Source organism: Symphalangus syndactylus, chromosome 5, assembly GCF_028878055.3.
Source record: "Symphalangus syndactylus isolate Jambi chromosome 5, NHGRI_mSymSyn1-v2.1_pri, whole genome shotgun sequence".
NCBI classification, from domain to species: Eukaryota; Metazoa; Chordata; class Mammalia; order Primates; family Hylobatidae; genus Symphalangus; species Symphalangus syndactylus.
Window position 1 is genome coordinate 4,561,590 of NC_072427.2, and position 71,817 is coordinate 4,633,406.

The following is a 71,817-nucleotide window of genomic DNA, read 5'->3' on the forward strand; positions in this document are numbered from 1 at the left end:
GCAATGGGAACATGCCTGACAAAAGAAAATATGTAGATTCAAATGGTGAAGGAAGACAAGGTCTTTAACAGAAAAACGATCAACCTGGAAGCATGGGGGAGTAGAAACAAACAAAGGAAAAATGAAGAGGCTTATGTAATTGTTTCGATATAGTTATCTTCAACTATACAGATCAACAACAAGGTCGATGTCAGTTGAAGGTTGGGCAGGTGGTTGCTGGATAGATGTCCTCACAGAAGTGTATTTCGTGTAAGGTTGCTATGGCTTTTGTGCAAGGTTGTGGTTTTTGTGGTATTTTGTTATAGATTTGTTATCAGGCCTAGAAGCATGAGAACCCTCACTTCAAGGCCTTCTCTGAATCTATTTGTCCAGGTTTTTTCTTTTCCTTTTAAACATTAGTGACAGTTTTGATTCTGATAACTTTCATATCATGATCCCTAATTTCAAAAAAAAATTAAACATGTAATTTGTTAGTGATGTATTTTATAGGCTTGGATTTGTGAGTCACCTCTACTATCTATAGTGGTAGATATATCTGAGCCTGCCTACACCGGACTTCCATCAGATTTTCTCTTCAGTGGAATTGGAAGAGTGGGTTTTGGAGAAGGGGATGAAGGAATTGTGCTGCATCAGAGGTCCCCATCTAACACCACAGGGACTTTTCCTGTGCTCTTGCCAGGCCGTTGTATTAGGCTGATGCAAAAGCAATTTTGGTTTCGTCATCGAAAGTAATGAGACCATCTGACTTACAATGTCTGTGCCATGACCAGCTTCTAATAGCCTCCGAGGACCCCTCTGCCCTGACACATACTGTCCTGGAACCACGTCTGCCTTGTAACTCCTGAGGTAGCTGCCACCATGACCAATGCCTTCTCATCTTTACTCTACATGCAGGTAAAAGTTATAATTACATCTCTGGGTATTCACAGAACAATTAGTACATCTAGGACTTCTACAAAATTTCCCTAGCTGATTTTGGTGTTCTGGTGTCCTGGCAGCTCTAGCCATGAAGGGATGATGCTTTATGAGCATTTCTGTTGAGTTTTTTGCTTTTCCTCAGAAACTGATTCCAATTTTCCCACAGAAGTTTGACAATTTGTTTGAACTCATTCATTCTAAACCCATTTTTTTTGTCTATTATTTAATAGGGAGGGGGGCGAGAGATAAAAGTTTACAAATAGGGTGCATACAGCAGGAGGTGTACAGCCACCCTGGGATATGATTCCGAACATCCACGGAGAGGAGAGGCTGCTATTACACCCAATATCACAGAGGGTGTACATCCATTCTGTGACATTGTTCTTAATATTCCAAGGCAGAGAGGTTGATATTACTCCCAATATCACAGAAAGCGTACAAACCCGTGTGATATTGTTCCTATTATCCAAAAGAAGACAAGATGATATTACCCCCCATATCGCAGGAGGTGTACACCCACTTGGTGATATTTTTCGTAATATGCAGTGCGGGAGAGGCAGGGGGTCGAGGCGCCCCCCGCGAGGCGGGGACTGAGAGCCAGCCCCTCTGCCCCCGTGGCTCTTAGGACCCGCGGTGGACTCACAGCCTGTTTTCCATATTGTGAGTAATATCATCTGCCCCTCTGGAAATTGTCAACTATTGCACAGACGGGTGTACACCGGCTTTGTACAGAGGACGTACACCCTTCTGTATTCGAGTAATATCATCCTCTTCCTCCCTGAAGATTAACAACAGTATCACAAGTGTTTCTACTCCCTGCAATATTGGGTGTCACGTCCTTCTCTCCCACGTTGCAATTAGAAGCAATTTCAGTGGGGGCGTATCCACCTTCTGTGATATTTAAAGTAATATCAGCCCCTTCCGTCCAGGATCATGGGAACCATATCCCTGGGGGGTGTACACTTTCTGCGGTACATGTAGTCATATCACCTCCTCCGCTTTGGAATATCATTAAGGACCATCTCACACGGGCTTGTACACTTCCTGCGATATTGGGGGTAATATCAACCTCTCGGCATCTGAATATTAGGAGGAATATCACAGGGTGGATGTACATCTCCTGCCCTATTATGGGGAAGAATATCTATCTATTATGGGGAGTAACATCATCCTCTCCCTTTCAGGATATTAATAACAATATCACAGAGTGGGTGAACACAGCCTGCGATGCTGGAATTATTATCATCCTCTCCCCCTCGGGATACTAGGAACAATATCACAGAAGGGGTGGACACTCCCTGCGATATTGGGAGTAACGTCATACGCTTCTTCCGTGAATGTTAGGAGCAATATCACCGGGTGGCTGTACATTCATTGCTGTGTTGGAGTCATGTCACACTCTACCCGTTGGAAATTAGGATCAGTGTCACAGGGTGAGTGTACACCTACTGCGATATTAAAACTAATATCATGCTCTCCATCCTTGGATATTAGGAACAATATCACAGGCAGGTGTACACCTCCTGCGGTATTAGGAGTCATAATATTGTGAATTATTAAACATCAGTCTCATTAATAACTATCAATGCTAATATTAATTCATAGTATAACGTTATTAATCACTAATGATTAATTGATATTATTAATTGTCATAAGTAATATTGCGACCTTCCTCACAGTATTATTTGGAGTCATATCATCCTGTGGCCCTGAGGAGAGAAGGCATTTCTCTTTCTGTCTCCTGTCTCTGAAGAGGAGGAGGAAGTAAAAGTTGAAAACCAAGAGGATTGAAGTCAGTGGCAAGACCAGCCACTGCCATTGATGAGCCGGCCTGAGGTGAAAAGATGAACCCCCCCCTCCCCCACTCTAAGCACATGTGCTCTGAATCCATCAGGACCCTTTCACGTGGAACCTCTTAGAGCTGTAAACCCTGAGAAAAGGCCTAGGAAGTCTGTCTTCCTTCGGGGCGCTCGGCTCTTAATATGCGAGTTTGCCGACGCCCCCGGCCGATTAAAAGGAACTTCTTCCTTCTTGAATCCGGCGTCTGAGGGGTTTTGTCCGCGGCTCGTCCTGCTCCACTTTTTGGTTCACATGACCGGGAATGGAACCTGGGCCGCGGCGGTGAGAGCGCCGACTCCTAACCAGCAGATCACCAGGGAACTTCAAACTTTGTGGGAAATAGACTGCCCAACATTAGAAGTGGGTTGGCCGTCAGAAGGAAGCCTGGACAGGTCCCTTGTTTCTCAAGTGTGGCACAAGGTAACTGGGAAAGGATACCTAGACCGCTTCCCATACATAGACACTTGGTGACAGCTGGCGCTAGACCCCCCACAGTGGCTAAGAGGGCAGGCAGCAGCAATACTAGTAGCCAAGGGACAGACAGCTGAGGAAGGATCCCGCTCCACCCGCCCAGGGAAATCAACTCCTCAAGTTCTGTTCGACCCAACGTCAGAAGATCCATTGCAGGAGATGGCACCAGTGATCCCAGTGGTGCCCTCCCCTTACCAGGGAAAGAGGCTCCCCACTCTTGAGCCCACAGTGCTTGCGCCTCCGCAAGACAAGCGTATCCCTAGGCCACCCAGAGGAGACAAAAGAGGGGATGAGGCCTCGGGAGAAACCCCTCCCTTGGCAGCTCGTTGACAACCCAAAACGGGGATACAAATGCCCCTGACAGAGCAGCGGTATACTGGGATAGATGAGGATGGTCACGTGGTGGAGAGGCGTGTTTTTCTCTACCAGCCCTTCACCTGTGCCGACCTTCTCAACTGGAAAAACCATACCCCGTCCTATACCGAAAAGCCACAAGCTCGAATTGATTTCCTCCCAACTATTATCCAGACCCACAACCCCACCAGGGCTGATTGCCACCGGTTGCTCATGTTCCTCTTTCACAGAGATGAAAGGGGGAGAGCGCTCCTAGCAGCAACTAAGTGGCTAGAGGAACACGCACCAGCTGATTATCAAAACCCCCAAGAGTATGGAAGGACCCAGTTACCAGTAAACGGCACCCAGTGGGACCCAAATGAAAGAGAGGATACGCAAAGGCTAAACCAAGACAGGGAAGCTCTCTTGGAAGCATTCAAGAGGGGAGCTCAGAAGGCCACAAACGTTAACAAGGTCTCTGAGGTCATTCGGGGAAAAGAAGAAAGTCCAGCACAATTCTATGAGAGATTGTGTGAGGCCTATCGTATGTATACTCCCTTTGATCCCGATAGCCTTGAAAATCAGCACATGCTTCACATGGCTTGAGTCCGTCAAAGCGCAGAAGACATGAGAAGAAAACTGCAGAAACAGGCTGGGCTTTCAGGGACGAATACATCACAATTATTAGAAAGAGCTAAGCAGGTGTTTGTAAACAGGGATGCAGTAAGCGGTAAGGAACACCGCACAGAGAATGAACGTCAGGCCCGGCGAGACGCCGACCTGCCTGTTAGCTGCAGGAATCAGAGGGGTCCCCCCAAAGCGGCAAGGGAAGGGGGGCCCTGGGAAAGAAACTCAGCTTGGCTGTCAGAGTTGGCAGCGTAACCAGTGTGCTTATTGTAAAGAAATAGGACATTGGAAGAACAAATGCCCTCAGCTTAAAAGAAAACAAGGTGACTCAGAGCAGGAGGCCCCGGACAAGGAAGGTGCCCTGCTGAACCTGGCAGAAGGGTTCTTGGACCGAGGGAGAGCGGGCTCAAGTGTCCCCGAAGAGCCCATGGTCAGAATGACAGTCGGGGGTAGAGGCGTTGATTTTCTCGTAGATACCGGTGCTGGACATTCGCTAGTAACCGCCCCGGTCGCCCCCTTCTCCGGAAAGACTATTGACATCATCGGAGCCACGGGGGTTTCAGCAAAGCAAGCTTTCTGCTTGCCTGGGACTTGCACTGTAGGAGGACATACAGTGACTCATCAGTTTTTGTCCATGCCTGACTGTCCCTTGCCCTTGTTGGGAAGGGACTTGCTTAACAAGCTGAGAGGCACTGTTTCTTTGACAGAGCACGGCTCTTTGCTGCTAAAGCTACCCGGAACGGGAGTTACTATGACCCTTATGGTCCCCCGAGAGGAGGAATGGAGACTTTTCTTCACTGAGCCGGGCCAAGAGAGAAGACCAGCTCAGCCTAAGCGGTGGCCAAGAGTAGGGGCGGAAGATAACCCTCCAGGGTTGATATGGGGAGTAATATCATCCTCTCCCCGTTGGGATATTCGGAACCATATCCCAAGGGGGTGTCCACCCTCTGCGATATTGGGAGTAATGTCATCCTCTGTTTCCTTGGATATCAGACACAATATCACAAAAAGGTGTACACCCCCTGTGGTACTGGGAGTAATATCATACTCCCCTTCCCTGGGTATTAGAAAACAATATCATCAGGGCTGAACACCCCCTGCGATAATGGGAGTAATATTTTCTTTTTTTTCTTCTTTTCTTTTTCTTTTTCTTTCTTTGTTTTCTTTTTTTTGAGACAGAGTTTCACTCTTGTTGCCCAGGCTGGAGTGCGATGGCACGATCTCGGCTCACTGCAACCTCTGCCTCCCGTATTCAGGCGATACTCCTGTCTCAGCCTTCCGAGTAGCTGGGATTACAGGCATGTGCTACCACGCCCCGTTCAGTTTTCTTTCTTTTCTTTTTTTTGTATTTTTAGTAGAGACATTGTTTCTCCATACTGGTCAGGCTGGTCTTGAACTCCCGACCTGGGATATTTTCTCCTGCTGAGGCAGGAGAATGGCGTGAACCTGGGAGGCGGAGCTTGCAGTGAGCCAAGATCGTGCCAGTGCCCTCCAGCCTGGGCGACAGAGCAAGACTCCATCTCAAAAAAAAAAAAAAAAAAGACAATGCAAAAAATCAGCTCAGCGTGGTGGCGTGTGCCTATAGTCCCAGCTACTCGGGAGGCTGAGGCACAAGAATCGCTTGAACCCGGGAAGCGGAGGTTGCAGTGAGCTCAGATTGTGCCACTGCACTCCAGCCTGTGCGACAGTGAGACTCCATGTAAGCACAAAACAAAACAAAACAAAATGAAACAAAACCAAAAAACAAAACCAGACAGGCACTTCTGACACAGGCTGCAACATGGATGAACCTTGAAGACATTATCGTCAGTGAAATAAAGAAATCTCAAAAGGATAAACAAGACCAGGCTCAGTGGCTCACACCTGTAACCCCAGCGCATTGGGAGGCTGAGGCAGGCGGATCCCTTAAGGTCAGGAGTTCGAGAGCAGCCTGGCCAATATGCTGAAAGCTTGTCTCTGTTAAAAATACAAAAATTAGCTGGGCGTGGGTGCTCACGCTTGTAATCCCAGCTACTCGGGAGACTGGGGCACAAGAATCGCTCGAACCCACGATGTGGAGTTTACAGTAAGCCGAGATCACGCCACTGCACTCCAGCCTGGGAGACAGAGAAAGACTCTGTCTCAAAAAAAAAAAAAAAACAAACAAACAAACAAAAAAACAGAAAAACAAATTCAACACGGTATTATTCCACTTCTATCAAGTGCCTAGAGTAGTTAAACTCATAGAGTTGCAAATCAGAATGGTGGCCCCCGGGGTGGGCGAGAGAGAGGAATGGAGAGTTTGGTGAATGGGTGCCATTTCCATTTTCAAAGACAAAACTGTTCTGGAGATGACGGCGGTGATGGTTGCTAAACAATGTAAAGGTACTTAATGTCATTCAACTGTCAACTGAAAAATAGTGGAAATTGTCAATGTTTATAGAGGCCATTCTAGATGAAATCATATCTATTTACAACTTTTAGTATCGATAAGTGGTATATTTTCCCATAATAACAGATGAAAATGAAAGCAGTTGGATCTTTAGAAAGAAAAGAAAGAAGCGAAGAATACACGCAATCTTCCTCCTGATTACAGGAAGAGCCCCAAAGCTTCTATGGACACTCCCTTTTCTCTTCTTCTTCCTGCAGTCTTATGAGGAAATCTTGAGAGATTGGGGAGCTTGGGCGACTTTGGCTAATGAGGAGCTCTGTGCCTTGAGCCCCCCAGGCCATAGAATAGTCACTACTCAGTCTGTGCCTCCAGCCCTGAAGTCTGAGGTTCCAGTCCTGGGGGCTCCACACCCGTCACCTGTATCAGGAGGCTCATGTCTCACCCTGTCTTCTTGCCAGCCTTGAGGACGGAGTCTGAGCCTCCATCGTGCACCACGCAGGGAGGGCAGTGGACCTGTTCTTCGCGGTCATGGCCCGGCAGGGGGGAAGGGCAGTTCAGCTGAGGGACGTTCGGGAGCCACACTTTGTTTCCTCATCCTCAGGACAAACAGGACAGTGCGGTGGGCAGATGGGAGGAGACCAAGCTGCAACCTGTCAGCTCAGCAGACTGTGGAGTTTCTGTTCTTGCTTGTGGTGAGGGGGCCTCAGAAATCTTATTCAAACTTTTGCCTTCCTCCCCCACTGAGTTGTCCTTTTCATAGACACCTCACCCAAGATAGCAGGGAATGAGTCCCTCTAAACTATTCCCTAAGAACAACAAAGATGATGAAGGTGATGATAAGGATAAAGAGGATGAAGACAGACACCAGGGCATCATGAACCCTCACTGAGGGCTTCCTAAAGGCCAGGCTCTGAGCTCTGTGCTCTATGCAGCTTGTTTCATTTCATCTGCGTAGTTTCCCAGTTACGAGTGCACATTTCATGATGATTTTACGGACTAGAGAAGGAGCAACGCATTTTCATAGGACTTGTACCAGATCATGAAGTCAAAAAGGGTGAAGTCCAATTTGAACCAGGCACTCTAAGTCCGGACACATGGCATTTGGCCGATCCTCTGCCTGCATCCATCCTGCCCTCTCAAATCCTTGTCACTCAGGCTGATGCCCCTGCTCACTGTGCCCTTCCCTTTGGGGGTTCCTTGTAGACCACAGCTAGACCAGTGGGTGCCACAATCACTGTGTCAAGTAGAGAAAGGGCAGCTGAGATCACATCAAAGGTTCCAGAAAGAATGGGCACAGGATCATTCGGGACGCATCTCTCCCTTGCTCCTGTTCCTGGCTTTCCTTACAGCTCTCGGCTGCCTCAAAGGAGTCATCGATTCGGAGTTTGGCTTCCATTCCTACTGAGGAAGCTGGAAAGCATTTCAAAAAATGCTCCTCAGACTTGCCCGTGGTTAAGACCTCTGAGCTCTGCTTACAACTTTTGGAAGCTGGGCGCGGTGGCTCACCCCTCTAATCCCAGCACTTTGGGAGGCTGAGGCAGGCGAATCACAAGGTCAGGTGTTCGAGACCAGCCTGGACCACACGGGGAAACCCCGTCTCTACTAAAAATAGAAAAAAAGGAGCTGGGCGTAGTGGTGGGCGCCTGTCCTCTCAGCTTCTCGGCAGGCTGAGGCAGGAGAATAGGTTGAACCTGGGATGCGGAGGCTGCAGTGAGCTGAGATCACTCCACTGCACTCCAGCCTGGGCCACAGAACGAGACTCCGTCTCAAAAAAGCAAAAACAAAAACAAAACCCAAACCACAACTTTTTGAGAGTTGGAAGACCATGAAGTAGAGTACCCGGGACTTAGAGTCTGGCCATGAATTTGGAATACCACCCTTTCTACTTCTCTGTATGGCAGGCGGTGAGATGTCCATCCTCTGAGACTCAGCACTCTCATCTGAGCTGATTTCTAGCTGATCTAATGGAAGCGAGCGATGATGAAACCGATCGTGGGTGCCCGCTGCGTGATCTCTCTGTGATGGCTGCGGAAAGTCAAGGCAAAGTGAATCTCCCATACACTCGTTACTATTTTAAGCTTCAACTCCATACAGTTCAATGGAAATATCCCCTGACCTGAAGTTCCAGTTTCCCTGCATTCCAGACAGGACATTTTCTTCTGTCCTTATCTCAGTAAGTACTCAGTATTGTGAGAGGAACAAGTGACTCTCTTTTGTTTCTGATTCCCCAGAGCCTGTATCTTGCTTGGCACAGAAGAGGTAGCAAAAGTCAAAATCTATGTTAATTCTTGAATTGACACTTCCTTGGTTCACAACCATTGGCTGTCATCAGTGTGACTTCGACTTACTTGATTCTTTTTGTTTTTTGTGTTTTGAGACGGAGTTTTGCTCCCGTTGCCCAGGCTGGAGTGCAGTGGTGTGATATCGGCTCACCATAGCCTCTGCCTCCCAGGTTCAAGCCATTCTCTTGCCTCAGCCTCCCGAGTAGTTGGGGCTACAGGCGTCCGCAACCATACCGGGAGAAGTTTTTGTATTTTTAGTAGAGGCGGGGTTTCACCATGTTGGACAGGATGGTCTGGATCTCCTGACCCCGTGATCCGCCCTCCTCGGCCTTCCAAAGTGCTGGGATTACAGGCGTGAGCCACCACGTCCGGCCGAACTTTCTGATGAAAACTCTAAGTCCACCTAAGCTAAAGACAGGAGTTGTAGCTGACGTGAATTTTCAAAGAAGACCCACCGATTTGAGGAAGCAATTACTCTCCTGCTGAAGGTGAAAAGTCAGAAAACGGAACGATGAAATCACTAGGACCTAACCGGCATGTGGAACTATTTTCTTCAAGCAATTCTCCTGCCTCAGCCTCCCGAGTAGCTGAGATTACAGGCATGCACCACTACGCCCGGCTAATTTTGTATTTTTAGTAGAGACGGGGTTTCCCCACGTTGAGGCTGGTCTCGAACTCCTGACCTCAGGTGATCCGCCCGCCTCAGCCTCCCAAAGTGCTGGGATTACAGGCGTGAGCCACCGCGCCCCGCCTGGTCTCAGCTGCTATACAGTGTTTATAAATGTTCTTAATCAAGGGAATTTGTATCGATCTAGTAGAATAAAATAAAATATTTGAGTTCTTAATTTCCTTTAATTAGGATAACCTTTTTCTTCAAGTGAAGAGAATGGCTTTGTTACGTATTTTTCTTAGGACAAGATAGGCTGTATTTTCTAGCAGTTACGCATTTGTTATATATGATGATCTGGTTCTTGGAACATTCTTGAATCTAGTGTCTCTAAGGCAGGCGTGTAGAGCAAGAAGTGAAGAACACAGAAATCAATGATGAAAGCATTAGAAGACAAGTGAGTTTGTCAGAACTGCAAAATATTGCTGAGCGTGGATTGCTCTGAAATCTGAAAACATTACTTGTGAATTGCTTCTATCCAAAACGCAGACACAATGCCACGTGTTGGTTTACTTGTTTCCCATTTTTCAACCCCCTTTTCTAGGCAAAAGATGTCCAAACCATGCAGACCCACAGAATCGAACCGATGTCTCTAGATTCCTCCTAGAACTCTCAGGGGATCCAGAACTGCAGCCAACCCTCGCCGGGCTGTTCCTGTCCATGTGCCTGGTCACGGTCCTGGGGAACCTGCTCAGCATCCTGGCCATCAGCCCTGACTCCCACCTCCACACCCCCATGTACTTCTTCCTCTCCAACCTGTCCTCGCCTGACATGGGTTTCACCTCCACCACGGTCCCCGAGACGATTGTGGACATCCAATCTCACGGCAGCGTCGTCTCCTAGGCAGGCCGCCTGACTCAGATGTCTCTGTTTGCCATTTTTCGAAGCATGGAAGAGAGACACGCTCCTGAGTGTGATGGCCTATGACCGGTTTGTAGCCATCTGTCACCCTCTATATCATTCGGCCATCATGAACCCGTGTTTCTGTGGCTTCCTAGTTTGGTTGTCTTTTTTTTTTTTTTTTTCTTCTCAGTCTTCTAGACTCCCAGCTGCACAACTTGATTGCCTTGGTAACGACCTGCTTCAAGGGTGCGGAAAATCCTGATTTCTTCTGTGACCCTTCTCAACTCCCCCACCTTGCATGTTGTGACACCTTCACCAATAGCATAATCATGTATTTTCCTGCTGCCGTATTTGGGTTCCTTCCCATCTCGGGGACCCTTTCCTCTTACTATAAAATGGTTTCCTCCATTCTGAGGCTGTCATCGTCAGGTGGGAAGTATAAAGCCTTCTCCACCTGTGGGTCTCACCTGTCAGTTGTTTGCTGGGTTTATGGAAGGGGCGTTGGAGGGGACCTCAGTTCAGATGTGTCCTCTTCCCCCAGAAAGGTTGCAGTGGCCTCAGTGATGTACACGGTGGTCACCCCCATGCTGAACCCCTTCTTCGACAGCCTGAGAAACAGGGATATTAAAGGTGTCCTGCAGCGGCCACACGGCAGCACGGCCCAATCTCCATATCTTTTTATCTGTTCCATTCCTTCTGTAGTGTGGGTTAAAAAAGGCAGTCAGGTCAAATAAGAATGATAACACAGGGTGAACACCCACTGTGACATTAGGAGTAATACCTCCTTAGGATATAAAAAACACTGTCACAGAGTATACACACGAGGGGTCCACCCACGGTGATATTAGAAGCAATATCTCCCTATAATATGAAGAACAATATCACAGGGTGATTTCATTCCCGATGTTGGTAATAAAACAATGATAAACATTAAGATTAATAACTAATATTAAAAATGGCATTAATAGTAATAATTCTAATCATGCATAATCCTCTCTTTAAAATAATCATTAATGATTAATAACGTTATACTATGAATTAATATTAGCATTGATAGTTATTAATGAGACTGATGTTTAATAATTCACAATATTATGACTCCTAATACCGCAGGAGGTGTACACCTGCCTGTGATATTGTTCCTAATATCCAGGGATGGAGAGCATGATGTTAGTTTTAATATCGCAGTAGGTGTACACTCACCCTGTGACACTGATCCTAATATCCAGCGGGTAGAGTATGACATGACTGCAACATAGCAATGAATGTACAGCCACCCGGTGATATTGCTCCTAACATTCACGGAAGAAGCGTATGACGTTACTCCCAATATCGCAGGGAGTGTCCACCCCTTTTGTGATATTGTTCCTAGTATCCCGAGGGGGAGAGGATGATAATAATTCCAGCATCGCAGGCTGTGTTCACCCACTCTGTGATATTGTTATTAATATCGCAGGGAGTAGAAACACCCCTGTGATACTGTTGTTAATCTTCAGGGAGGAAGAGGATGATGTTACTCGAATACAGACGGGTGTACGTCCTCTGTAGAAAGCCGGTGTACACCCGTCTGTGAAATAGTTGATAATTTCCAGAGGGGAAGATATTAGTCACAATATGGTAAACAGGCTGTGAGTCCACCACGGGTCCTAAGAGCCAGGGGGGCAGAGGGGCTGACTCTCAGTCCCCACCTCGCGGGGGGCGCCTCGACCCCCTGCCTCTCCCGCACTGCATATTACGAAAAATATCACAGAGTGGGTGTACACCTCCTGCGATATGGGGGGTAATATCATCTTGTCTTCTTTTGGATAATAGGAACAATATCACACGGGTTTGTACGCTTTCTGTGATATTGGGAGTAATATCAACCTCTCTGCCTTGGAATATTAAGAACAATGTCACAGAATGGATGTACACCCCCTGCGATATTGGGAGTAATAGCAGCCTCTCCTCTCCGTGGATGTTCGGAGTCATATCCCAGGGTGGCTGTACACCTCCTGCTGTATGCACCCTATTTGTAATCTTTTGTCCCTCGCCCCCCTCCCTATTAAATAATAGACAAAAAATAATTGGTTTAGCGTAAATGAGTTCAAACAAATTGTCAAACATATGTGGGAAAATCGGAATCAGTTTCTGAGGAAAAGCAAAAAACTCAACAGAAATGCTCATAAAGCATCATCCCTTCATGGCTAGAGCTGCCAGGACACCAGAACACCAAAATCAGCTAGGGAAATTTTGTAGAAGTCCTAGATGTACTAACTGTTCTGTGAATACACAGAGATGTAATTATAACTTTTACCTGCATGTAGAGTAAAGATGAGAAGGGATTGGTCATGGTGGCAGCTACCTCAGGTGTTACAGAACAGACGTGGTTCCAGGACAGTATGTGTCAGGGCAGAGGGGTCCTCGGAGGCTATTAGAAGCTGGTCATGGCACAGACATTGTAAGTCAGATGGTCTTATTACTTTCAAAGACGAAAGCAAAATTGCTTTTGCATCAGCCTAATACAACGGCCTGGGAAGAGCACAGGAAACGTCCCTGTGGTGTTAGATGGAGACCTCTGATGCAGCACAATTCCTTCATCCCCTTCTCCAAAACCCCCTCTTCCAATTCCACTGAAGAGAAAATCTGATGCAAATCTGGTGTAAGCAGGCACAGATATATCTACCACTACAGATAGTAGAGGTGACTCACAAATCTAAGCCTATCAAATACATCACTAACAAATTACATGTTTAATTTTTTTTTGAAATTAGGGATCATGATATGAAAGTTATCAGAATCAAAACTGTCACTAATGTTTAAAAGGAAAACACCTGGACAAATAGATTCAGAGAAGGCCTTGAAGAGAGGGTTCTCATGCTTCTAGGCCTGATAACAAAAACTATCACAAAATACCACAAAAACCACAACCTTGCACAAAGGCCATAGCAACCTTACACAAAATACACTTCCATGAGGACATCTATCCAGCAACCACCTGCCCAAACTTCAACTGACATCGACCTTGTTGTTGATCTCTACAGTTGAAGATAACTATATCGAAACAATTACATAAGCCTCTTCATTTTTCCTTTATTTGTTTCTACTCCCCCATGCTTCCAGGTTGATCGTTTTTCTGTTAAAGACCTTGTCTTCCTTCACCATTTGAATCTACATAGTTTCTTTTGTCAGGCATGTTCCCATTGCAATGTCCTCCTCCCTAAGGTCTGTCTTTTTCCATCGGAGAGCCTTTCTCTGTTTTCTAGGTTTACAATGGGAAGGGCTCTAAAGCATTTTTGTAAAATTTTTACTGTCTTCCTAGGAACAAATCATTGACTTACAGTATTGATATTGACTTATTTACATTTCTGGGGATGAGGAATTAAAGATTTCACAAATTTTCTTCTTGAGAAGATCCAAGTTTTCACGTGAGCAAAACTGAATATGTAAATTATGCTGCAGATAATGTAGTCAAATGTTTACTTGTATTTAATTTGTTACACATGAATATTGCATATGTGAGATAATATACTAAGAAATTATCACATTTAATGAAATGCTTTTATCAAATTCCCGATTGAATTTTTGATATCAATATCTTTTTCTTTGTTTAATCCATCTTTAGAGAGAACAGGGCTGTCTAGGCCAAAGTCCTCACTTCTATCTACATTGTCTGAGTTACAGAACTTTTTGAATTTATTATGTTGTCACAGGAAGTTTCCTATTGCTTGTTTAAAGGAGTCTCTCTCAATATGATGCAGAATCCAAAAGCCCTGAAAGGCGGATATCCTGAGTTTCTGTTACCGGAGCCAAAGGTTGCCAATTTCTTGTAGATCCTGCTACAGTTAAACTTCATTTAAGTAATCATTAAAAGCTGCATTTATTCCCTCACTTGAAATTTTGATTTCACACTATTAGGACTAATTCTGTAAGTCTTTGCTAAGTAATGTTCCTCCTTTTCTTGTAGCTTCACTCTGATGATCTCTATATGCAACATCAATTGACATAAAGTACATTCGGGGCAAGAGAGTTTCCTTAAATATTACTTCGTTATTCAAAATAATCACAAAAGTACTCATCGTGGGAAAACTTGTGAGGATTCATATATAGGGAAATACTTTTTCTGAGGCATAATTCTGTAAAGAAATTCACCTTAATTTGAATATATATGGGAAAATATCCTTGTTCACTAGTAGTCTATATTCACTGTTTTCTTCCCTCATAGACCAGCCAGTTCACTATTATTCTCCAAATGATGTGTGCCTCTGTAGACTCAAGGCTACCTGCATACCTAATTTTTCCCACAAATTACTGTTTTGAATTGCACTGAATTCAATTCAAGGGGATGTCATTTATAAACAGTGCAAATATACACTGCACAATGGATCTTAGATATCATATGCATGGTGTGATCCATAAGCTCATATGAGCGTGCAATGTCAACTTCTTTCATGTTTTTTTTAAAGCCACTTAAATTCTATTTTAAGCCACCATCTGTCTGTGCTCTTAGGGCAGTTAGCCTTAAATCATTTTAAGATGCTCCACCTCTAAGTACTGTGATAGTGATAGAGATGTCACCAGTCAGGTGTCCTAGGAAACTGACTCGGAGTTGGAGATTTGCATGCAAGGGAGTTGAAATGGATATTCCCAACACCTGCGAAGAGTGAAAGCAATAGGATTGGGCAGAGCAGGAAGCTGGCTGGAATGCAATCACTATCATGGCCGCAGCCCGCTCTACAGGGATCTTGGTGAGTTTACCTAATGACCTCAAATTGGAGCAAGCAAGCCAGGCCATTATATTTGTGTAACAAGCAGTTCTCGGATGTGGGATGCCTTGAGAAGGGACATGAACTTGGATGAAGGAACTTTACTGTGCTGTGAGTGTTGTTGCCAGGAGTCAGCTGTCAACACTCCCAGGAGACGGGGAATTATGCTTTAGTCACTGAGGTGGCACCTAGTGCCAGACCACAGCCTTGTTAAACAGAGCCAGAATTTGGAGGATGGATGGTGGGTTTAACATTTGGGGCTTGATATCTTGTCCCCACAAGCTGCTTCTGGCCTATTCCTTGTCCATTTCTGTGTGGCCTGTTTAGGCCCACCGGCTTCCTGCTTCTTCTTTACCATATCTGGAATGCAAAAGTCTACTCGTAATTTGGCCCATGGTCCCTTCTGCTTAGACATATCCTTGTAGCTATTTTTTTTAAAGATGACTATGCCTTCTAGAATATTTCTAAGAAACTGCCTAAGTCACCACTACTACCAAGAGGCCTTTGCTTTTTCCTCTTCTTAACTATGGGAAAGGAAGGTAGGAATGTAGGGAGTGAGTATTTTATAACCTGGAAAAAAGTCATTTTACCCTATATAATTATTGTTAGCGAATTCCTTCTTTGCACTTACTCCACAATCTTTCCAAATTCTCCCAAATGCTCAAGCTTTTAGAAAACAAAAGACAGAAATGATAGCAGGTTATTATTTTTTTCACCAAACCTTTTGTTTCTATTCCTTTACGTCAATGAGCTTAGAATAACTGCTCCTGAAACTGGGAAAGGGACTTGGGAAAACAAAGAAAAAAAAAGCTCTCAAAGTTTAACATCACAAAACATTATAGTCACTGTTATTTTATATTTATTTATTTATTTATTTATTTATTTATTTATTTATTTATTTTTGAGATGGAATCTTGTTCTGCCACCAGGTGGCAGTGCAGTGGTGCAATCTCAGCTCACTGCAACCTCCGCGTCTTGGGTTCAAGGGATTCTCCTGCCTCAGCCTTCTGAGTAGGTGGGACTACAGGCGCTGCCCCCACACCCAGCTAATTTTTGTATTTTTAGTAGAGATTGGTTTCACCGTGTTAGCCAGGATGGTCTCGATCTCCTGACCTTGTGATCCACCCGCCTCGGCCTCCCAAGGTGCTGGGATTACAGGCGTGAGCCACCGCGCGTGGCCTTGTTTCGTAATTTTTACATCATATATCCCCTGCGTTAGACCAAGAGCTTGTAAAAGCCAGAAGACATACACCATTTGTAGTTCAATTAGAGATGTTTACAGATAAAACTGATTCTTCCATCTGAGGGTGGTATTTGTAGTTACAGTAATGTAGATGACAATCTAAGTTATGTTCTATAAACTGTGTCACTGACATTTCAATCTACAGCTAACTTTAATTTTTTAGAAGCATAGGAGTGGGTTGTATAGGTTTAGAAATACATCCATCAAGCTAGTTAAGTGAGATGGATTCAAACCTTCAATTCACTGGAATATTTAACAAATTGACTATTCATTCTCTAAAGGAGCCATATAAACAAGGTACTTTCTAAAATTCAAAATTATGTAAGGTTTTATTTCCTTTTTATGCTGTTATGAATTGGATTGTAGAGGTTATAAGGTGAAATAAGATTACTTTTACAGTAAAACATACAACACATTGTCACAAGAGGGCAGCCTTTGAACATGAATTGCTTCTCAGGCATCCTTGAAATTTTGAGAGTTACTTTAATTCACACAACTAAATAATAAAACACTACAGAGGATCTAAGAAGATACTTTGACTTATGCATATTGTTACTTTTTTATTACTGCTAGTGGAAGACGTAATCTATAAGGAAGGCAAGGGCTGAATTTGTTTTATGTAAAAAGACAAATTTCTTTGGGTTGTAGCTTTCAAACATCAAGATAGTAGGTCAACGTCTAAATGAGTTTATCAAAGTTCTCACACTAGCACATGTAAGTCCACCTCTTATCTACCCAAAATCCTAACCAAGCAAAGGCAAGGTGGAAGAACCAGACAAATGTAAGTGCCTAGGATACATAAATGCCACTGGATTTTATGTTTTTAATTTTCAACCTCCCAAGTTTCACTAAGAGACATGTTATTTGGAGATGTTGCTAAAGTGTAATTGCATGATGTCTCTGTGTACGGTTGGTCTGGACCTCTCTCTGTCCCGTGGTTGCCCTCAACTGGTTAGAGCCACTTCTCTAAAGATCATGCTTATGTCCCTGGAGCAGTCCACAGCACTATCAATGTCTGACCTCCACCTTGTTCCAATTAAGATTTCTGTACTCACTGAATTGGAAAACATACAGGTGTTTTCTGCCTGGTCACTTGTGGCTTTACAACACTCTCCCCCTCCCCACCACTGCCCCAGGTGATTTTGATGCCAGCCAAAGTGTGAGAACTACTGGCAGCTGCTGGCAGAGAGCAACAAAGGCCCAAACCCTCTGCGCGATTTCAAGACCCGTATCTGCTTTTCAGCTCTATGTCCTTCTCCTTCTCACAGCTGAGCCCACGCCTCCTCCCTCAGCACTTGCAGGCTATGCTGTCCAGCCTGTGTCCAGGATCAGTCCTGACGTAAGGCACGTGGGGTTTAAGGAGTTCTCTCTTCAGTCTTGTTTCTGCACCATCTCTGACAGTTATATTCTAGTTGTAATCATGGGGCTTCCTCCTTTTGTTTCCAGCCCCATGCTCGTTTTCTCGATCACATTCTACCTTGTAATAACCTAAATCTTCTGGTGGGCAAGCTTCTTCCTCAATCCAATTTGTGTTTATGAGTTCCTGCTTTGGGGATTGGCTTAGTGATCCAAGCATTGCTACTGCCTTGAATGCGGAGACTGTATCCTTCTGTCTGGATTTCTTGAGTTTCTGGATCGTAAACCTTATTAGGGCCCCTTTTTCCTAGAATTGGAGCCTCTACTTTGTTCTTGCTACTTTAGTTCACCCAGAAAGCGCGATCTCTGCCTAAATTTCAAAGTGTTGGCTAGTTTAAATATCCTTTTGTGAGACTTTTGTCTTCCTTAGGGGTGATTTTTTCATCTTACATACAATTACTAATCCTTTTATCTTGAATGTAATTGAAATAATTTAATCTGTGTTACCAGCAACAAGAACCCCTTTTATGAGATGGAGAAGGCAGGTCAGTCTCATAACATGTGTCCCCCTCTGTGTGTTGAATTTATATCAGAGCCAGGCTCTTTCCTACCTGATGTCTCTCACCAAATTCCAGTGTTTATGTCCTAGGAGGTGCCCAATAAATTCTAGAGTTGCTACAAGTTGTAATTTTAGAGAAATTCAATTACGTTTCTTAATTTTTTGCGTAAATTAAGCAACTTAATTGAATTTCTCTAAAATTAAGCCCAAAGGAAGTAGAATTAGATTATATACAACCTAATCAACTTTTTTTTTTTTTTTTTCTGAGGATGACCAAGATTTCGGCTTCAGTGACAACAGTTGTCCCCTAAATATTAATACTCAAAATCTGGAATCACCAGTACAATGTTGAATAGAGGTGACGAACACACACATCCTTTTCTTGTCCTAATCTGTGTGGTTTAAACATTGACGCTTTCACCATTAAATATAATATTGTTTATATGTTTTGTTGTGGATGCTTTCCATCACTTCGAGAAAATTTCTTTTTCTAGCTTGCTGAGAGTTTTTTCATTTTTTAATCAGCAATAGATATTTCTCCAAATGAAATATCCAAATGTCCAACAGGTACATGAGAAAAATGCTCAGCATCACTAATCATCAGGGAAATGCAAATCAAAACCACAGAGATATTGCCTCAAGCCTGTTAGAATGGTCTTATTAAAAGAAAAAGATAATGAGTGTTAACAATGGGGAGAAATTGGAACACTTGTACAGTGTTTCTGGGAATGTAAAACTGTGCAGCCTCTATGGAAAGCTGTACGGTGGCTCCTCAAAAAAATTAAGAAAGTAGAACTACTATATGATCTGGCAATCTCACTTCAGGTTATTTATCTGAAAGGATTGAAATTGGGATGATTCTCTGATTCTCAGGCTCATTGCAGCATTATTTACACAAATCAAAATGTGGGAATAAGGTTAATATCTATTGGCAGATGAATAGATAAAGAAAATGTGGTATATTCATGCAACGGAGTATTATTCAGCTTTAAAAACAGAAAGCCCTGCAATATGCAACATGGATGAACCTAGAGGACATTAATGCTAAGTAAAGGAAATCAGTCACAGAAGGACAAACTGTGTGATTCCACTTGTATAAAGTATCTAAGATAGCCAAATTCATTAGAATCACAGATTAGAATGGTGATAGCTCTTTAAGCTGAAATCAGTTTTGCATTCCTGGGTTTTGCAGTTTTGGTATCAGAATTCTGACTCATAAAACAAGTTTGGAATTTCCCCCTTCTTTATTTCTGAAATAATTTCAACATTTTATTTTTTTAAAATGTTTGAAAGAATTCACCAGCAAAACTCTTTGGATCTGGAGTTTGCTTATTTTTTTATTTTCTTTAGTTTTTTGTTTTTATGTGCAAGTATTTGACAATTAATTACTTTAATAAATGTCAATTCATATGTTCCATTTAATCTTGTGAATTTTTTATAAGTTTTTTTCAACGAATTCACCCTTTCATCCAAGTAATGAAAATTGGTATAAAATGTTTTACAATATTCCATTATCTTGTTAATGTCCCTTGTGTCTACAACTGTACAATCTCATTAATCCCTGATATTTATAATTTGCGTTTTCTTTCTTTCTCACAGAACTAACTTTTGCCCATGTTAATTTTCTCCTGTGTCTGTTTTCTGTCTCATTGATTTCTAATTTCTGTTTTATTTCCTTTCTTCTACTTTTTTGGACTTAATTTGCTCTCTTGTTTTAGATTTTCTTTTTAAGGTAGAAAATTAGTTCACTTGTTTTGAACTTCTCTTTTTTAGAATAAGCATTTATACAAAAACTTTACTCTGGGTCTGCTTAACTTTATCCCACACATTTTGATATAGGATATTTTTATTTGTATTCAGTTCAATGTATTTTAAGGTGTTTCTCATGATTTCTTCCTTGAGCTAAAGGGCATTTTAAGGTGTATTTAAATTTTCCAGTAGTGTAGACTTTCCTGGGTAGCTTGTTTTTACCCATTTCAACTCATTTTCATTATGGTCAGAAAGCATACTTTGTATGATTACAGTGTTTTGAAACTTTTTTTTTTTTTTTTTTTTTTTTTTTTTTTTTTTTGAGACAGAGTCTCGCTCTGTCGCCCGGGCTGGAGTGCAGTGGCGCGATCTCGGCTCACTGCAAGCTCCGCCTCCCGGGTTCACGCCATTCTCCTGCCTCAGCCTCCGAGTAGCTGGGACTACAGGCGCCCGCCACCGCGCCCGGCTAATTTTTTGTATTTTTTAGTAGAGACGGGGTTTCACCGTGGTCTCGATCTCCTGACCTCATGATCCGCCCGCCTCGGCCTCCCAAAGTGCTGGGATTACAAGCGTGAGCCACCGCGCCCGGCCTTGAAACTTCTTGAGGGATATTTTGTGGTCTATAGTCTATTGATAAATGTTTCACGTGTAGCATAATAGAACATATATTCTATCGTCGTGGTCAATATTGATTAAGTCAAGCTGTTGTCAAAATTATTTTATCTTAACTTTCTTTAGTTATTCTATCAGTTAGCAATATAGCACTATGTCTTCATAAGTACTTGACATTTGATCATTATGAAATAGCTTTCTGTTGTAATATTGCTTGTTTGGAGGTCTACTTTTTCTTTTATTAATATAGCCACATAAGATTACTTGTGCTTGTTGTTTCCATGGTATACTTGGAAATTATTTTACTCTCAGCTTATCTATATCATACTATTTGGCATGCATCTCTTATAGGTACTTTTATTAATGTCTATTGGCAGATGAATAAAGATAATGTGGTATATTCATACAACAGAATATACCGATGGACAATCTGTGTTTTATTTGGAGTATTTAAATTACATTTGAAATAATTATTGATAAGGTTGGATTTAAGCCTGCTATTTTGCTTTTTTTTTCTTTTTTTCTTTTTTGTTTTTTTTTAGACAGAGTCTCGCTCTGTCGCCCAGGCTGGAGTGCAGGGGCGTGATCTCAGCTCACTGCAAGCTCCGCCTCCCGGGTTCACGCCATTATCCTGCCTCAGCCTCCCGAGTAGCTGGGACTACAGGTGCCGCCACCACGCCCGGCTAATTTTTTGTATTTTTAGTAGAGACGGGGTTTCACCGTGTTAGCCAGGATGGTCTCGATCTCCTGACCTCGTGATCCGCCCGCCTCGGACTCCCAAAGTGCTGGGATTAAAGGCGTGAGCCACCGCGCCCGGCCTATTTTGCTCTTATGTTCTATTTGTTCCCTCATTTTTTGCTCCTCTGTTCTTTCTTTCATGCCTTTTTATATTAACTGAACAATATTCGGCATTCCATTTTAATTCCTTTATTGGCATTTTAGAAGAATGTCTTCATATGATGTGGTGGTTCTCTAGGGATTATATTCAGCACCCTGGGCTTATCGCAGTCCACTTACTGTTAACAGTCAACGTTTTCATGTAACATAAAGAAATGTTGCAGCAAAATTGTTGCGTTTAGTCTCCTGTCAGAGCTATTAATTTAGAATAGTTTACATACATTATCAACAGTACACTTAATTTTTTATTTAAACCATCAGTTGTTTGTTATAAAACTAAAAGAAAAAAGCCTTAGCTTTTCATTTTGATGCACTTGCCATTCCTAGAGCTTCTCCTTGCTTCCTGTAGTTCAGAATTTCCATCTGTTGTTATCTTTCTTTAGCCCGAAAAATTTCCGTTTGCATTTCTTGTATTTAGGTCTGCTAATGACAGATGTTCGAAGCTTTCTTTTACCTGAATAAATCTTTATTTTCTCAAGAATTACTTTTTCTAGTTATAGAATTTGGAGTTGACAGGTTTTTTTTTTATTTTCAAGATGTGGTTTCATTGCTTTTTAAACTGTCATTTCTGATGACAGGTCATCTGTCTATTTGTTTCCATGTATGTACATTATTTTTCTCCCTCCCTTTAGCTACTTTCAAGATTTACTCTTTTTTTGCCCAGTGGTTTGACTATGATATGTCTGCATTTGTTTCTTTATTTTTATTCTGTTCTTTGAGTTTCTTAAACCTGTAAGTTGATATATGCTGACAATTAGGAAAACTTTTGGTCTTTACTTTTTCAAATAGCTTTTTCTGTCTCATTTTCTCCTTCTCTACTCTTTCTAGGACTCCAATTTTATTAGTTCTAGACTGGCCCTATTTTTATTATTTTTCTTCCTCTGTGTTCTTAACTGTATTGGGAAATTGTTCTTGATCTCTTTTTAAGTTCACTGATAGTTTTTTTCTGCCATCTTTAATTTACTGGTATGTGCGCACGATGTCATTTTTATATAAGATATTCTGTCCCTCAGTTCTAAAATTTGTCCCATTATTTCTTTGTCGTTTTTACTTCTCTGTTGAGATTCTCCATATATTCACTCTTATGACCGTCTATTCCTTAAATCCTTGAATATGCTTACAATAGCTTATTTTAAATTTCTTATCTTCTAATCCCAGCGTGTGGGCCATTTCAATGTCTTAATCCATTGTTTACTTTTATTCTTATGCGTCATATTTTCCTGGTTCTATGTCTAGACAGGTTAAATTATATGTTAGATTATGTGGATGATATTTTGTAGAGATAGGTTCTTTTATTTTCCTTTGAAGAGCGACTCTTTTCTAATATTAGTCTTCTTTGTGTAGTCAAACACCAAACTTTTACTCCTGAGCTATATGCAATGGTTGAAATATCTGCTCTGTACTAGCAATTTAGCTGTTGTTTTCTGCTGGATTCTATGGAGTCTCTTTTTATCAATGTGAAGTGGAGCAGCCGTCATATATCTGAATGAAGTTTAAGTGCTGATTTTAGATATTTACTCTGTGACATTCTCCTCTGTGACTTTCACTTGTGTGAGATTTCCTCCCATGTCACTCAAATTTCCCAGTTCTTCTTTTCTGTCAGCCTGGAACTCTGTGCTCTTATTCCTCAAGCTAGTAAGACTCACTGCTTTACTCGTAGACATGCAATTTTGCACAGACCAGGGAGTGTCATCAGGTGTGAAGCTGCATTGATGCAAATTTAAATCATTGGAATTTTTCTTTATTCAATGGTTAAAAACTTCATCAGTGATCAAATATTCTACTATTTCTGCCTATTTTCTGTTTCTTATTACCATCAAATGTGTATTTATTTTTTTTAGAGTTTACAGTTTTTTTTTTCCCTGCATTTGAGTTAGACATGAGCTACTACCACATTTTGTAATTCAAACTTTTTGTCTAACAGTGTTTTATAAAACTCTTTCTTTGGAGGGAATTCTCAAATTTCTAAATACTCTACAAACATTAGGATTGGGGCTCAAATGCCCAGTTTCCCTTGTAGCCAGATGTGCCTATGAAACATGGCCTCAGCTAATTAAGCATACCCAGATATTTGAAAGTAAGAAAAGTTTTAAGAGGAACTATAGATATCATTTTAGTTGATGCAAGGATGGAAAAAAAAATAACCAACTTTCACTGGTGAACTTTGTCTTCAATTATTGTTTTCCTGTGGGAAGTGGCTAATTTTCTGGCCTAGAGGTGGAATTGGTGTGTTGGTAACAATTGATTTGATGATAACCTGCGTTCATCTTTTTTAAAATTGCTGACCCACCATTGTTTCTGGTCCTGTTTTATACTTATGCAGTGTATAATCTCTCATGCAAAATTTAGTTCTTTGTTTCTCAGCTTAAACTGGATTTTGATGAGCAGTTTTCACCTTCAAATGAAAGAAACGGCTTTGTTTGATGTTACACAAAAATAACAACAAGAGGGAATTAAAGAAATACGTTTGTCACCTTGTGACACTACATAAATGAAACTTTGAAAATTCAACAATTCTGCTTTATAAGAAAATAGAAAGTTTCTACTGTTTTTCTTTATTTTCAAAGCTATATCATTAAATGAAATTTCTGCCTCATGGAAGATTTTTAGAACTATGTAACAATAACATACAGACCATCAGGAGAGAAATGAATAAAGACGGAAAGAAGTAGGCACTGTGTGGTCACGTAGATGGCGCACAGTTGTGTGCCTGGAGCCCTAATACATTTTACCATGGAATTTATACAATAAATGTTAGTTTCCTGTGAACCTGCTAATTAATATGACTTCTGCAAACATTTCATTAACCTGAACAGTTGAGGTTTCCTGTAGACAGACTGCACGTATTCTCATCTTTAACCTTTCCATAATGTTCTCTAATTAGAGATGTCACTGGTTCTCAAGAGCAAAAGAACAGAAGTAGCTTATAAAGTTACATTATTTCTTTTTTACTAATATGTAAAGTGATTTTGTCTTTCATTTCACCTCTAGAGCTAATTATGTATTCTAGGTTAACAAAAATTCCAGATCATACCATCATGAGTTTAAATTTTACATTGAACTCGTTATTTCCATTTTTACTAGCCTGCATTATAGCAATATTTAGCTAATGAATTCTCAAAATAGTTCTTGAAAGGTGAAAGAGTGCCTCAAGTAAATGGTGTAATTATTTATTTCTCAGAATTTTAAATTCAGTGTTCTGTTTCATCTCAAAGGGATACCAATGAAGTTAGGGCGTAAGGACTCTGTGGTTAATAAAATGGCAAGAATTAAAAAGGATTATTACATTTTTTCCTCATATTATGATGGCTACAATTTTTTAAAACAGTAGAAATGTTTAATTTTTGAAGGCCGCTACTGTGTATTTTATGCAAAATGTGAGCTCCCCAGTTCAACCTGTTGTTTGAAATTTGACCAGCTTTTTCTTGCTCTTGTTCAGGACAGTTATTAAACAGTCCAGGCAGGCCTCCGGAGTTACATATATGTATGTGGCTCTGTGTGTATATATACACAGAAGTACAAGTAGCATATAATCAATTTACATAAGACTTTTGCTTTTGATGAAAATTCTTCTAAAAGTGAATATAAATTAATAGCATATGGAGCCTACACAAATTGTCTAATAGGCAAGTAGTCAAAGATAATCTGTGAACAAAGAGTTTGCTAAAACATACTTTTTTTTTTACATGTAATCACATTGTATCGAAGGGTTTCCAGAATTACATAATGTTATAGGGCACTTATCCTGAGACACACAAAGGAGACAAGGGGTAGAGCTAGAATGGAAGGGAAAATAAAGGACAAATAGAGATAGGTACTTAAGTGGAAATGTTTTTATAAGAAAATCATCAAACAGGTGGTAATTTTAAAACATGGCTTTTCCAGGCAGCAAATTTTCTGAATTTATTGCAAAAGAAGATAAATCACGTGTCTACGTAGATCATGCCAATGAAATGAACAATAAAGGTTACTTATTAGAATATTGAAAATGGTTGATAATAAATTATTTATATTTATGGTAAGAGCAATAAACTTGATTTTTAGGGGGTTCAATGACTTCCTGAAAACATCCTTTCACAGATTTTCTCAGAGTGTCTAATTGGCAAAAGCACAGCTCCAAATAGCTCTTTCTGTCAACGTCTACAGAATATTTACAGTTTGATTTCTGAAAGTTACCATTTCTACTGATCTTACAAATTTGTAAAATGAATGCCCACCAGGACAAAATATTAAGTGATAAAATTAATTGGATCCTACAAGTGAAAATCTAGGCAAGGAAAGTCTTCTTCCTTCTTAATGAATGATTTTTATGTCTCTTTATTCATGTCCTTCTAGGTAGAGCAACACTCTGCAGACCTTCTTTTGAGGCATTTCACCACCAGAGTAAGTGTGATGTATGACTAATTAGTCCACCCACAGGGGGCTGGTGAAATTATATTGGAAGTTATTTCCTAACTGGCATATCTTGGAGTAAAATTAATCTCATAACAGCTCTCATAAGAGAGCATAAGCTTAAAAGACCATTTTTCATTCAACTTTACCAAACAAAGTGCAAATTTAGGACTCCAGTTGTGAAGTTTGGTTGTGTGTGGATTGTACAGTGAAGGTACCAGTGGACAACAGTTGCTCATCAAGCAAGTTTATACAAAAGCTTTGGGACAAGTCCAACTCTAGATAAAATTCTAAAGGATTTCGTGCCTGTGTTCAGAGTTCCTTTTTCTCTCTCCAAGGTAACCTACATATCAAAAGACATATGGGTTGTGGGTAGAACTTCCTAAAATTGCTGGTGAGAAGTGTGCCATGCATAAACATACTTCACTAGCTTGAATTTTCTATTAGTCTCACAGGCAGCAATTACGATCATGTATGTTGTTCTATCTCCACACACTCCTGTACATAGAAAGATCAAGTAACATCCCTGGTTAAGATGTGTACAGGTTACAAGACATGTCTAAATATATTCACCAAGAGGTTTATTATTTTCACAGTGGCATTCACTAAATCAGTTGTCAGTGCAGCAATACTCAAGGAATAAGCAGGGTCTTTACTTTATCAAAGTTTGGAGTCAACCCCAAGTTAGATCACTGAAGCACATAACTATAGATAAGGTCACTCAAAAGCACAAATCCCGGTTATAAATATTCAGTTGTCATTTATATGCATTTAGCAATTTGAATGCTGGGAAGTGTAGCCCAGAAAATCAATCGACATGGAACTATTGAAGAGGCATGCATGGCACCTGCACTTTGAATCTCTTCAGACTCAGGTTAAACAGGAGACACCGTAGCTCATGTACACTGCAATAACACTTCCTCATTGCCTTTTTGTCTACGAACCTGCCCTTTTCAATGTTATCTATATGCCTGAAGGTATGAATACCCTTGATCTTGCTAAAAAATCGTACCACCCGTCAGCAAAATCTCACTGATCAGTGTCTATGTTACCTCACCGAGTTAGCCTTTTGTGTTGCTGTGGCCCAGGATGACAATGTTGACACAATCCAAACCAGTATTGGAAAGTTAATGTTGGATGCGTCTTTGACAATTGATGGAATGACCTGAAATCAAATGTGAGGCAGTGGAGACTCAAGAATGCTATTCAGGCAGTTAATGATCTGTGGAGATACTAAATGAAATATCTGGAAGGAATTGTAATCTTGCAACTATGCTTTTATGTGTTTTTTGACATAAACAGTTTCTATTTATGATGGAGCTGCAGAGTGCATTTCCCATGAAGTTCCCTCAGTGTTAACTAACATAGTCATGTGTCACTTAATGACAGGGGTATGTCTGAGAAATGCATTGCTGGACAATTTTATTATTGTATGAACATCACAGAGTTTACTTACACAAACCTAGATACTATAGCTGATTACATACCTATGCTATATGGTATAGCCTATTCCTCCTAAGCTACAAACCTGTGCAGCATGTTACTGCACTGAATACTGTAGGCAATTGTAACACAGCAGTTAAGTATATCTATATGCTTACTTATATCTATACAGTAAGTGTATCTATACATGTCTAAACATAGAAGAGGTACAGTAAAAATACAGTGTTATGATTTTTTTGCACCACTGTCATGTGCGTGCACCATCCTTGACCAAAATGTTATGTGATGTATGATTGTAACAAAAGAATTAATTAAAGGTAATATTGAAGTGCCTATTGAAATTTCAATGAAGGAAGGAATATTTGTAAATTCTGATTGCCTTAAGTGGGAGTTGACTTTCTTCCTGTTTCAACGGTTGTTCTTGTGAAAGCGCGTAGCTTTCCAAAGACCTGAAATCTCCGACAAGTCTTGCAATTCTCTATTGCCTGCATTATGAAGGTCACCTGGTATGAAATGAAGCAAAATGGTAGATTATAAAGACCTGTACTTTCTTGTCAGTTCCTAAACATAGCAAGCATTGGTCTGTCTTGAACATTTCTGCGGTTATAAATTAGCCTTGGGTCATGATTTTCTGCCTTTTTATCATAGACAAGGTTTAATTTAGGAGATGTCCTTTTAATGTGTTATGTGAATAGTAAGTGCCACTTATGGAGCCCTATTTTCTTCCAGTCATTTTAATTGTCGAATCTATCCAGTCAAGATGCATTGTTAGAGGCTTCACTGACGACACCGTCTGTGTGTGTGTGTGTCTGTGTACATACATATGATTGAGCAGGATTTAATGTAAGTCAAAACAATCTCAAATTTCTTAGGACAATACAGCTTCCTTGGCCATTCCCTTGGAGCTCTGGGTTGAGGAGCTGGTGATGTGTGTTTCTTTTGTGTGTTCTACACGTTGTCCCTATGCAGGCCTTCCTTGCGCTTGGTTTTGGAACCAGTGATGAGGAATATCATTAGAATGGTTGTGCTCAAAAAGATTCTTCCATTCTTCTGTATAAGCAATGGCAATTTTCCCAGACCAATATTTCTTCTTTTGAAATGGTAAATTTTGAATAGTAACAGGTTAGTATAATCCCATAAAATAACAAAGTCTGAGTTCTATGAACTGTGTTTTATGCTAAATCATCATTTACTCCTTGTATGATCTTTTTTTTTTTGAGATGGAGTCTCACACTGTCGCCGAGGCTGGAGTGCAGTGGCATGATTTTGGCTCACAGCAATCTCCACCTCCCGGATTCACACCATTCTCCTGCCTCAGCTTCCTGAGTAGCTGGGACTACAGGTGCTGCCACCATGCCTCGCTAATTGTTTTTTAAGATTAAGGGAAAAATCAAAGCTGCTCCCCTATATTATATTCATAAACCAGAATGATTAAAGCAAGCTATTTATTTATTAGAAGCAAATACTCCAAATTTAGCATCTAAGACATGACAGCCTTTCAAAAGACATCAATTTACTTTTTAGTGTCTATAGCTATGTTTGTATTCATGTTATTGGTGTCCGTGATATTTCACTAGATGTTCTGGGCAAATTGATAAATGAAAATAATGTATATGATAAGGAGAACAATCTAGGCCACCTGGAGACCCCTTACAACTCAGCTGGTGAAGCAGGAATGCCTGGGTGTAATAGTGAGCAACAACCTTTCAAACGTGTTGTGCAGTTTTCAGGCAGCGGAATATGTATGCCAAACCAGGCAGAAAGATAAGTGGAGGCCAGTTAAAAGATCAGGCTGTGATTTCACGTTTTTTGTTTGTTTGTTTCTACTGAGTAAATATAACACTTACTTATTATTTTCTCCATCTATCCCGCTATTTTGTCAAAACCTTTCATGTAAGTTACTACCAAACACAGGGTTATCCAAGATCTGTGGGTCGTATTCAATATTTGCTTTTCCCTCCACTACTAACACATTTGATTCCCTTTGTAACTTTCCCCCTTTTCTCCTTTCAGCCTGTTTTCTCCAACCACACTGAGGTTATGAGCCTCCCTATGTACTCTCCCACCCTGTTTCATCTCATAGTGGAAAAACAAATATATTCATATAAAACTACACAGAAGCATTCTGTGAAACTACTTTCTGTTCCGTGCATTCAACTAACAGAGTTAAACCATACTTTTGATAGAGCAGTTCTGAAACACTCTTTCTGTAGAAAATGCAAGTGAACATTCGGAGCGCTAAGAGGGTAATAGTGGAAAAAGGAATATCTTCAAATATAAACTACACAGAAGCATTCTCTGAAACTTGTTTCTGTTCCGTGCATTCAACTAACAGTGTTGAAACTTACTTTTGATTGAGCAGTTCTGAAACACTCTTTCTGTAGATACTGCAATTGGACATTCTGAGCGCTAAGAGTCCTATATTGGAAAAAGGAATATCTTCAAATAAAAACTACACAGAGTTATTCTGTGAAAATTCTTTCTGATCTGTGCATTCAATTAACAGAGTTAAACCATACATTTTATTGAGCAGTTCTGAACACTCTTTCTGTAGAAAATGGAAGTGGACATTCGGAGCTCTAAGACGGTAATAGTGGAAAAAGGAATATCTTCAAATATAAACTACACAGAAGCATTCTGTGAAACTACATTCTGTTCGGTGCATTCAACTAACAGTGTTGAACCTTTTGATTGAGCCCTTCTGAAACACTCTTTCTGTAGAAACTGCAATTGGACATTCTGAGCGCTAAGAGTCTTATATTGGAAAAACGAATATCTTCAAATAAAAACTACACAGAATAATTCTGTGAAACTTCTTTCTGATCTGTGCATTCAACTAACAGAATTAAACCATACTTTTGATTGAGCAGTTCTGAACATTCTTTCTGTAGAAAATGCATGTGGACACTCGGAGCGCTAAGAGGGTAATAGTGGAAAAAGAATATATTCAAATATAAACTACACAGAAGCATTCTGTGAAACTTCTTTCTGATCTGTGCATTCAGCTAACAGATTTAAACCACACTTTTGATTGAGCAGTTCTGAAACACTCTTTCTTTAGAAAATGCAAGAGGACATTGGGAGCGCTAAGATGGTAATAGTGGAAAAAGGAATATCTCCAAATAAAAACTACACAGAAGCATTCTCTGAAACTTCTTTCTCTTCTCTGCATTCAACTAACAGAATTGAGCCTTCCTTTTGAAGGAGCAGTTCTGTAACAATCTTTCTGTAGAAACTGCAAGTGGACATTCGAAGCGCTAAGGGGATAATAGTGGAAAAAGGAATATTTTCAAATAAATACTATAAAGAAGGATTCTGTGAAACTTCTTTCTGTTCTGTGCATTCAACTAAAAGAGTTGAACCTTACTTTTGATTGAGCCGTTCTGAAACACTCTTTCTGTAGAAACTGCAATTGGATATTCGGAACGCTAAGAGGCCTATATTGGAGAAAGGATTATCTTCAAATAAAACTACACAAAAATATTCCGTGAAACTTCTTTCTGATCTGTGCATTCAGATAACAGAGTTAAACCATACTTTTGATTGTGCAGTTCTGAACACTCTTTCCGTAGAAAATGCAAGTGGACAATCGGAGCGCTAAGAGGGTAATAGTGGAAAAAGGAATATATTCAAATATAAACTACACAGAAGCATTCTGTGAAACTTCTTTCTGTTCTGTGCATTCAACTAACAGAGTTGAACCTTACTTTTGATTGAGCCGTTCTGAAACACTCTTTCTGAAGAAACTGCAATTGGACATTCTGAGCGCTAAGAGGCCTATATTGGGAAAAAGAATATCTTCAAATAAAAACTACACAGAAGCATTCTTTGAAACTTATTTCGGATCTGTGCATTCAGCTAACAGAGTTAAACGATAATTTTGACTGAGCAGTTATGAAACACTCTTTCTGTAGAAAATGCAAGTGGACATTTGGAGCGCTTGGATTGTAATTGTGGAAAACGGAATATCTCCAAATAAAAACTACACAGAAGCAATCTCTGAAACACCTTTCTCTTCTCTGCATTCAACTAACACAGTTCAGCCTTACTTTTGAAGTAGCAGTTCTGAAAGACTCTTTCTGTAGAAACTGCAATTGGACATTTGGAGCGCTAAGATGGTAATAGTGGAAAAAGGAATATCTTCAACTAAATACTACACAGAAGCATTCTGTGAAACTACTTTCTGTTCTGTGCATTCAACTAAAAGGGTTGAACCTTACTTTTGATTGAGCCGTTCTGAAACACTCTTTCTGTAGAAAATGCAAGTGGTGATTCAGAGCGCTAAGAGGGTAATAGTGGAAAAAGGAATATCTTCAAATATAAACTACACAGAAGCATTCTCTGAAACTTCTTTCTGTTCCGTGCATTCAACTAACAGTATTGAACCTTACTTTTGATTGAGCAGTTCTGAAACTCTCTTTCTGTAGATACTGCAATTGGACATTCTTAGCGCTAAGAGTCCTATATTGGAAAAAGGAATATCTTCACATAAAAACTACACAGATGTATTCTGTGAAACTTCTTTCTGATCTGTGCATTCAACTAACAGAGTTAAACCATACTTTTGATTGAGCAGTTCTGAAAGACTCTTTCTGTAGAAAATGCAAGCGGACATTCGGAGCTCTAAGAGGGTAACAGTGGAAAAAGGAATATCGTCAAATATAAACTACACAGAAGCATTCTGTGAAACTACATTCTGTTCTGTGCATTCAACTAACAGAGTTGAACCTTACATTTGATTGAGCCGTTCTGAAACACTCTTTCTGTAGAAACTGCAATTGGACATGCTAAGCGCTAAGAGGCCTACATTGAGAAAAATAATATCTTCAAATAAAAACTACACGAAGCATTCTTTGAAACTTCTTTCTGATCTGTGCATTCAGCTAACAGAGTTAAACGATACTTTTGATTTAGCAGTTCTGAAACACTCTTTTTGTAGAAAATGGAAGTGGACATTCGGTGCGCTAAGATGGTAATTGTGGAAAAAGGAATATCTTCAAATAAAAACTACACAGAGGCATTCTCTGAAACTTGTTTCTGTTCTCTGCTTTCAACTAACAGAGTTGAGCCTTATTTTTGAAGGAGCAGTCCTGAAACACTCTTTCTGTAGAAACTGCAAGTGGACATTCGGAGCGCTAAGAGGGTAATAGTGGAAAAAGGAATATCTTCAAATAAATAATACACAGAAGCATTCTGTGAAACTTCTTTCTGTTCTGTGCATTCAACTAAAAGAGTTGAACCCTACTTTTGATTGAGCCATTCTGAAACACTCTTTCTGTAGAAACTGCAATTGGATATTCGGAGCGCTAAGAGGCCTATATTGGAAAAAGGACTATCTTCAAATAAAAACTACACAGAAGCATTCTGTGAAACATCGTACAGATCTGTGCATTCAGCTAACAGAGATAAACCATACTTTTGATTGAGCAGTTCGGAAACACTCTTTCTGTAGAAAATGCAAGTGGACATTCGGAGCGCTTAGAGGGTAATAGTGGAAAAAGGAACATCTTCAAATATAAACTACACAGAAGCATTCTCTGAAACTTCTTTCTGTTCCTTTCATTCAACTAACAGAGTTGAACCTTACTTTTGATTGAGCAGTTCAGAAACACTCTTTCTGTAGATACTGCAATTGGACATTCTGAGGGCTAAGACTCCTATATTCGAGAAAGGAATATCTTCAAATAAAAACTACACAGAAGCATTCTGTGAAAATTCTTTCTGATCTGTGCATTCAGCTAACAGAGTTAAACCATACTTTTGATTGAGCTGTTCTGAACACTCTTTCTGTAGAAAATGCAAGTGGACATTCGGAGCGCTAAGAGGGTAAAACTGAAAAAAGGAATATATTCAAATATAAACTACACAGAAGCATTCTGTGAAACTTCTTTCTGTTCTCTGCATTCAACTAACAGAGTTGAGCCTTACTTTTGAAGGAGCAGTTCTGAAACACTCTTTGTGTAGAAACTGAGAGTGGACATTCGGAGAGCTAAGAGGATAATAGTCGAAAAAGGAATATCTTCAGCTATATACTACACAGAAGCATTCTGTGAAACTTATTTCTGATATGTGCATTCAACTAACAGAGTAAAACCATACTTTTGATTGAGCCGTTCTGAACACTCTTTCTGTAGAAAATGCAAGCGGACATTCGGAGCACTAAGGGGGTAATACTGGGAAAAGGAATATATTCAAATATAAACCACACAGAAGCATTCTGTGAAACTTCTTGCTGTTCTGTGCATTCAAGTAACAGAGTTGAACCTTACTTTTGATTGAGCCGTTCTGAAACCCACTTTCTGTAGAAAATGCAAGTGGACATTCGGAGCGCTAAGATGGTAATAGTGGAAAAACGAATGTATTCAAATATAAACTACACAGAAGCATTCTGTGAAACTTCTTTCTGTTCTGTGCATTCAACTAACAGAGTTGAACCTTACTTTTGATTGAGCCGTCCTGAAACACTCATTCTGTAGAAACTGCAATTGGACATTCTGAGCGCTAAGTGGCCTATATTGGGAAAAAGAATATCTCCAAATAAAAACTACTCAGAAGCATTCTGTGAAACTTATTTCTGATCTGTGCATTCAGCTAAGAGAGTTAAACCATACTTTTGATTGAGCATTTATGAAACACTGTTTCTGTAGAAAATGCAAGTGGACATATGGAGCGCTAAGATTGTAATAGTGGAAAAAGGAATATCCCCAAATTAAAACTACACAGAAGCATTCTCTGAAACTCCTTTCTGTTCTCTGCATTCAACTAACAGATTTGAGCCTTACTTTTGAAGGACCTGTTCTGAAACACTCTTTGTGTAGAAACTGCCAGTGGACATTCCGAACGCTAAGAGGGTAATAGTCGAAAAAGGAATATCTTCAACCAAATACTACACAGAAGCATTCTGTGAAACTTCTTTCTGTTCTGTGCATTCAACTAAAAGAGTTGAACCTTACTTTTGATTGAGCCATTCTGAAACACTCTTTCTGTAGAAACTGCAATTGGATATTCGGAGCGCTAAGAGGCCTATATTGGAAAAAGGACTATCTTCAAATAAAAACTACACAGAAGCATTCTGTGAAACATCGTACAGATCTGTGCATTCAGCTAACAGAGATAAACCATACTTTTGATTGAGCAGTTCGGAAACACTCTTTCTGTAGAAAATGCAAGTGGACATTCGGAGCGATTAGAGGGTAATAGTGGAAAAAGGAACATCTTCAAATATAAACTACACAGAAGCATTCTCTGAAACTTCTTTCTGTTCCTTTCATTCAACTAACAGAGTTGAACCTTACTTTTGATTGAGCAGTTCAGAAACACTCTTTCTGTAGATACTGCAATTGGACATTCTGAGCGCTAAGACTCCTATATTCGAGAAAGGAATATCTTCAAATAAAAACTACACAGAAGCATTCTGTGAAAATTCTTTCTGATCTGTGCATTCAGCTAACAGAGTTAAACCATACTTTTGATTGAGCTGTTCTGAACACTCTTTCTGTAGAAAATGCAAGTGGACATTCGGAGCGCTAAGAGGGTAAAACTGAAAAAAGGAATATATTCAAATATAAACTACACAGAAGCATTCTGTGAAACTTCTTTCTGTTCTCTGCATTCAACTAACAGAGTTGAGCCTTACTTTTGAAGGAGCAGTTCTGAAACACTCTTTGTGTAGAAACTGAGAGTGGACATTCGGAGAGCTAAGAGGATAATAGTCGAAAAAGGAATATCTTCAGCTATATACTACACAGAAGCATTCTGTGAAACTTATTTCTGATATGTGCATTCAACTAACAGAGTAAAACCATACTTTTGATTGAGCCGTTCTGAACACTCTTTCTGTAGAAAATGCAAGCGGACATTCGGAGCACTAAGGGGGTAATACTGGGAAAAGGAATATATTCAAATATAAACCACACAGAAGCATTCTGTGAAACTTCTTGCTGTTCTGTGCATTCAAGTAACAGAGTTGAACCTTACTTTTGATTGAGCCGTTCTGAAACCCACTTTCTGTAGAAAATGCAAGTGGACATTCGGAGCGCTAAGATGGTAATAGTGGAAAAACGAATATATTCAAATATAAACTACACAGAAGCATTCTGTGAAACTTCTTTCTGTTCTGTGCATTCAACTAACAGAGTTGAACCTTACTTTTGATTGAGCCGTCCTGAAACACTCATTCTGTAGAAACTGCAATTGGACATTCTGAGCGCTAAGTGGCCTATATTGGGAAAAAGAATATCTCCAAATAAAAACTACTCAGAAGCATTCTGTGAAACTTATTTCTGATCTGTGCATTCAGCTAACAGAGTTAAACCATACTTTTGATTGAGCATTTATGAAACACTGTTTCTGTAGAAAATGCAAGTGGACATATGGAGCGCTAAGATTGTAATAGTGGAAAAAGGAATATCCCCAAATTAAAACTACACAGAAGCATTCTCTGAAACTCCTTTCTGTTCTCTGCATTCAACTAACAGATTTGAGCCTTACTTTTGAAGGACCTGTTCTGAAACACTCTTTGTGTAGAAACTGCCAGTGGACATTCCGAACGCTAAGAGGGTAATAGTCGAAAAAGGAATATCTTCAACCAAATACTACACAGAAGCATTCTGTGAAACTTCTTTCTGTTCTGTGCATTCAACTAAAAGAGTTGAACCTTACTTTTGATTGAGCCGTTCTGAAACACTCTTTCTGTAGAAAATGCAAGTGGTGATTCGGAGCGCTAAGAGGGTAATAGTGGAAAAAGGAATATCTTCAAATATAAACTACACAGAAGCATTCGCTGAAACTTCTTTCTGTTCCGTGCATTCAACTGACAGTATTGAACCTTACTTTTGATTGAGCAGTTCTGAAACTCTCTTTCTGTGGATACTGCAATTGGACATTCTGAGCGATAAGAGTCCTATATCGGAAAAAGGAATATCTTCAAATAAAAACTACACAGAAGAATTCTGTGAAACTTCTTTCTGATCTGTGCATTCAGCTAACAGATTTAAACCATACTTTTGATTGAGCAGTTCTGAAACACTCTTTCTTTAGAAAATGCAAGAGGACATTGGGAGCGCTAAGATGGTAATAGTGGAAAAAGGAATATCTCCAAATAAAAACTACACAGAAGCATTCTCTGAAACTTCTTTCTCTTCTCTGCATTCAACTAACAGAATTGAGCCTTCCTTTTGAAGGAGCAGTTCTGTAACAATCTTTCTGTAGAAACTGCAAGTGGACATTCGAAGCGCTAAGGGGGTAATAGTGGAAAAAGGAATATTTTCAAATAAATACTATAAAGAAGGATTCTGTGAAACTTCTTTCTGTTCTGTGCATTCAACTAAAAGAGTTGAACCTTACTTTTGATTGAGCCGTTCTGAAACACTCTTTCTGTAGAAACTGCAATTGGATATTCGGAACGCTAAGAGGCCTATATTGGAGAAAGGATTATCTTCAAATAAAACTACACAAAAATATTCCGTGAAACTTCTTTCTGATCTGTGCATTCAGATAACAGAGTTAAACCATACTTTTGATTGTGCAGTTCTGAACACTCTTTCCGTAGAAAATGCAAGTGGACAATCGGAGCGCTAAGAGGGTAATAGTGGAAAAAGGAATATATTCAAATATAAACTACACAGAAGCATTCTGTGAAACTTCTTTCTGTTCTGTGCATTCAACTAACAGAGTTGAACCTTACTTTTGATTGAGCCGTTCTGAAACACTCTTTCTGAAGAAACTGCAATTGGACATTCTGAGCGCTAAGAGGCCTATATTGGGAAAAAGAATATCTTCAAATAAAAACTACACAGAAGCATTCTTTGAAACTTATTTCGGATCTGTGCATTCAGCTAACAGAGTTAAACGATAATTTTGACTGAGCAGTTATGAAACACTCTTTCTGTAGAAAATGCAAGTGGACATTTGGAGCGCTTGGATTGTAATTGTGGAAAACGGAATATCTCCAAATAAAAACTACACAGAAGCAATCTCTGAAACACCTTTCTCTTCTCTGCATTCAACTAACACAGTTCAGCCTTACTTTTGAAGTAGCAGTTCTGAAAGACTCTTTCTGTAGAAACTGCAATTGGACATTTGGAGCGCTAAGATGGTAATAGTGGAAAAAGGAATATCTTCAACTAAATACTACACAGAAGCATTCTGTGAAACTACTTTCTGTTCTGTGCATTCAACTAAAAGGGTTGAACCTTACTTTTGATTGAGCCGTTCTGAAACACTCTTTCTGTAGAAAATGCAAGTGGTGATTCAGAGCGCTAAGAGGGTAATAGTGGAAAAAGGAATATCTTCAAATATAAACTACACAGAAGCATTCTCTGAAACTTCTTTCTGTTCCGTGCATTCAACTAACAGTATTGAACCTTACTTTTGATTGAGCAGTTCTGAAACTCTCTTTCTGTAGATACTGCAATTGGACATTCTTAGCGCTAAGAGTCCTATATTGGAAAAAGGAATATCTTCACATAAAAACTACACAGAAGAATTCTGTGAAACTTCTTTCCGATCAGTGCATTCAACTAACAGAGTTAAACCATACTTTTGATTGAGCAGTTCTGAACACTCTTTCTGTAGAAAATGCAAGTGGACATTCGGAGCTCTAAGAGGGTAACAGTGGAAAAAGGAATATCGTCAAATATAAACTACACAGAAGCATTCTGTGAAACTACATTCTGTTCTGTGCATTCAACTAACAGAGTTGAACCTTACATTTGATTGAGCCGTTCTGAAACACTCTTTCTGTAGAAACTGCAATTGGACATTCTGAGCGCTAAGAGGCCTATATTGAGAAAAATAATATCTTCAAATAAAAACTACACGAAGCATTCTGTGAAACTTCTTTCTGATCTGTGCATTCAGCTAACAGAGTTAAACGATACTTTTTTTTTTTTTTTTAACAGTTTTATTTATTTATTTTTTTTAATTATACTTTAGGGTTTTAGGGTACATGTGCACAATGTGCAGGTTTGTTACATATGTATCCATGTGCCATGTTGATTTCCTGCACCCATTAACTCGTCATTTAGCATTAGGTGTATCTCTGCTGCCTGGGGCCATAGACAGCAGATGAGGCAAACAACAGACTAACCAAACAGAGCGGGGTGGGGGGGGTGGTGGGGGAAGGCCAGGGAATAAAATGCTCTGGGCGATGAAGGCTTAGAAGGCAGACAGAGCAGTGCAGGAGTTCAGGAGAGGCCTGCAGTGCCCGAAGCTAAGCGCTCACCTTTGGCCACCTTCAGGCTCCACACACACAGTAAGCAAAAGCTAAGGCAGAGTTGAAAACGTGCTTAACCGTGGAAGGGCTGACCCTACATGCACACAGACCCTTCTACAAACTCTGGGAGGGTTTTATGGGTGTTTTTGATTCCAGATGTTTAAGGAAATCTCTGAACTATCACTGACCACTGGGCTAAAAGAACAGGAAGAAACGGCCACACGTGACAAAAAATACAGACTTTACAACCAGAAAAGTCATTAAACAAATAACTACTGCAACAAACAGCAAGAACAAACCCGGGGGAGTGCGTGGGATCATATTTCCAGAGTTGCTACATTATAATATTCTAAACACCCAGTTTAAAACAAAACAAAACAGGCCGGGGGTATGGTGGTTCACTCCTGTAATCCCAGCACTTTGGGAGGCCGAGGCGGGCAGATCACGAGGTCAAGAGATCGAGACCATCCTGGCTAACATGGTGAAACCCCGTCTGTACCAAAAATACAAAAATTAGCTGAGTGTGGTGGCACATGCCTGTAATCCCAGCTACTCTGGAGGCTGAGACAAGAGATTTGCTTGAACCCGGGAGGCAGAGGTTGCAGTGAGCCGAGATCACACCACTGCACTCCAGCCTGGGTGACAGAGCAAGACTCCAACTCAAAAAAAAACAAAGAAAATAGGTCAATTAAAATTATTTGGCTGGGCACAGTGGCTCAGCCTGTAATCCCAGCACTTTGGGAGGCCGAGGAGGGTGGATCACCTGAGGTCAGGAGTTCGAGACCAGCCTAGCCAACTTGGTGAAACCCCGTCTCTACTTAAAATACAAAAAAGGAGCTGGGCATGGTGGTATGCACTTGTAATCCCAGCTACTTGGGAGGCTGAGGCAGGAGAATCTCTTGAACCTGGGAGGCAGAGGTTGCAGTGAGCCAAGATCACACCACTGCACACTGCACTCCAGCCTGGGTAACAGAGCAAGATTCTGTCTCAAAAAATAAAATTAATACAAATAAATGAAAATACAAAAATTAGCCGGGCATGGTGGTGCACACCTGTAATCCCAGCTACTGGGGAGGCTGAAGTAGGAGAAGCACTTGAACCCAGGAGGTGGAGGTTGCAGTGAGCCGAGATTGCACCACTGCACTCCAGCCTGGGCCCAGACTCTGTCTCAAAAAAAAAGAAAAAAAAAAGATTATTTAGCCTGAACGGGCTTGGTGGCTCACATCTCTAATCCCAGCAATTTGGGAGGCTGAGGCGAGAGGATTGCTTGAGCCCAGGCATTCGAGACCAGCCTGGGCAATATGGTGAGACCCTATTTCTACAAAAAAAAATTTAAAAACAAGCCGGATGTGGTGGTGTATGCCTGTAGTCCCAGCTACTTGGAAGGCAGAGATGGGAGGATGGTTTGAGCCCAGGAGTTCAAGTCCTGGGCAAGAGAGCAAGACCCCCATCTCTAAAAGAAAAAAAAAATTAAAAGCAAAACAAAAAAAAAGACAGTAATGAGGAACTGAAAAAAGAAGATATAACCTAAGCAAACCTAAACAAAATGACAGAGGTCCTTCCTTATCAGTAATTACATTGAATACAAATAAACACTCCAATTAAAAGTCAAAGTTCCATTAAATGCCTTGATTCAATAAAAAGATTAATATATAATGAAAAAACACACAAAAAAATAAAAAGCCAGAGATCTGGCTGGGTGTGGTGGCACACACCTGTAATCCCAGCACTTTAGGAGGCCAAAGTGGGCGGATTGCTTCAGCTCAGGAGTTCAAGACCAGCCTGGGCAACATGGCAAAACCCTGTTTCTACCAAAAAACAAAAAATAAACAGTAGCTGGATGTGGTGGCACCTGCCTGTAGTCCTAGCTACTTGGGACGCTCAGGTGGGAACACGGCTTGAGCCTGGGAGTCCGAGGCTGCAGTGAGCTCAGATCATTGCACTCCAGCCTGGGTGACAGAGTGAGCCTCTGTGTCAAAGAAAATCAGAGATTGGACAATACGTTAAAGAACACGGCCCAATTTTATGCTAGGTATAAGACACTTACTTTAGAGTCAGAGACATAAACAGCTTGAAAGTTCAAGAATGGAAAAAAAAATATTCCATGCAAACAGTAACAAAAAGAGAACCAGAATAGCTACATTAATATCAGACAAAATAGACATCAAGACAAAAATTGTTGAGACAAAACTCATATATCTCGTTCTATGATGATGAAATGGTCAATCTTTCAAAAATATGTAACAAAGGTAAATGTACTAAACAACAGAACCCCAAAATACTTAAAGCAAAAACTGACAGAATGTTACAACATGGATGAACTTCAAAAACATACAAGAATGCACTAACTTATACAACAATTAGCTGGGCATGGTGGCGCACGCCTGTAGTCTCAGCTACTCAGGAGGCTGAGGCAGGAGAACAGCATGAACCCGGGAGGCGGAGGTTGCAGTGAGCGAAGATCGCACTCCAGCCTGGGCGACAGAGCGAGACTCCGTCTCAAAAAAAAACAAAAAAAAAAAAGAAAAAGAGAAGGCAGACACAAAAGACCACATAGTGTATGATTCCATTTATATGAAACATTAAGAACAGACAAATCCGCAGACAGAAAATAGGACAGTGGTGGTTGCCTGGGGCTGGGGGAGGAGCGACAGCTGACAGATACAAGGGTTCTTTTTTTTTTTTATGAGACAGAGTCTCACTCTGTCACCCAGGCTGGAGTGCAGTGGCGCGATCTCTGCTCACTGCAAGCTCTGCCTCCCAAGTTCACGCCATTCTCCTGCCTCAGCCTCCCAAGTAGCTGGGACTACAGATGCCCGCCACCACACCCGGCTAATTTTTTGTATTTTTAGTAGAGATGGGGTTTCACTGTGTTAGCCAGGATGGTCTCGATCTCCTGACCTCGTGATCTGCCCGCCTCGGCCTCCCAAAGTGCTGGGATTACAGGCGTGAGCTACCGCACCCGGCCACAAGGGTTCTTTTTCTTTTCTTTTCTTTTCTCTTTTTTTTTTGGAGACAGGGTCTCACGGTGTCGCCCAGGCTGGAATACAGTGGCACCATCTTGGCTCACTGCCACCTTTGCCTCCTGAGTTCAGGGGATCCTCCTGCCTCAGCCTCCACAGTAGCTGGGAATGCAGGTGTACCCCATCGTGGCTGCTGGGAGTGAAGGTGCACCATCATCGTGGCTGCTAACATTTTGATTTGTTGTAGAGACGGGGTTTTGCCATGTTCCCCAGGCTGAGGGGTTTCTTTCTGATGTGATGAAAATATTCTGGAACTAGGTCAAGGAAATGGCTGCACAACATTGTGAATGTACTAAAAATGAACTGGACACATTAAAATGGAAAAAAATTGTGACTTTTATCTTACACAAATTTTATTTCAATTTTTTAAAAAGGTCAACAATTAGGTGAAAAGTTTAAGGACTTATCAGTAGAGATGGTAAGAAGATAGTGCAGAAGGCCGGGCACCGTGGCTCACACCTGTAATCCCAGCACTTTGTGAGGCCGAGGTGGGTGGATCATCAGGTCAGGAGTTCGGGACCGGCCTGGCCAACATGGCGAAACCTCATCTCTACTAACAATACAAAAATTAGCCGAGTGTGGTGGCAGGTGCCTGTAATCCCAGCTACTCGGGGAGCTGAGGCAGGAGGATCTCTTGAACCTGGGAGGCAGAGGTTGCAGTGAGCCAAGATCACGCCACTGCACTCCAGCCTGGGCAACAAGAGCGAGACTCTGTCTCAAAAAAAAAAAAAAAAAGATAGTGCAGAAGAAGGCAGGGTGTGAAATTTAGGGGAGACGGAGACAGGGCATGCTCCCCTCGGCCTCCCAGTGTCTGCGGGGCCCACGGAACCCTGAGGTCTGGCTCCTGCCTGGCCAGCTGCCTGCTGGCTCTTCATGATTTGGCTCCTGGGCCTTCTTCAGCTCCCATTCCCCCCAAGAGTGAAGGCTGCTAGTCCACACCCACCTGGCCTCGGTGACGTCCGCAGCGTTTCCCCTGCACACTTTCTCCAGCTGCACATAGACCGAGCAGTTGATCCGGCTCCAGTCAGGGTCGCAGACGGCTAGGAAGTTGGGCCTCAGACGCCCGATCACGTACTTGGCCAGGTCTGTCAGAGACTGGCTCCCAGCCGCCCCGAACAGGAAGGTCCCTAGTACCTTGTATACAGCAGCCACGTAGCTGAAGTCAGAGCGAGAATAGAGCCGGTCTGTGTACACCAGGTAGGCTTCCCCGGCAGAGACCTGCAAGTGGGGCAGCCGCAGGAACCAGTGGGGGTCTCGGTCAGCCCAGGGGCCTCACTCCTCCCCACGGGCCTCCCCAAGGCTGCTGGAGAGCTGGGGACTCTAAAGGGTGCCCTATTACCCACAGGTACCACTCAGGGCAAGGCTGTGTCCCCCAGCCCCACGCGGACCTCCAGGGCAGGGCTGTGCCCCACCCCATCCCCTCCCCAGTCCCTCTGAGCCCCTCCTGCCTTACGAGGACGATGGTGGCCGTGATGGTGACTCCAGCCATGAGCCCGTGGGTGATGGTGTCTGGACGGTAGGGGTACCGGATGGAGTCATCCCCGCAGTAAAATCCTCGCTTATACGGGGCGTTCACCAGCGTCAGGATAGCGAAGGGCAGGGAGGCTGGTGGGGAAGGACAGCCTGGGAGCTGTGAGGTTCTCTCACCAGCTGGGCCTTGGGGCCCCACACACCTGCCTTGGCCTGGAGGCCTCCCACCTCTACTCCCACCAGACAGCAAGGAAGAGCTTTTTTCACAGCCCAGGTAACACTCCCTTTCCCATCCCCCTCAGACACACACAAACTCCCAGGCCCTCTGCCCCTCACACCCTTGCAGCCTCCTTTCAGCTCCTTGAACAAACTCAGCAAACACCCACTTTTGCACAGCCACTTCTCTCTGCCCAAAATATCTTTTTTTTTTTTTTTTAATTTTTAAAAGTAGAGACAGGGGTCTCATGTTGACCAGGCTGGTCACAAACTCCTGGGCTGGAGCGATCCTCCAGCATCAGCCTCCCAAAGTGCTGAGATTACAGGTGTGAGCCAACGTGCCAGGCCCCAAAGTATCTCTAACTTATGTGCTGGGCCCTAAAGTAGCTCTGAGTAACTTCTACTCTCATCTCCCCATCCTGACTGTCCAGGCCAGCGTCCCTCTCACAGAAGGAAAGGTCTGTTCTGTTTCCCTCTTCCACATGCAAATCCCATGTGGAATTAGGCAGTCACGTGTGGGACACTGGAACTAATTTCCCCCATCCACCCACCGGCACCAGGAGGGGCCTACCGTGTTCAGGGCAGAGTCCTTGGAGCCTGCTCAGGGCCTGGCCAGGGCAGATGTTTAATAAACATCTGTTAAAATAAGGCAGGACTTATTTTAACCTAAGAGCTGGCCAGAGAAGTCAGGAAGAAACCAACGAAGGGCACAGCTGAGACGCCTTCGTTCACGCACTTGCCCCTTCAGTGACCCTCATGCCAGGTCACGTGCCAGCCACGTGGTAACCAGGACAGACCCAGCGCTGGCCTCAGGGATCAAAGACACATTCAGGAGCCACTTATGGAAGGTGTTGCCATGGCACTGGGGCTCCTGGGGCCCTGCTGAGCTGAGGGTGGCCAGGGAAGCAGGAGTCATCTACGGAGGACAGGGGCAGAGGGCAGGTGCACAACAAAAGCCCGGGTCAGCTAGCCCAGAGACAAACCAAGGCAGGACGTCCTTTGGCCCAGCAGGGCAGGTACAAAAGGGTGTGGCTTTTCTAAGTTCTGAATGTCAGCAGAGGGGCAGGGAGCCCCACGCTCCTCCCGACATGCTAACTTCAAGGGCCCTAGGACACCGGACACATCCCATGCTGGCTAAGTCTGGGGAAATAATCCAGTGAAGAAAACAGAGGTCTGCCTCACAGAGCAAGGAAGGTGGAGGGAATGCAGAATAGAATGGGCAGGCCCGGCGTGGTGGCTCACGCCTGTAATCCCAGCACTTTGGGAGGCCAAGGCGGGCAGATCACGAGGTCAAGAGATTGAGACCCTTCTGGCCAACATGGTGAAACACCGTCTCTACTAAAAATACAAAAATTATCTGGGTGTGGTGGCGTCCCAGCTTCTCGGGAGGCTGAGGCAGGAGAATCGTTTGAACTCAGGAGGCGGAGGTTGCAGTGAGCCGAGATCGCGCCACTGCACTCCAGCCTGGCCACAGGGCGAGACTCTGTCTCAAGAAAAAAAAAAAAAAAAAAACAGGCAGCGCCAGGGCCTGGAGGCACAGCAGGACTGCGGAGAGGGTGGGATGTAAGCACCTGCCTTCTGCTCCCACACAGGAGGGGTTGGAGTCACTGTGAGTGAGGGGAGAGGCCTGGGAGGAGGCGAAAGTCAGGGCAGGGAGTCCAGCCCTACCCACAGCTCTCCGCCGGCAGAGGCTCACACAGGTTGGCCTCCGTGTCCCACCTCCCTGCCCCAGCAACTCCAACTAGAGACTCAGGCACCCCCATGACGACAGGCGCCGGGCTTCCCTTGGCCTGGAAAGCTCTCCCTGGGTTCCCCAAAACAGACACCTTCTCTTCTTTTAGCCCCCCGGGAGCCTTCCCCCCCTCACACTGCCCTAAAGCCAGCATCTGGAACCTCAGGGTTGACTGAACTGTGATGTGCTCAAGCTTCCAGCATGCAGGTGCACTCAGCCTGGCCGCCACCCCCGGCACACAGCAGCAACAGCCAACCCCATCTCAGCTGTACCTCCCACTGCTGTGTGACCTCCGGCAGGTGACTCAGTGCCTCCCTCACAGGCTGCTGTAAGGGAAATGTTTGTTATTTGCATGTTGCTCAGTGCCTGGCATACAGAAAGTGCCACCTAAATGTTTAAATAAATAACACCATAGGTGCTCGGGAAATGGTACCCAGGGCTGGCAGACACCTGCAGGGACTTCTGTCACCTGGCCCACCCTAAAAAAGGGTCTCCTTCGGGAGGTAAGAGGACTTGGCCATTGCTGTGAGATGGCAGAGAAGCAGGAAACACGCTGGGGAGGAGGGCACCCCCCAGAGATAGAACTCCAGGGCCATTGTGTGTTCAGCCACAGAGCAAACACTCGGCCTTTGTGTTTGAGCCTCTAGTTGATGGGAACAAGCCTCTCAGGGTTTGTTAGATTAGGAAGCAACATGGAAATGGTTCTCTGGGTTTTTCCCTTTTTAGGTCCACTTGTAAATCTCCTACTTTTGCTCCTTTTTGGCCCATGTCTTCTAAATCTAATCACCTGATTTGTCTCCTCTCACTTTCCGGCTGCCAAGCTCCAGGTGATCTTCAGTGAGGGATACCATCCTCTCAATGATCAAGAGTCACCCTTCTACAGAAGACCAGTAGACTGCCCATCAGTAGAACATGACAGAGGTGAATTCCCTGTCTCTGTTAGATCTGGCTGGATACCGTTTTCATCAACCTATGGAGCCACCCTGCCCTGATAGCTAGCAAGAGGCCAAAACCCACAGAACAACCACCACCACCCGTCTGTCAGCAGGAAGCGGCTACAGAAGATAAAGACTGACCTTTATCCATTTTTTCCAGAATTGGGTCTCGAATCTCGAGGGGGGAAATGTTAGAGTAGGTAGTTAGACAGACATGAGCAGGGAAGGAGAGGCCCCCACCACCACCAGGACTGTCAGACAACCATCCGGTGATGGTTAGGTGGTTGTTAAACTGTCTCTCTAAAATACTAATTGGTCACAGCTGGCACAAGGGAACGGCAGTCTCCCAATAGACACAAAACACCTGAAGCTGGTGATTAGCAGCTTTAGCAGCTTCCTGATAAGATCTCAGGAGTTGGGTGAATGAGCTCAAGCATGCCTATTAAGAGGCAAAATGGCAGAGTTTAACTGGCATATGACCTTCCTCTAGGAACATTCCACTGGTAAGTGAAAAACACTTCAAGTGAGCATGCATACAACTTCAGTAAACACACTGTGCATGCAGACCCTCCCAAGTGCTGGTAGGCCACTCTGCATGGGGACAGCCCACCCCAAGGGAAGAATAAGGGGAAGAGAGACACAACCCTCCAGAATCATGCCAATGTACAAAACCCCAAGTCAAAGGGCAAGCTCTCAAGTTTCCTGCTTGGCCCTTTTCCAAGTGTACTTTACTTCCTTTCATTCCTGCTCTAAAACTTTTTAATAAACTTTCACTCCTGCTTTAAAACTTGCCTTGGTTGCTCACTCTGCCTTCTACCACTCAGATGAATTCCTTCCATCAAAGAGGCAAGAATTGAGTTGCTGCAGACCCATATGGATTCACCGCTGGTAATAGTATCATGAAAGATAGTCGTTTTGATGGAGGAGTAATGAGAGATATATTCCTATGAATAGCCCTACAGTTACCAGTCACTGAGTAAAAAGTGAAGAGTTAATGCAAGAATCCAAAGCATTTGCAAGGAAGTAGAATAGGAGGAACCTGTTTTCACTGGGATGGGGGTGGGGGGCAAATGTCGAAATTAGTATGACCACTTTGGAAAACAGTTTAGCCTCATCCAATAAAGCTGAACATGCAACTATGGCCCTGCAATTCCACTACTACATAGTACTTTGCACATGTGTCCTGGAAGACAGGTAAATATTGATCAAGGCAGCAAAACTGAAAACAATCCAAATGTACATTAACAGAAGAATGGAGAAATGATATGCACTACAGCCATTACAATGGAATACTGCACAGGCTCCGTGCTCCAACATGCAGGAAAGTCACAGACAAGGTGTGGAGATCAGAAGAACAGTAGGGCATAAAAAGCTTACAAAACTATTCCATGTAATCTATGCAAATACAAAGAATTGAAGCAGGCTACAAAGAAAGGCAATTGATTGAAAAACATAAAATTCTGGATAGTGGTTGCCAAGGTGGGTACAGAGAGGTCTGCAAAAATAATCACAGAAGTTTGTTTCTGGAGCTGAGCAATGGCTACACTGGGATGAGTTCTGGAATTAGTTCTCTTTCTGCATAACATATATGTGTTTATATGTTCTTTCATGTAGGCTACTGTATTTCTTTTTTTTTTAGAGACAAGGTTTTTCTCTCCATCACCCAGGCTGGAGTGCAGTGGTGCTATCACAATTCACTGCAGCGTTGACCTTCCGGACCCAAGTGATCCTCCCACCTCAACCTCCCAAGTAGCTGGTACCACAGGTATATGCCACCATACGTTACTCATTTCAATTTTTTTTTTTTTGAGACAGAGTCTCGCTCTGTTGCCCAGGCTGGAGTGCAATGGCACAATCTCAGCTCACTGCAACTTCCACTTCCCGGGTTCAAGCAATTCTCCTGCCTCAGCCTCCTGAGTACCTGGGATTACAGGTGCGTGCCACCATGCCCAGCTAATTTTTGTATTTTTTAGTAGAGACAGGGTTTCACCATGTTGATCATCCTGGTCTTGAACTCCTGACCTTGTGATCCGCCTGCCTCAGCCTTCCAAAATGCTGGGATTACAGGCATGAGCCATCGCGCCTGGCCTAATTTTTGTATTTTTAATAGAGATGGGGTTTCACCATGTTGGCCAGGCTTGACTTGAACTCTTGGCCTCAAGTGATCCATTCGCCTTGGCCTCCCAAAGCGCTGGGATTACAGGCATGTGCCACCGTGCCCAGCCTCATTTTTTTAATCTTTATTTTGTAGAGACAGGGTCTCCCTATGTTGCCCAGGCTGGTCTCAAACTTTTGGGCTCAAGTGATTCTCCTGCTTCAGCCTCCTGAGTAGCTAGGACTCCAGGCATGCACTACCATAGCTGGCTACTTTTATTTTTTGGAGAGATGAGAGTCGCTCCATCGCACTCCAGCCTGGGCAACAAGAGTGAAACTCTGTCTCAAAAAAAAAAGAAAAGAAAAGAAAATGGCATCCTGAGGGGCAGGTACTGGGGACAGGCAAGGGGAGGAGTTTGCCGTTTCCTGAAATAAAACCTCTTAGAAGGTGACTGTTCAATTCATGCAAAATCTGAATAAGATATCAAAATGATAGAAAGGAACCTCTTTCCTGATCATCACCCAATGCCTGTCACACAGCGCCAGGGACTGAGAGACCCTCCTCCCCATCGTCCTGCTCCCTTTTAGGACACCCCACCAGCACAAAGTTTTCCATTGTCAGGGCCCATGTGTGTCTTCCTGGGGCTGATCCTAGTGTTAGAATCAAGGATACAGGAACGTTGTCAGCTCCCTTAGCCATGACTCCACCTGCTGTCCTCCCAGTGTCCTATACTCCTCAGGTTCAGAGCCCCAGGCCTCAGCACCTCACCTTTCCTTGTTGAAGTCCCCAAGGCCTGACCATTCACCTGGGAACTCTGCTGTCTCTGTTCCTGCTCATCACATCTGGGCTGTCAACCTGTGGCCATGTTACCCAATCTGAGCCTCAGGTTTGTTTCTTGTGCAAACTTAAGACAGGGAATAGAATAGGCTCATGATGGACAGGCGGAGGTGAGATGGGGTGAGAGAAACGCAAGAGCCAAAAGGAGGAAAAGACTCAATGAAGGGGTTCCTCTGAGACTGAGAGGTAGGCAAAGGCAGGTTGAGAGTCAGTTCCCGGAATCAAGTACCTGAGGGAAGGGCAGTGAAGTCATGAAGATCCCTTTGTGACACCAACACACCAGGAGGTGAAGCCAGAGACTGGCCAGGCAGGCTCACAAGGGAATAAAAGGCCAGTTGCCTGGCAACCAAACTAGAACTCAGCAACAGAAAGATAGGAGGAAAACCTCCAAAGCACTTGGAAACTAGCCAATGTATGCTAAAAAATCCACGGGTCAAAGAGGAAGTCTCAAAGGAAATTTTTAAAATAGAATAAAATGAATGAAACTGAAAACACAACATACCAAAATTTGTGAGAACAGTTAAAGCAGGGCTAAGAGGAAAATTTGTAGCACTAAATGCATACCTCAGAAAAGAGGAAAAGTCTCAAATGAAAAACTTAAACTCTCCTTCAAGAACTTAGAAAAAGGACCAAACACAGTGGCTCATGCCTGTAATCCCAGAACTTTGGAAGGCTGAGGCAGGAGAATCACTTAAGCCCAGGAGTTTAAGACCAGCCTGGGCAACACGGTGAGGTCTCATCAATATTTACGTATTAAAAAAAAAAAAAGAAGAACTTAAAAAAAGAGACCAAAATAAGCCTAAAACCAGCACAAGAAAGGAAATAACAAAGAGCAGAAATCAATGAAATGAAAACCAGAATAACATTAGAGAAAATTGGTGGAGCCAAGAGTGTGTTCTTTGAAAAGATCTATAAAACTGACCAAGCTCTGGCAAGACTGACGAAGAAAAAAATTACTAATATCACTTACAAATTTTAGAAATTATAGTACACAGTTGCCAATATCAGGAGTGAAACAGAGGAAATCACCACAGATGCTGCAGACATCAAAAGGATAACGAAATGCTACAAACAACTCTGCATACATAAATTTGATAACTTAGATTAAATGGACGAATTCCTTGTAAAGTACAAACTACCACAACTCACCTAATTGAAACAGGCAATTTGGATAGCTGCATAACTATTAGGAAATTGAATTTTTAATTAACTTCCTGAAAAAGAAATCTCCAACCCAGATTGTTTCACTGGAGAATTCTATCAAAGATTTAAAGGGGAATTAAGACCAACTCTACAGAAAATAGAAGAAAAAGGAACCATTCCCAACTCATTCCAGAAAGCAGGTATTACCCTCATACCAAAGCCAGACAAAAACAGTGTAAAAAGACCAGGCACGGTGGCTCACGCCTGTAATCCCAGTACTTTGGGAGGCAGAGGCGGGTGGATCACCTGAGGTCAGGAGTTTGTGACCAGCTTTGCCAACATGGTGAAACCCTGTCTCTACTAAAAAGACAAAATTAGCTGGGCGTGGTAGTGCCTGCCTGTAATCCCATCTACTTGGGAGGCTGAGGCAGGAGAATCACTTGAACCTAGGAGGCGGAGGTTGCAGTGAGCTGAGATCGCACCATTGCACTCCAGCTTGGATAACAGAGCAAGACCTTGTCACAAAAAGTAAGTAAATAAATAAATATACTTGAAAATCAGTCAACAATTTAACTGAATCTACCATATTGACTGGGAGTGGTGGCTTATGCCTGTAATCCCAGCACTTTGGGAGGCTAAGGCGGGTGGATCGTTTGAGGCCAGTTCAAGACCAGCCTGGCCAACAGGGTGAAACCCTATCTTTACTAAAAATGCAAAAATTAGCTGGATGTGGTGGTGCACACCTCTAATCCCAGCTACTCAGGAGGCTGAGATACAAGAATCGCTTGAAACCAGGAAGCAGAGGCTGAAGTGAGCCAAGATCATGCCACTGTACTCCAGCCTGAGCAACAGAGTGAGACTCTATCAAAAAAAAAAAAAAAAAAAGCCACCATATTAACAGGCTAAAGAAGAAAAATCACACAAGCATATCAATCTGCAGAAAAACCACTTGACAAAATTCTGCACCCATTGATAATAAAAATCTCTCATCAAAACAGAAATAAAGGTGAACTATATATATATACACTATCTAAACTAGCAACAATATAGCTGGCTCCCAACCTTAACAGAGGGCTGTGTAACACCAATCATCAAAAAATTGTCATGGGTATTGGAAATAAGTGATTCATTATAGAAAGCCTTTGAGATCCAGATATCTAAAAAAAGAAAAAGAAGGAGAGTAAGAAGGAAAACTAGGAGATAGAAAATACAAGAGAAGAGAGGGAAAGCAAGAAAGAATGTAAATCTATTTTCCAGCTTCACAGAGTTATATTTTTAAAGGAATTAATAGCAAAAATTAGTAGGTTAGAGACAAAATTTCTACCACTTGTTGGTAAGGAATCTATTTAGTTTGTATATGCCATTTAGCCTGGCATTGCGAAAGAAAACCTTCTGCCAATGATGATTAGGGGAAACATAATCTATTTCAAAAAACATAGCTTCTTCATCTAAGGTAGATGAGACTGATTGGAAATAGCTTCCTGTGGTGTTGCTGGAAAACGGAGGAAATTATCTAATGCTGAAAATGTGTAGCCAGAGTCTTGGGTCCCGGGGCCTTCTCCTTTGTAACACTAAAATCTGTTTTTAAAGCAACAGCCCTCTCCCAGTCTTCACCACAGACTTTGCTTCATTTTAGTCCCTGCAGGGATTTCCAGACTTCAGCTTATCAAAAATCATCTTCTTTTGAACTAGAAATTTAATGCAAGATAGTGTATTCTACGGTCATAGATCATGTCTGGCAACATGGCTTTTGAACACATTTAGAGTTCTGTATTGAAGATTAGACCTTAGGAGTCACAATGGCTGTGGTATGCCTCAGGTTTTGAGTAAATTTTTTTTTTTTTTTTTTTTTTTTTTTTTTTTTTTTTTTTTTTTTTTTTGGAGACGGAGTCTCGCTCTGTCACCCAGGCTGGAGTGCAGTGGCGCAGTCTCGGCTCACTGCAAGCTCCGCGGTTTTGAGTAAATTTTTACAGGCTACACAAGCTTCGATTTTCATGATCAGAGAACATTTCTTCCTAATGCCCATTATTTTTCCTTATGCCTAGGACATTTATTCTTTCACAGGGGGTTAACAACCTTCTCCTTGACTGGTTTATCTGCTCTTATAATTAATTAGCTATTTTCATTGATGAAAAAGGTTTTGTAATTTTGTCAAGACTAGTGGTAGGATCTCTTTATTTATTCATTAATGAAACAATTATTGACCTTCAAATAATGTCCTAATATTTTCCAGTATTTCAAACATATATTTAGGCACTATTTTTCTACCATATAGTCCCTAAATAATAATATGTGCTTTTCAAAAAGAATATTATTGGCCAGGCACGGTGGCTCATGCCTGTAATCCAAGCACGTTGGGAGGCCAACATGGGTGAATCAGCTGAGGCCAGGAAATCCCAGCTACTCAGGAGGCTGAGGCAGGAGAATCACTTGAACCCAGGAGGCGGAGGTTGCAATGAGCCAAGATCACGCCTTTGGACTCCAGCCTGGGCAACAGAGCAGGACTCTGTGTCAAAAAAAAAAAAAAAAAGAGGAAAAGAAAAGAATATTATTTTACCTCAGGTTCACAGTATTGAATGGACCATAATCCTTGATTCACATCATAAGCTCTTTCATGCCCATTACGCATGTGTTTATTTATCCATTAATGAAATGACACCTATGAAAACATGATGCAATACAAGAACTGAACAATTCATAAAGCACTCATATGCTTACGTGCTCATCTTCATAACTCCCTTGCCTCCCCTCACCTGGGGTTACTGAGAACATCTTACATTTCCTCTTTTTTATTTCATACATATATTTTCACTCATACAAGTTCTTGCAAAGCACACTGTTGCGTTTTATTGCTTTTCACCTCATAAAACCTATGCTGAATTGATCCATTTTGGACTTTTCCTACGTTATAATGTTTTACTAACATTTTTCTATATGATTTGATGTAGTTGTACTTCATTTGTTATGGTTCAGAATAATATCCCATTGTTTTGTCAATGGGCATTACTATAAATTTCTCTTTGTATGCATATGCAAGAGTTTATCTTGGGTTGTAAATGGAAGTGAAATTACTGGGCCATAGAATGTTAAGTTTTCCAGGATAAGGGCGAACTGTTTTCCCATAATGATTATACTAGTATTTGGTCTCATTAGCGATGTTTAAGAAATCCTCTTAAGTGGGCACATGTCATAAGGACCTTCTGAGGCCGTGTCATGAGTGCGTCCTTAACCTCGGCAAAACAAACTTTCTAAATTGATTGACATCTGTTCTCAGATACTTTTGGGTTCATAGTAGTTATTACTGGAAACAGTGAAGAAGGTTTTAAAAATAAAACTTATCAAGTTTAGGTGAGATTAAATGAAAGCTCCGAAGTTGTGAACCCCAAAAATCTGAGACAGGTCTCGGTTAATTTAGAAAGAATGTCACTTTCTGACAGGCCCAGGAGCCCCAAGTTTATCTTGGAACCTCAGAGAGGAATTCACCCAACTCACAGGTATTTGATGGTACAAATCCGTGGCTGGGCCTGGCTTTAAAATTTTTATCTGAGATTCCTTCTATGGAACAAAGTCCCATCAAAACCAGCTTAAAAGCCTATGTAAAAACAAATAATTATCCTTGCTGCACTGTCCACAAATAACCAGGACGAGGATAATAAAGCGAATCAGTTCTAAAAAAATCCTCTAAAATCACATACCGTGTATTCAGAAAATGTGATGCTGTGCCTTTTTTTTTCAGATGACTTTAGAACAAACTGCACTAAATGGAAGAAGTAAATCAGTCTGTGGTACCTGAATTCATCATTCTTGGGCTTTGTGATTCATGGGAGCTCCAGGACTTACTCCTAGTGATATTTTCTTCACTTTATTTGATCACCATTGTAGGCAACATCTTCACTGTGGTCGTAATTATCACCAACCTCCATCTCCATTCCCCTATGTACTTCCTGTTAGCCAATCTCTCATTCATTGACTTCTGTCTTTCCTCAGTCACTGCCCCTAAAATGATCACGGACTTTCTCAAAGAAAATAAGACCATCTCCTTCGGAGGGTGTATGTGTCAAATTTTCTTTGGACACTTCTTTGGAGGGGGCGAGATGGTACTGCTTGTGTCAATGGCCTATGACCGTTATGTGGCCATCTGCAAGCCACTCCATTACTCCAGCATCATGAACAGATATAGGTGCATTGGGTTAGTGATGACATCATGGATTATTGGCTTTGTGCATTCAACAAGCCAACTAATTATGATTGCAAGGCTGCCCTTCTGTGGACCCAGGGAACTGGATAGCTTTTTCTGTGATATTCCATTGGTAATCAAGCTAGCCTGCATAGACACCTATATTCTAGAAATGTTGATAAATGCTGACAGTGGGGTACTGGCAACCATCTGCTTCATTCTGTTGCTGAGCTCTTACTCTCATATTCTGTTTACTGTCTGCCTTCACTCTAAGGGTGGAGCATCCAAGGCTCTCTCTACCTGCACTGCCCACATCACAGTGGTAGTGTTATTCTTTGGGCCTTGCATCTTCATCTATTTGTGGCCAGTCAGTATCCCCTGGGTGGACAAGTTTCTTGCTGTATTTTATGCAGTCATCACACCTCTCCTAAATCCAGCCATTTACACCCTAAGAAACAAAGATATTAAAAATGCCATAAAGAGACTACTATGTTAGTATTAGATTACAGTGAGTATTTAGTGTCTCACCATAGCATGTTTATAGTAATGTCCCTAAATTAGTCACATCTGACCTGTTACTTTGAACTCGGAAACATTACCCAGTTCACAGATGGTAGTCTGTATCTCCAAATGAAAGATTTGTGTCAATTCTACTCAGTTCCACAATAATTTATTGATTATTGAATGCTAAAGTATTTCCTGTCTGGGAAATTTGGCCAGTCTTTATGACTATGATTTTGACTGTGCTCAAGGATGACTTGAGGTTAATTAATGACATTCATTACTCTTGGTGCTGCTACTTCCAACACCCACTACCATATGCTGAAATTTTCTATTATGCTAAGCATTTCTTTAAGCAAAGTATGTCACATAAGTCTTCTCTTAATTTTTTTCCATAAGCCAGTGAATTGAGTATTGCTATCTTTACTTTTACAAATGGATAAATTAGTCGTTCAACTAATAATCAGTCTACCTAACTTACCTGAAGAGACACTGTAAAGGTAATTGTGAAACATTTCCCATCACACTCGGAAAAAGACTGAATCAGTCATAATATAGACAGAATGTTATTCCTTCAACTTCATGCCTTGGCCATTTGCAAAACCGTGTAATTGTCTTTAGGAGATACATGATAAAAAGAGAGATGAGTGCACTAACAATAATAGGGTATTACTTCTCTTTCTTTTAATAAACGTGTTGCAAGTTCATTATCTATACCAGATAAAATAAGGGACATTGTGTTATATTCTAAAAATGACTAGGGACCCCAAGGACCTTCTGTTTAAGTAGGTTATATCTATTAACATTTATCAGTTTAGAAATCTTAAAAAATTAAATGCTTATGTACTAATGCTAAAAAATAACACCAATAAGGCATTATTAGTTACTGCAAATATCATATTTTAGGAAAAGTAACAATATCTTCAAAAATGTTATGAAGAATGGAATGGTTTTAACTATTTGCAAAATCCTTTTGCTTATGGCTGAATAGAAGCAGTTGAGTTATCTCTTCTACCCTGCATTGCATCTGTTGTAACATGTGCTTTTGTTAGAATTATATAAAGGCCATCTGGCCTGACAGAGATATGTAGTTGGATAAAAGAGGAATGTTTCCATTTTCGTGCAAAAGCAATGGTGAATAAAACTACAGGTGAAATTTAGCACAAAGCAAGACAGTGGTATCCTGTACTACATATTGTGGCAGTCCTCATTATCACATACTCACAGTAAAAAAAAGTAAAAACTGTAATAATCTTTTAAAATTATGTGTGCAATATAGTGCCAGATTGTATTGTTGTTTGTTGTTGCTATTTTGGTTGTCGTTTAAATAGCCAATATTGTATATTTCTCCTTTTCGATGATTTTCATTCAATATTTACCGCAATCTGGGAAAGTTTTTTCCAGCCTAGAAACACTTCCTAGATTTCTTCTCAGTTATTGTTTATCTGAAAGTGCCTTTTTTTTTTTTTGAGACGGAGTCTCGCTCTGTCGCTCAGGCTGGAGTGCAGTGGTGCGATCTTGGCTCACTGTAAGCTCCACCTCCCGGGTTCACACCATTCTCCTGCCTCAGCCTCCCAAGTAGCTGGGACTACAGGCGCCCGCCACCACACCTGGCTAATTTTTTGTATTTTTAGTAGAGACAGGGTTTCACCGTGTTAGCCAGGATGGTCTCGATCTCCTGATATCATGATCCACTTGCCTCGGCCTCCCAAAGTGCTGGGATTACAGGCATGAGCCACCGTGCCTGGCCGAAAGTGTCTTTATTTTTTCTTTATATTTGAAAGATATTTTCATCAGGTCTGGAATTCTAGTGTGTCCGTTTTTCTCAACACTTGAACTGGATAAAGAAAATGTGGTACATACACACCATGGAATCCTACTCAGCCATTAAAGGGAATGAGATCATGTCCTTTGCAGTGACTGGATGAAGCTGGAGGCCATTATCCTAAGCAAAACTACTCAGGAACAGAAAAACAAATATTGCATGTTCTCATTTATGAGTGAGAGCTAAACATTGAGTGCACATGGACACAAAGAACAGAACAACAAACCCCTGGGCTTACTCCAAGGTGGAGGGTGAAAGGAAGGAGAGGATCAAAAAACTACCTGTCAAGTAGTATGCGTATCACCTCAGTGACAAATTAATCTGTACACAAAATCCCCACGATGGGCAATTTACTTATGTAACAAACCTGCACGTGTACCCCGAGCCAAAAATAAAAGTAAAAAAATAATAATAAAATGTTATTCCAATGCTTCTGGCTTTCATGTTTTCTGTTGAATAGTCATCAGTTTTATTGCTGTTCCTTTGAAGATATTAAGTTCCTTTTTCTCACTACCATAAAGATGTTGTTCTTTTTGCCTTCAGTTTTAGCAAAGTGACTACAATATATGCCTGTGATATGGTTTTCACTGTAGTCGTCTCTCTTGTTCACTGCGCTTCTTGAATCTATAAGTTCTACCTTTTATCTTTTAAATTAAAAGATAAACTTTTCCATGGTATTATTTTTCTATATATAAGGCTGAATCCCTTTCCCAGCTGGATGTGTAAGGAATAACTTAATTCTCTATTTTTGGGGATTTTATTTTTAAAATAAATAATTGTAAAATATTAATCCCATGTTATTAACATGTCTTTAATAATATTGTCTCTACCTGTTCTTTTTAACTAAAAAAAATTATTTTATATTTTTGGTATACAATTTTATAACTTGTTTTTCAACTTGAGTGTCAGTTAAAAAATAACACATTGCTGATGTCTCTTTCTTTTCTAATAAGGACACCAGTCATATTGGGTTAGGGCCCCACCCCTCATAGTTTTGTTTTAACCTAATCTCCACTTCAAAATAAAGGCCTTATCTCCAAATAGGGTTACTTTTTGAAGTACTAGGGGTTGGCACTTCAACATATGAATTTGGGGAAGACACAGTTCAGCTCATAACATAATCCATTACAACAGTTATGGCCACTTTTAATTTGATTGTTAAGTGCTCCCATATGCTCTTGGCTATTCCAGAATCTTCACCTTTTGACATGAGAGAGCCGAGTTCCAAAGCAAAATTCTCGACTATTGTAACACTTATGTGCAGAAGACTGCCATCAATCTGCTTCTTAACGCACATCTGATATGTAAAGATACATACAAAATGCAAATAGCTGAACAAATTATAACATATTCTACAGTTCCTTCAAAAATTTTCTGCAAATTTGCTTCTAGTTAATTAATTTGATTTAGTCCATCTGATATATGAAGCCACATGACTAAGTTACCTCTGTAATCTATATGCACCATTCTTGCAACTTCCGAAAACATTTAATGATATATGAAATAGTTGCTAGAGAATTTATTAGGAATTAGAAAATTAAGCTGATATTTCCGGTTGCCTCATAGTAATTTTTTAAAATTCTATGGTGAAAATTTCAAGATGGGGAATCTTGTCTAAAAAGATTTAAGATTCAGTATGTTTAATCTCAGAAGAAATATTTAATTGGAAATATTTAACTAAAACTAGAAGACATAATAAAGCCATATTTATTTTCCAACATGAAAGGAAGAGGCATCATAAAAATATTTTATTATGCACAATTCCAGATTATAAAATGAGAAACACAATATGAAAGCTTTTGGGAAGCAAATTCCATCTCACTATAAGAATACAATTTCAATTTGAATAGGTAGTTTACAAAAGGTGTTGTGTTGCTGTATGTACTGGTCGGTTTCTCTTACCTGGAAGTTTAAAAGAACAGGTTGCTTAATGGTTGAAGATACAGTGGTTTTCATTCTTCCATTGGATCCATTGCTAAGCAAGATTATATCTGAGGTCCCTCTCTTTAGCATTCTTCAATCCTAGCCTAGTTCTACTTTCTCTGACTGAATATTTGTTCTAAATTCATAACTTTTTACCACCAGCACACTTTTAAAGGGCATGGTTAAACTCATGGTTGAGAAAAAAGAAGACCATCTTTGACCTCTTAGTGACCAGATCCCAAAAAGGCATACATATAATGTGAAACTGCTCTGCTTGCCAAATAATAACTGTGATGGGAACCAATCATTCTCTTAGATGAGAACATTGCCCAACCTAGTAACAGAAGAAAATATCAGTATATACCAGTAAATCTGTAAATGTGGCACTGTGGAATAAAGTTCATAAACTCAGAATGTTCTATGGACTAGCTAAAATGCGAGCCACACAAGAGTACGTTTTCTATATTTTAAAGTTACGAAACTATGCAAAATAGCCCATAGGTAAGGGATTAAATATGTATTCACATTATTGGTTACTAAACTGGAATATACTTTCCAAGGTGTTTGAGCTCATGATTAAGGACAATAGATTGTCTCAAGATAGCATAACTTTTAAAAAATTGTGTTTACAGTGGTACTTACAGAAGGCATCATTTGGGCCCTTATACGTTGTTCAGGAGATCTTCCTCAGACTCAGGAGTTGACTACTCAGTCTCTTCATTGCCATCTTTATGTCATTGTTTCTCAATGTGTAAATGGCAGGATTCAGGATGGGTGTAATCATAAAGTCCAAAATGGCAAGAAATTTATCCACTGACACTGAGGGAAATGGCCACATATAAACAAAGACGCATGGTCCGAAGAACAAAACCACCACGGTGATGTGAGCTGAAAGAGTAGAGAGGGCTTTGGACAAACCACCCAAAGAGCGTTTCCATACAGTGACCAGGATGAAGATATAGGAGATAATCAATAAAAAGAAAGAGGCTGTGGAAATGAACCCACTATTGGCAGTAACCAAGAACTCCATTCTGTAGCTGTCTATGCAGGCAAGTTTGATAAACCAAGGAAGATCACAATCAAAGCTATCTATTTCATTAGGACCACAAAAAGGCAAATGGACAACAAAAGCCAACTGGGCCACTGAGTGAATGAGACCAATAGCCCAAGCGCCAGACAGAAGCAGAATGCACATCCGCAAGTTCATGATGGTCAGGTAGTGAAGGGGCTTACATATGGCCACATATCTGTCAAAGGCCATAGCTATGAGCAGCACCATCTCAGATCCACCCAGGACATGAAGGACAAATATCTGGATGACACACCCCTGGAATGATATGGCATTGTGCCCAGAGTACAGGTCAGAAATCATCTTAGGAACCGTTAAAGTAGAAAGGCACAAATCCATAAATGAAAGGTTGGCTAAAAGGAAGTACATGGGGGAATGTAAATGAGGGTCAAAGCTTACTGTAAACACAACAAAGAGGTTCCCTAAGAGAATTGTTACATAAAACACTGTAGAGACAGCAAGGAAGAAATGCTGTATTGGTGCAGATGTAGAGAGTCCCAGCAACACAAATTCAGATACCTCAGTGTCATTTGCTTCATTCATTGACTTTGTCTTTTACTACCTAAAAGATCAAAAACAAAATAATAACAAAAAGGAGTTTATCAGAAATAAATATTTGTAAAATTTTAAGCTGTTTTAAATTCAATATTAAAGTAAAAGAAATCTTCTCATAACCACAAGGTGTTGAAAAATCCATGCATTCATTTACCCGCTCAACGAATGTTTCTAATGTGCATCTAACTATAGACATACTCTGATAATTGACCTTAAGAAAAACCACAGAGCGCTATGAGAATAATGTGATGCATCCCAGTAGTGCCTGCTGAGACTCTGCTATATGAAATTATTACTGAAAAGTAAGAAGAGCAATCCAGACTTTGGAAATGCCCTGTGCAAAGACCCTAAGAGAGGAAAGCCAGTGGGGCAAGAGGCTGAACAACTGAGATTAGCATAGAGTGATAGGCCAGTCTTAAAATCTTGTTTCCATTATAATAATTTTGTTTTTTACCCTAATAGCAATAGAAAACCACTGAAAATTTTTAAGTGGTAGCTTGGTTGTATTTCTGCTTTCAGATGGTCACAATGTAAGAAAAGGCTAGAGAGAGCTTAAAGTAACTTATCAGGAACTACTGAAGAACCATATCACATCAGGTGAGCAGGATGAATTATTAACCAATGGTGTTAGCAAAACATATAAAACTGAGAAAAAATAAATCTTTGTCTCTGAACACAAACTCAGATAAGTTTCAAACTGATATTTAAATGACAGAAATAGGAACAAGGCAAAGGAAGTATTTGAATACTCAGAGAAAAATTAGGTTCAAAAATTCATTGTAAGCGTATACCCATATTCATAAATATAATGGAGGAAATAATTGATAGTATCCAAAATATTAAAATAGAAACATATTAGATATCCAGGTAAATATAAAGATAGTATATCCAGATATACATATACATGTTTTATATGAGGATATAAGCACTATAAAAATATAAGCATAAATTATAGAAAATTGTTGTAAAAGATTAGACAGGTGATTGATATCTTTAACATGAAATTAGTTCTTCCAAATAGATAAAGAAAAAATATGGCAAATCAGTTTAAAGTGAGTAAAAAGATTATTGACAAAAGGAGAAATCTGAACAGTCAATAACATACTAAAAGTAAGACACTAGTAATCCAAGATGTGTAGATAAGACAGTATGGAGAGCTATTTTGTGCTTAACAATTTCAAATTAGCTGGGCATGGTGGCATGCACCTGCAGCCCCAGCTACTCAGGAGGCTGAGGCAGGAGAATTGCTTGAACCCTGGAGGCGGAGGTTGCAGTGAGCCGAGATTCTGCCACTACACTTCAGCCTGGGCAACAGAGCAAGACTCCATCTGAGAAAAAAAAAAGATGATTTTCTATGGATGAGGCTGTGAGGAAATAGACATTCTCAAATACTTAAAGGAATAGTGCAAATTAATACAATGTCTCTAGAAGGCACTAAGTAGATACCAAATGGTTAAATTTTTCCTTAACTTATAACTAAAACTCCCATCTCCACAACATTACTTCATGTAATAACAATAGATGAGCTACAAATATAGCTGCAAGGCTACCTATTATACCATTTTTATATTATAGAGAATTAAAATATACCTGGTACTTCTAACTGGAAAAGACATTCGATCTCTTGTGGAGAAACAAAAATTAATACATGGAGAGCCATTGCGAAGATCCGGCCATAGCAATCTGACAAGAGAAAGAAATAAAAGGCATCCAAATTGGAAAAGAAGAACTAAAACTATCTCACTTTACTTAATTATATGATTCCATACCTACAAAATCCTAAAGACTCTGCCAAAAGGCTTCCAGAACTATAAGTGATTTTAGTAAGGCTTCAGGATACAAAAGCGATGTACAAAAACCAGTAGCATTTCTATACACCGATAATGTCTAGGCCAAAAGTCAAATAAAAAACACAATCCCATTTATAATTTTATTCCTATAAAGAAAATAAAATACTTGAGAACACAGTTAACGAGGGAGGTGAAAGATCTCCACAAGGAGAACTACAAAACACTGCCAAAGAAATCATAGATAATATAAATAAATGGAAAAACACTCCATGCTCATGGATTAGAAGAATCAATATGTTAAAATGGCCATACTACCCAAAGCAATTTACAGATTCAATCCTATTCCTATCATACTACCAATGCCATTCTTCACAGAATTAGAAAAAAAATCTGGAATTCATATGAAATCAAAAAAGAGCACAAATAGCCAAAGAAATTCTGAGCAAAAAGAACAAACCCAGAAACATCACATTACTCAACTTCCACCTATACTATAAGGTGATAGTAAACAAAACAGCCTAGTACTGGTACAAAAACAGACATATAGACCAATGGAACCAAATAGAAAACTCAGAAATAAAGCGGCACACTTACAACTATCTGATATTTAACAAGGCCAACAAAAATAAGCAATGGGTAATGGACTTCCTATTCAATAAATGGTGGTGGGATAACTAGCTAGCCACATGCAGAAGAATGAAACTGGACCCTTTCCTTTCATCACATACAAAAATTAAGTTGGGGGATTATTAAAGATTGAAATAAATAGTGGTGGGATAACTAGCTAGCCACATGCAGAAGAATGAAACTGGACCCTTTCCTTTCATCATACACAAAAATTAAGTCGGGGGATTATTAAAGATTGAAATAAATGGTGGTGGGATAACTAGCTAGCCATATGCAGAAGAATGAAACTGGACCCTTTCCTTTCATCATATACAAAAATTAAGTCGGGGGAATTATTAAAGATTTAAATGTAAAACCTCAAGCTCTAAAAATTCTATGAGAAAATCTAGGAAATATCCTTCTCAACGTTGGCCTTGGCAAAAACTTCTGGCTATGTTCCCAAAAGCAATTGCAATGAAAACAAAAATTCATGAGACAACAAAACAATTTTTAAAAACAAAAATTGATAAGCAATTTTGTTTAATTGATAAAAAACCTTCTGCAGAGCAAAGGAAATTATTACTAGAATAAACAGACAACCTACAGGATGGGAGAAAATATTCACAAACTGTGCATCTGACAAAGGTCTAATAGCCAGAATCCATAAGGAACTTAAATAAATCAACAAGCAAAAAACCAATAACCCCATTAAAAAATAGGCAAAGGACACATGAACAGATACTTCTCAAAATAAGGCATACAAGCCTCCAACAACCATATGAAAAAAAAATGCTCAGTATCTCTAATCATCAGAGAAATGCAAATCAAAACCACAATGAGATACCATCTCACATCAGTCAGAATGGCTACTACTAAAAAGTCAAAAAACAACAGATGCTGGTGAGGCCAAAGAGAAAAGGGAATGCTCACACTGTTGGTGGGGGAATGTAAATTAGTTCAGCCACTGTGGAAAGCAGTTTGGAGATTTCTCAAAGGACTTGAAACAGAGCTACCATTCGACCCTGCAATCCCATTGCTGAGTATATAGTCAGAGGAAAATAGATCATTATACCAAAAAGACATATGCATTCATATGTTCAATACTGTGCTATTCACAATAGCAAAGACATGGAATCAACCTAGGTGCCTATCAGCGGTGGATTGGATAAAGACAGTGTGGGAACATGTACATCATAGAGTGCTATACAGCCATAAAAAAGAAAGAAAGAATGTCCTCTGCAGTAACATGGATGGAGTGGGATGCCATAATCCTAAGCAAACTAATGCAGGAACAGAAAATACTGCACAGTCTCATTTATAAGTGAGAGCTAAACACTGAGCACACATGGACATAGACATGGGAACAATAGACACTGTGGACTATTAGAGGGAAGGGGAAGTGGGGCACGGGTTGAAAAACTACCAACGGGGTACTATGCTCACAGTCCGGATGCAATAAAATCATGAAACAAACCTGCACGTCTCTAAAACAAATCTCCACTATATCTAAATAAAAGTTGAAATGTAAAAACAAAAAAAGTTAATAAAGTATATTTGGATAGAAAGAAAAATATAAAACGTATAGGAAATTCATTTTGAAATTTTGTCTTTAGTGTTTATCAATAAATTGTTACTCTCCAGGCTTATATGTATTTATTGGTTTGAACCATATAAAATTATTCTCTCAGTAGATCAAAAGATGATCAAATATCACTTTTATAGCATTCAATCTAATATGTTGACTTTTTTCCTTACATAATTTTCAAAACCACTTTATCTTTAAGCATCAAACATTACTGATGATTATTTCTCAACCTGAATTGAAAAGCATGGGATTCCCAGTTTTACAGCCACCAACACATTTTCCCTCAAGCCCACACTACTTGACTTTTTCATGTCTTTACTCATTCTTGTGCCGTCCACACCAAGCCTAGGCTCCCAATGCACCACTTCAGCAGGAGAGCAGCATTAGCTGGCGGGAGCACCATGAACATGTGGGAGTCAAGAATGGATTTGAGGGCAGCCAGGTCAGACAGGACTGGGAATCCTAAGTGTTATGGACATGGAACAAGTATTGTAGCCAAAAGAAAACACTACAGCAGAGATGCCAGGAGGCCCTGCCACAACAGCAATGGAGGGAGAAGTTTATAGCCAATAATTGATGAAAATGGAGCGGAATTGGGCATAAGAGAATGGGCAGAAACTAAGGTGAATGACAATGGATGTGACTTGAAAGGGAACTATAGTCAAATCTCTACCCAAAGGTTTTGCCAATGTTATCTATAGATTTATATAGAGATAGATTTTACTATATGCATACTCTAGAATATGAAAAAAACACATTCATTCAGTATGTTCCCAATGGTGTAGGATGAACAAAATTTATTTTAAAGACAAAAATAAAAGCCAGGGAAGAAAAAGAAAAAACAGGGTTTTTTTCTAAGTGGTAGAAAAATGGGTGATTTGTCTGTTTTCCTCTTCTTTATTTTCTAAATGTAAAATTCCTTATTAACAAAACTGTCTTCATTTGATACAATTCAGTGGAAGGTTAGGTATGATAGTGTCATCAGTCAGAATATTATGATTAAGAAAAAGTCAATATGTTAACTCCACGAGAAGGTCTAATTTGAAAAAATGAGAAGGCACGCACAGGTAACTCGCAACAGGAGCAACAGCACGTGCAAATGGCCAACAAATATGTTCATGTTTCCATTCTCAATGGTGCTCATCAGTCGTTAGGAGCTTCATTGTTTTCTGTTTTGCCAAAATCAACAGCAAAAGAGAGACAGGGAAATATAAAAAGAGAAATGAGTGAGAGAAAGAACAAAATTTTCCAGTATTTTCAAGGTTTTAAAACAAAAGTGATTACTGTATATTTTTCAAGAAATTACAAATTGAAAATATTTAATATAAGTTAAAATGTAGGAATCTATTTCTAGACACGCTAGCACAGGAGCAAATATATAAAGATATGTTTATATAACATACATATTTACACATACATACATATATATACATAAAATAAAATGCTTTTGACACCTCAAACAATAGCAAACATTAATCACAATATATTACATGTATACAACGGAAAATTATGAAGCTATTAAAATCAACTAAATGGTTCTACATATACAGATCGAGAAAAATTTCCAATTTAAGTGACAAACTAGAGAATGCATTATAAAATTAACGAGACATTGTGGGTGTGCTTGAATAAAAAAATTCTCCAAGAATGCACACCAAATATGACCAATGGTGAATCCTGCAGAGAAGAATGACATGTGGTCTATATTTCTGTATGGTTTCCATAACCTGGGGAGAGAAATCGCCACGGCGGACTGGAGGCAGGGCGAGACTGCAGCTCCTGACAGAGCAGCCTGCAGATGCTCGCACTGTGAATTTTACCTCCACATTGACTGCGAGAACAAACCAGCAACCCCGAGAGGACCCACAGATCCCAAGAAGGAAGCCGACTGCTCCTGCAGGACCCGGAAGACACTGCAAATACTGTCAGGGCCCCAGCTGTGGAAGTGAAAAAGGCAGACCCTCCTCTCCCGGACACACACCCCCACTGGAGAAGCTGAAGGTCTGTTTGCAATAGAAGTTTCTGACTTCACCTGGAGCTAGGTCGATTTGGAGAACCTAATGAAATACAGGGATAGAGGAAGCAGCAGAAAGGCCCTGGGGGCTCAGTGGGTCCCCTAGCAGGCCATTCCTGCCTGGCACCACAGGGATCCATCGGGAGGACAGCCAGGGGAGCAGGGGATGGAACTCCACAGGGAGAAGGAAATCTCTAGCTGCACTTTGTAACAGATTGAACGAGGCGAGGAGGACGGAGGAAGGCGCTTAAACTTTTTACTTTTATACAATGTAGCTCCACTCGAATATTTTATGAGACTTTTATAAATATAAATGATTGATCACTTAAGTATTAAATATTAAAATATTGAATAACCTAAACCAACCTTGCATAGCTTTTGACTTAAAAATAGACTTTTTAAGTATAAAATAATAGGTTCAAGATGCACAAGCCTGCAAATTCAATCTAGTAATGTCAATGCCATTCAAATAAGCATTTAAAAATCAAAATACAGTTTTACAAACGTGAGAACAACTGTTTTCTCTTAAAAAAAAAATCACAGCTGTCACTTAACAGAAACTATTCTCAGTAAGGGATTCATTACCAAGATAAAACCAGTCTATTGCTGGTGTCTTCACAATGTATCTGTTGTTTAGTTGATTCATATTAGTAAGGAAAGAGATAAAAGGCAAAGGAAGACTAAGGGTGGAGAGAAAAGGGACAGCAGCAACGGGAAAGAAATAGGAGAGAAGAACAGAAGCAAGCAAGAAGGGATACCACAACAATTAAAAGGGAAGCAGTCAAAAAGCATACGAGTGGAGTATTTCCCTCGTCTTCTCTTGCCTACTCACCATTTAAAATCCCTGAGACTTCTGCCTTCAAAACATCTCATGATGTCAGTAAAGCTCTGGAATCTGTATACAGCCCATCTCCCCACCTTCTCATGAGGCCTTTCCACCCCACAACCTGATGAATTAAAGGAACACTCCTTCTTTCATGACTGTTGAGGCTCACTCACAAAATCTTTTTGCTCTAAAGCAGTCCCTGACGTTTTTCATTTAGCTGATTACTTCTCATCCCAAAATTCCATCTCATGCATCAATTCATCAAGGATGTCTCCTTCTCTACTCCAGTCTGGGGTAGATATTACTCCTCTATGCTCTCACAATGTGTTTTCAAATCTTTCATATTATCTACTTCATAATATAATTTACTAGCCTCTTTGCCTCCCTTGCTAGGTCTATGAGTTTCTGGAGAGCAGGGACTGTATTTTATTCATAAATCGCACGGTAAGTCTTGTAAATTTGAGAGAGAGGCAGGTGATTGGATGGATGTGGGCATGAATATGTATATAAACAGATGGATGATTGATAATAATGGTTTCTTGGTAAAGAATGTTTATACTGTATCTTAATCCTTTAAAAAACTGATGCCAATAGAATTATTTAAAAAATAATTGTTACTCTAAAAATTACCACACACATACAACAGGTCTGGGGCAATTCACTGTAGAACCAATTTCCAAGGTCGTTGCCAGTTCCTACTGAAATATAACATAACCTAGACCCAGAAATTTCCTTGTAAATCAAGACATAATCTAAGAATATGGAGCAATTGAAAATTCTAACTTTTCATTGAAAAGGTTGGCATGAGTGGATGTTCAATAAATGCTTGTCGAATTGAAAAACAGCAATGGAGATGAGAGAGAGAGAACTTTAGTGTTGTGGTATAGGTACTATGCATTACTTGTATAAAGAAAATACTTGGTAATTTTAGTAGGCTGTTGACTTTAATTGTACTGTCCCCCACTTACCCGGCCAAAAAACAAACAAACAAACAAAAAACGTGCCAGCATGCAAAGTTTCCACTATTACTGGATCTCTTAACAATGTTTTCCCTGTTGATGCTCTATGTGTAGTGCTTCCCACGATGGCTCCAGTTCTAACAACCTGGCAACAGCTTTTGGTGGCCACTTTATGACTGTGATCTGAATCCCGAGGTCACTTATCATGGGAATTCTACTTTTGAATTTCCATGGCCTTAAAGGAAAAAATATTTAGAAGCTTGGATATGAAAGTAAATGGAAAACAAAGGGAATTATGTCTAATAATGTATAATAGCAAAATATCTTCAAGGAAAATCAACATCTGATATTTTAATGTCTATTTATAAATTAAAGACCATTTAATGAAAACAGAATAGCTATTAACAAACTCATTAAATTAGCATCATTTAAAATTGTTTTGGAAGCATATACATGAAATATCCTCAGAAACATTACTTGCTTTTTATCTCATTTATGCAATTAGCATCCCTATTTTAGAGACGCTAATATTAAGTAACATGCTCATTAAATATATTGGCAATGATCACTATGCTAGAGCGTCAAATGTTCAAACTCAGTGTTTTAGATTTCAAAATCCATGGTTGTAGACGCTATAACATAGTGCTTCCTTTTTATGTCATTGCTGTAATGCACAAACAGACGTTCACATACCTATTTTTAAGTTTTCTGAATATTTTTACGTATATTATCTCATTTATTCTTTCTAATAAGACCATGAGGTAGAAATGCAATAGTTTTCCACAACAAAAGAAAAAATGAGGTTGTGACTTACCTACTGTTGAGTGGCAGAAAGGCAGCTGAATTCTTGTTCCCTGTCATGAATTCAATAAGCGTTTTTTTTTTAATTTGCAGATTAATGCTAGGCATCCCGAATGCCTGAAATGCTGCTCAGAAAGACAATGTATCCAAACAGGAGGCCAAATGCCACACACCCTTAGTCTCAAACATTTAACACTATTATAAGAACAACTGTATTTCAACATATTGTTTTAACAAACTTGATTTTTGTTAATTACATTGCTACTTATTATTCCCATATTTCTAAGTTTTAGCCTGAGTTCTATATGATACCTAAACTGGAGGGTTTAAAATAAGAGAAAACTTAGTGTGTTAACTGTATCATACTCTATTAAATCAAAGGTATATTTTTACCTAATATAAAGAGAAAGGTAAACCTAAGTCAAACACAATTTTGAAAGAAATGTGCTAAGCCAGACTGAATGACTAAAATTTTAATTCATAATGTAAAATATTTACTTACCTTTTTATGTTAAAATTTTATTTATTGAGTTACAATTCACATATACCTAAAATTTATTAAGAGTACAGTTCGGTTGTGTTTAGTATACACACAATATGCATGCTGCAATATGCATGTGCAACCATCAGTTTCATCAAATTATAACGTATTTTCATCATCTTAAAAGAAAATCCCATATCCTTTGAGCAGTCACTGCCCAGTCCCCTCTCTCTTTATCCCTAGGCAACTACTAATCTCCTTTCTGACTCTATGGATTTATCTATTTTGGATATTTCATTTAAATGGCATCAAAACAGTACATGACCTTAATGTCTGGCCTCTTTCACTTAGTATATTTTCAAAGTTCATCCATATTGAAGCATGTATCAGTACTCATTTCTTTTGCATGGCCGAGTAATATTCCATTGCATGGATGTACCACATTTTTTAATACATTCATTAGCTGATAAACATATGGATTGTCCTATCTTTAGTTATTGTGAATATTGCTACTATGAACATTTGTTTGCAGGGTTTTTTTTTGAGTACCTGTTTTCAATTATTTTGTGTAAATACCTGGGAGTGGAACTGATGGGTCATATGATAATTCTATGTTTAACTTTTTTAAGATCTGCCATACTTTTTTCCACAGTGGCTGTACCATTTTACACTTCTGCAATGCACGAAAGTCCCAATTTCTCCACATTCTTGCCAACTTTTTTTTTTAATATATAATAGACATCTTAATGGGTTTGAGGTAGTGTTAGATTGTGGTTGCGATTAGCATTTCCCTAATGACAAATGTGGCTGAGCAACTTTTAATGTGCTTATTGGTCATTTATATATCTTCTTTGTCAAAATGTCTATTAAGGTTCTTTGCCTATTTTTAATTGTGTTATTTGCATTTTTATTATTATTATTTTTGAAACAGAGTCTCACTCTGTCACCCAGGCTGAAACGCAGTCATGCAATCACAGTTTACTGCAATCTCAACCTCCCAGGCTCAAGCCATCCTCCCACCTCAGCCTCCCAGGTAGCTGGGACTACAGTGTGTGCTACCAGACTTGGCTAATTTTTTAATATTTGGAAAGATGGGATCTCACCACATTGCCCAGGCTGGTCTCCATCTCCTGGGCTCAAGCAGTCCTCCCTCCTTGACCGCCCAAAGGGCTGGGTTTACAGGTGTGAGCCACCACACTCTGCCTGTATTTTTATTATGCAGTTGTAAGAATTCTTTAAATATTCTGAATATAAGACCTTATCAGATATATGATTGCATATATTTTCTACCATTCTGTGGGTCGTCTTTTAACTTTCTTAACAGTATCCATTGATGAACATTATTTTTAATGTACATTTTACCTATTTACCTATTTTTTCTTTTTTGCTGTGTCTTTATTATCATATCTATAAGAATCTATTGCTAAAACCATGGTCATGGAGATTTACACTATGTTTTCTTCTAATAGTTTTATAGTTTTAGCTCTTACATTGGTCTTTGGTCCTTTCAAATTAATTTTTTTTCTATGTGGTGTGAAGTATGGGTCCAACTTGATTCTTCTGCATGTGGATATCCACTTGTCTCAGAACCACTCGTTGAAGAGACTTCTTTTTCCCATTACTATCTTTGGCACCTTTGTCAAGAATTTTGGCACCCTGTCAAGAATCACCTACTGTACATGCATAGGTTGATTTTTGAAATCTCATTCTATTTACAGTAGTTTCCCCTGCTCCATGGTTTACTTTCCTCAGTTTCTATTACCCGTTACCTCAGTTAGCCACAGTCAACCTTAGTCTAAAAATATTAAGATATTTTGAAAGAGAGACATATCATATTCACATAACTTTATTATAGCATATTGTTTGATACTGTCTGTGGTTTCAGACATCCACTAGGGGTCTTGGAACACATCCTATGAAGATAAGGGGAGACTACTGTATCTTTTTATCAGTTAGAGTTATGCCCATAATATGATTTTCATTCATACTGTTAATTTTCAGGGCTCTGCTCAAGAAAGCATGGAGAATGTTGATACCTAAATGTTCCTCTGAGTCACAGGAAGCAGAAGTTCAAGTAGGTTCTTAAATCACGAGCACAGGTGCAACACACTCACAATGAGCTGGCTGTCACCTGCCCACCTACATAACTCATCTAACTTCTGCTGGGACTGGAACTGACATCTTAGTTCAATTTTATGACACGGTAGATACACACCAAAAGAAAGAAAGCTATATCTGCCCATAAAACAGAAGAGGAATGTATGTTAAACTTTATTTTGTCAAATTTTAATAAACTTCCTCATTCTATTTTACAGGACGGACTTCATCCTAGCTTTGAAAGAGTGCATTATACGTAAGGACTCAATTGAGGGAAATTAGGAAGCTAAGAGATTTCCCCAGGAGCATGATAAGAAAACCTTTCCAAATTTTTGGTTACATTTAAAAGAGGCTACTACATACAGTATGCCACACTGAGGATATATCTGTAACAACACTGGTCCCTGCAGAATGTCCCTTCATTCTAGCCTTAAAGTAGAATCTAGAGTAAGCCTTATCAGCCAAGACGGATCTGGTTTCAGAGGTGATTCCTGTAGGGTAAGTATATCACAAACTATCTGATTTTTGAACTTCCACTTTTGTCCCATCCACTAACTTAAAAATAATTTTTCCTGTAGCATTTTTTTCTGTATCT

The 71,817-nt window shown here is 40.4% G+C and overlaps 3 protein-coding genes across 4 annotated transcripts; 1 reads left to right on the plus strand and 2 right to left on the minus strand.

Moving 5' to 3' along the window:
* Positions 1-42,310: 42,310 nt before the first annotated feature.
* Positions 42,311-44,007, minus strand: LOC129481732 (phospholipid phosphatase 2-like). 2 transcript variants are annotated; one of them, XM_055276897.2, is made up of 2 exons: positions 43,039-44,007; positions 42,311-42,741 (listed from the first exon to the last, which is right to left on the minus strand). In XM_055276897.2, exons 1-2 carry the CDS (start codon positions 43,122-43,124, stop codon positions 42,351-42,353), a joined length of 477 nt encoding a protein of 158 aa, XP_055132872.2. In that variant the 5' UTR covers positions 43,125-44,007; the 3' UTR covers positions 42,311-42,350. The 2 variants fall into 2 exon arrangements, 1 of the variants encoding a protein (XP_055132872.2); XR_010120946.1 differs by lacking the exon at positions 42,311-42,741 and adding an exon at positions 42,743-42,803.
* A 9,745-nt stretch (positions 44,008-53,752) lies between these two features.
* Positions 53,753-54,703, plus strand: LOC129481733 (olfactory receptor 4K3-like). The gene has a single exon (XM_055276898.2). It carries the CDS (start codon positions 53,775-53,777, stop codon positions 54,684-54,686), a length of 912 nt encoding a protein of 303 aa, XP_055132873.1. The 5' UTR covers positions 53,753-53,774; the 3' UTR covers positions 54,687-54,703.
* Positions 54,704-59,112: 4,409 nt separating this feature from the next.
* LOC129481734 (olfactory receptor 4F6-like) lies at positions 59,113-60,069 on the minus strand. Its single transcript, XM_055276899.2, has one exon. The coding sequence runs from the start codon at positions 60,049-60,051 to the stop codon at positions 59,113-59,115; it is 939 nt and encodes a 312-aa protein (XP_055132874.2). The 5' UTR covers positions 60,052-60,069.
* Between the last annotated feature and the right edge of the window lie 11,748 nt (positions 60,070-71,817).

What these genes read in the sequence shown, in the direction of transcription:
- LOC129481732 (XM_055276897.2), bottom strand. Translation starts at nt 43,124, where the DNA reads ATGACTCCATCCGGTACCCCTACCGTCCAGACACCATCACCCACGGGC. An exon ending in TCACGGCCACCATCGTCCTC is followed by an intron (nt 42,742 to 43,038) that starts GTAAGGCAGGAG and finishes CTCTGACTTCAG; the next exon opens with CTACGTGGCTGCTGTATACA.
- LOC129481733 (XM_055276898.2), top strand. Translation starts at nt 53,775, where the DNA reads ATGGAAGAAGTAAATCAGTCTGTGGTACCTGAATTCATCATTCTTGGG.
- LOC129481734 (XM_055276899.2), bottom strand. Translation starts at nt 60,051, where the DNA reads ATGAATGAAGCAAATGACACTGAGGTATCTGAATTTGTGTTGCTGGGA.